Below are 68,872 nucleotides of genomic sequence, written 5' to 3' on the forward strand. Positions count from 1 at the left end.
CATTGAAACAGTACACCGTCCAGCTGCGGATACAACCTTGGTTTTTCGAATCTTTCAATTTGAAAACAGATCCCAAACGTAATGTGGAACATTAACTTTTGACCAGGAAGCAGCTGAAAACAGATACAAAGATGCCAATAGGCTTCTGTGTGCTGTGACCCACTTGGTCTGCCTCCTTGCTCACTGCACACTTCCTCTTTTGCGCCAGTTGGATAGTTCTGCAGTGTGACCTTGAAAAGTTGGGAACGGTTTTCTTCTTTCAGATAACCAGGGTTGCAAAGAACAACCCAACATTATGTTTCAACTAGAAAACAGTTCCTAGAGGGATTATGGGCTACTATGTACTGAAGCTGTCATGAAGCAGGACTAACGGCAAAGACACTTGCAGGAGATGCACACAATGGAAACAGTGGAGCACCAAACCCAGGGGACAATTGCCAGCATCAAGACAGAGCAGGGAGGAACTCAAACCTGCTCAGGCGGCATGGTAGAACTATGTACAGCCAACATAAGGGACGTAGCGGAGCTCATGGCGTCCAGGTTGTTAAAATGCATGAACATGTGCAGTGTAGACCCCGTGAAAAGTTCCTAAGAGACAGCCACACCACATGTGCAATGTGATACCTGTCACTCAGGTACCAGGAGGCCAGGTGCCTTATAGGCCAAGGCAACGGCACGCAAAATCCATTGAGACAGGTGTTGTTGTGACAAGGTCTGTCCCAAGGTACGAGAACCATGGCAGACAAACAACTGGTCAGTCTGCCTCAAATAATGTGTCCAGTCCACAATGCATTGCAAGGCCCGCACAAGGAAAGCAACTGCTAAATCCTCCGCTGAAAATAAGGGAGGAGGATGAAAAGCCACTAATTCCTCCAGCTTATTGACATGAGATGGAAACAGCACCTAAGGTAGAAAAGTAGGGATCGGTCGCAGGGAAGCTGTTGAGCTATCACTTGCAAAATGTAAAAAAAAGTTGCAGAGAGTGTATGCAACATCCCCAGCCAACACAATGGCTAACAAGAAAGCCAGCTTCAAAGGGAGGAGCTTCAACTCCAAATAAGACCTTGGAAAGCATGTCCAGCTTGGTATCAAGTGAGCATATGAGACAATGAGGGGGCAAAGACGCCCCCATCCCCTTTCAGAAATTGTGACACCAGGAAATGAGATCCAGGCAACACACTGTCAATTCAGGTGTGGCAGGCAGATTTTGCTACTAGAGCATGGACACAGACTTCCCTGCATCCATACTGAGGCAGCAGTGTGGAGTAGTGGTAAGGGCTCTGGACTCTGTTGTGGCAAGTATGCAAATATATGTAATATTAGATTTATAGCTTCATATGAAGTCTTAAGGTTTATAATTGAGAGGGTAGCAGTGAGTGATGAAATAGCAAAACATAACTTTTAAGGTGACAAAGATATCCAGCTCCCAGATTGGTGAAGAAAACAGAAGTATGAATTTCCCCTTCAAAGCTGCATGACTCATGCATTCCTTACCCACATCAATGAAAGAGCCTCCTCACCCAATGGCTCACAAAATGAGAAGTGCACTGCACTGAAGCACGTGAGGCTAGGAGTGCAGTTTCAGTGGAGTGGGCAACCAGACAGGAGAAAACAAAACATTTACATAAAGCACTCCCTTAATTGCAAATACTGGAAAACAACCTCACACAGCTGTCTATAGATATATACTGTACATACAGTATATTAAGGCTCAAACCAATGACTATAGAACAATGAAGGTAAATTTAAATAGTTTATTCTGATCAGTTTACAAAATAAAATGTACATGATTTACAATAGTGAAAAATATTTCTGGTGTTTTTTCACACCCACCCTAGGGAGTGAGGGACACAACAGACCCAGTTCAGCTTCTTTCACATGCCCAGATTTCCCCAGACTTCCTTCAAAATTCCTCAGTCATGTTGTACAGATCCCTATTGGAGTCACCATATGAGTTTGAGTGTATTCATGGAAAAGACCACTCTAAAAAGTAGAGGGGATTAACCAGATAAAGAACCTGAAGTAACAAAATCAATGCTGCATTTTCCCTGAGTTGTAAGGAATATCAGCAATGAATAAAAATATGATCAACATGTTCATCCATCAAAACATCTACCAACATACCAACCTGATTAGGTATAACACCTATCAGCACACATTTTAGAACACTGTGTTAAAAATGTAAAGTTGTTTTTTTATTTTTACAAATTATCATCAGCAGCTACTGTAAATGCCCAAGACATTTCCACTTCTAGTGGCTCTATTCCAAGTCATGCCACATTCCACATCTAGTGTCTCTATTCCAAGTTATGCCAGAAAAAATCTCATCTGATCTCATCTTCCCTTCCTGACATAAGGTATGCTTGACTATTTTTAATCTCTTGGAATGCATTGTGCTTTAATCCATCTCTGATGTGTGTCCAGTCATTACTATTTTAATTGTTTACCTTTTCAATGTTTTTTCTCTTCCTGTTATTACAAGCATGCATCATTCAAAGATTCTTTGTGTTGTTTGGAGTGTCAAAAACTCTCTTTTGAGGCAAATGGGAAGATTTCCTTTCAATAGTATTGCATTTACTACAAGTACACTTTTGTTTTCTTCTGTAAGATGTCTGCACTGATTTGTTGGCCAAGACAGATAGAACTGTTTAATTCTTCAAGTATCTACTTCAATCTGAGTCTGGGGGGACTGAAGAACTGCTGCAAACAAGAAATTAGTATATCTTCCAAAAGCTATTAGTGTTAAAACAATGTTGTATTGATTTTTAACTTAGTTTAGTAACTTAATTTAATTTAGACAATTGCAGAGAATTTTGTAAAAATTGAACCGATAAGCATTACACAGCTCAACCTGCACCCCTGGCACCTCCACATTTAAACTGAATAAAAACACTCTACACTACAATCGCCCAGTAGATTGTGTAAATTATTATTATTATTTTTTTTATGAGTCCCAGGAATTCCTGAACTGGAGATTATCAGAAAAATGGACACGCCATAATTCCAGACAAGTAGACAAAGGCCAAGACAGAGAGACAATCATTACATTTACAATTTGCATTTTCCATGTGGAATACAAAATTCATATGGCAAATATTCAAAATCAGTCTTGCTTTTCAACATCTTGCCCAATATTTTGTGCTCATGGTTTTCTTATTGTTTTAAAAATATATATTTTTGAATAATACAATTATAACCTGACCATAAACATAGCCTGGAATTCAATTTTCATGGAAATGTCACATGTATTTAGTCATCACAACTGCATTGATATTCACAATGTATTCTGAATAGCTATTCCATATAAATCAGTCAGTATTCCAATTCCAAGGTTGGAGTTTTCCAAATATATATTCAAGATTCTATTGGAATACTAGCACTTCAGACATTACTTATAATACAATACTATAGTGTGTTGTTAAGACAGGTGCTACAGAAGAGCATTCCTCTTCTATAAGTTCCCTTTTAGATGGTTTAGATCTTTTCTATTCCAATACTGTATTCAGAATACACTGATATGTATCTAAACATTAAGTATTTGGTTTCTAAGACAGTGAGATTCAATGACAAAATCTCTTAAGTAAGAAAAGTCAAATGATGTATGATATTACAACACAAAACCAAACAAACAAAAAAAATGAATGGCCAAAAATAAGTTTCTGATTTTAGCAGAGGCACACAGCCAAAAGACAACTGAAGGCCAAGACTGGGACATCAGGTTTGAATTGGATAAGCCACATAGAAAATTCCATTATTAGGAATTGTATTTTGGAAATAAACAGGAATCTTTAGGTCAGTTGCAGCATTCAGACAGATTGATTTGCAAATTTAAATTTTAAATGCCATGTAAACATACATACTTAATGAATCTTCTGAAACACTTACTGCCAGAGAGAAAGAAACTTGTGCTTGTACACTCACATCCCGATACATGTCATACACACTTCAGACCTTCTCAAAGGGTACTCTTCTTCTACTTCATGAAGGCAGACTGCTAACAACATTGACATAAACAAACTCCCTGCCAAAAAGATATACACACACATTCTCTCTCTACCGTCCTCCATACAGATGAATTTTGGCGAAGGATATGGTCTCATAGGGATCTCGGTGTCCTTTCTCGTACACCATATAGATGTAATTCAGGTCATCGATGCTGTTGCTCAGTGACGTCATCGCAGAGTAGGCACTTGGCCCCGCCCACAACTGCACTGTCTGTGGTTCCCAAGTCGAACCATTAGTAGTGGACCAACGCAAGGTCAAATTGACTCCTGAGAGAGAGAGAACAAGAGGAAACATAATACAGCCACACTGAGTAAATGCTATGTAGCCTTAGTAATGCACAGAGCATAAAAAACAAGAGAAGTACATAAAATCACAACAAAATTCTGAAAACTACAGTGCATTAACACTAAACAATGCCCAAAATGCATAATCTAGGCCTGAGCTGTCTTTGAATAAAGATTAAATTATTATAAGTGTTAGGTAATTAAAGCAATATGTTAAAAATATTTAAGCAAAGTACTGACCCAGGCAGTTACCAACTTTATTTTTCTAAATCAATATATAGAGATTATATATATATATATATATATATATATATATATATATATATATTTTTTTTTTTTTTTTAACACAAAAGTATTGTGCATGTATATTTACTCTGTTAGGCTCCACACATTCAGGAACTATTCTACAAAAACAGAACAATGTTGTATTTGCCCTTTGCCTGGACAGTTTCAATGTGGACTCAGCAATTCTGTGACATTTTCAGGAATGTCAATATTCTTAGCTGTCTGGAGTGAAATGTTGCAAGTAAAACATAACACGCACATGAACTACACAATCCTGCATCCTAACACACTTCCTGACATAAAGCCACACTCCTGGATAGATGCAAAAAATATTATAGTTGCACTATTTTTGTAGCAAGATTGTGTAACCCATGTAGGAATTTCAGCTTTATGCATTGCTCCGGAGAGGCCAGCTGCAGTAGTTCTGTGTAGCTGATTTTATTGAAAAAAATAAAAAAAATCATCCAAGGCCATAGAGAGAACTGAAGACAAAGCAGAAGTCTGTGATAAAGTTTGGGCTACCTCATTGACATTGTGTAGTTGCCCGATAACCAAAGGGAGTAACCTTCTATATGATAGCATAGCAAAACTTTAGACGCATCTTCCCTACTGGCCATCTCCAGAGTGCTTTGTTATTGCTGAATAAAGTATTTTGGTATTATTCAAATTAAATCGGGCCCTCAGTGTTCCATGTCTGCCTGTCTATTGAGGGAGTACATTTCTCCCTATCAGTCTCTTACTGTTATGTGAATCAGCAGGATTGCTGAAGAACAGGACTCCATTCTTGAGCAGGGCCCCGGCTGCCACCACGGGGTCGATCAGGACCTCGTCGAATTGCAGGTTCTCCAGGGGCAGAGTCTCACAGCCATCATCACTGCGCATTACCAGCCGGCAGCGGCAATGATACGTGTTCTGGTTCCGTGCATTAATCACCACTGAGCCATCGGGCATTTCCACTGGCTAGAGAGGGAGAATGAAACACAGGTGGGAGATGTTAATAGAGACTTTATTGCTCTACTGTGCAGGTTGCTGATAATAGCATAATAGGTACAAATGAGGTTACTTGAGCCATCTTACTCTTTGGTTATGTGTAAGAATTGTGGACACTGCACTATGGAACTAGGAAAGAGGAGCACGAGGGACCCTCTGAAAGTCACATTGCCCATGAGATATAATCTGGCTTTGTTACACAGAAGATTTAATATTGGAGGATTCACTCTAAGGAGCACACGTTTAAGTGCACCGCGGCCTGTCTGTTTGAGTCCAGGTGTAGACTCGAATGAGTAGACCTTGAATGACTAAGAAGGAGGCATCTTGGAGAAGGCCTGACCTGGCACTCATCAGGGTTAAAGTCTCCGGCTTTCTTTGGCTGATTATAGGGGATGCTCTTCATGGCACCGCCATTCCTCCAGGTACGACCATTGTCATCGCTGAGCACACAGAAAACCCCATCCCCCTGGATCGTCCCATGACCACACACGACCAACCTGCCCTTAGCTGGGGGAAGGCGCTTCTAGAATGAGTCAAAGAGAGAGATTGCCCATTGAGTTAACTATGTAAATCTGTGCCTGGGACCACTTAGTAAAGTTGAACTCCTACATTGAAATCACAGTGCTGCTGTACCTTCAGATGATCCTTACTGTTTCATTTTCATTACTGTTATTATGATGATGAAATAAAATATTCCATAATAATAATAATAATAATAATCTGTACATTGTGTCATCATCCAGGATATGGCTTTGTTAATGAAAACTGAAAATGTATGGGCACATGTAACTAGCTGAATTGGCCACTTCTATACATTTGTTGTTTGTTATAAAGCTGTGCTAACTAGTCTCCAGAACTAGTGCTCCCATCAATATACCTGCCTCAGCATACTTAATATGATTCTGGTTTTCAGATGCTTATGTCCTAGTCCTGCCACCTACTGGGATTTTTAGGAATTGTGCTGTGGAAGGCAGAATGATTAATATTCAATGTATTTTCCATATTCATTACATTACAGGCTGTGCCATATAAAAAAAATGTAAGTATAATCTGAAAATGTTTTTATTTAATTTATGTCCTTAAATTGACCAAGGATGTTGAGTGTTTATTTACTGTTACATAGCAATTATTTCAGAACAAGTCAATGAACATTTTTGTGCGTTTGTTCCATTAAAAGTGTGTTATTTGTATTTTAAGTGTTCAAATTAGTTTTATTATGAAACAAATATTCACACTAATTACATAATCGGTAATTAAAACCAAACAGATAATGGAATCTTTTCTCAATTACCCATCTATAACAATGTGGAGGAGGCCATTTGACCCATCGTGCACATCGGGCATCTTAAAATACATCTCTTAAAATGATAAATGAATAAAAAATAAAAAACTTGCAATACTGTTTTTCCGAACTGCATTGGCAGCAATGGCACACACTCTTTGAGGCTGCTCTGATCATTTGAGATCATCCACAGTTACAAAACAACTTATCATAAACCAGCTTTATGAGATGAGATCTGTATTGTGTTTGAAAACTCAATACTACGAAGACATTTCTTTAGTATATGATTCTCCCTTTCCAGTTGGTCTTCATACCTGGATGCCATAGCCCGGCCCTGGCATGAACATCTTGGTTCCCAGCTCAGTGGAGAGGTTCCTGGGATGGCTCCAGCTCAGCCCATCATCAGTGCTCTGAGTGATCATGGTGCTGGACACCTGGCATTGGTAGTAGTGAGGGCACAGAGTGTACATGACAAACACAGAGCCTGTTTCCTCATCCACCAGCACCGAGCCCAGATTCAATCCATCAGCCACTCCCCCGTCATCAACGATGAAGGAAGTAGGGCTCCATGTTGCACCTAACAGCGAGAGCGTGAGAGAGACAGACACACTATAGTCTAACCTATTTGTGTATGTGTTTGTTATGTTGACATCATGCTCCTATCCTCCTATCCTATCTTTGAGTTCAGATAGTTAAAACTGAAAGGAGATGAAAGCAGTACAAAAGGAAAGAGTAATACAAACAGTGATACAGGCTCACTTATCGAACATTACAGTGACTTTGATTAATCCGAGAGTGAAATAATGGACTATTAAAATATGACCTATGTGGACAAGGCAAAAAAGTACATGCAAATGTCCTTGGGCCAAAGGGAAATTAGGTTGTAGCACAGATCCACGGACTAAAATCCTTAAACCACTGGAACCACTACACCAAAACCGAGAGAGAGAGAAATTAATAAAACTTGATAAAATGACTTAGCACAGTAGATGAAAAGGTGGGTTGAAACATATTGACTGACTGACTGACTGCTACAGGTCATTTATGGAAAACAAAACCTATACATTGATAAACAGACTGACCTCTGTCCGTCGAACGCCTCATGGCAATGAACTTGGCCCCACTGTCAGAGGCAGAACTCTTCCTTCCCTCAGAGAAAGCGAGCAGGCTGCCCTGTGGGGTGAAGGACACCAGGGGGATCCTATAGGTGTTTACAGCTCCCGCCCCGCCGCTGACCCACAGCAGCTGTTCCTCGTACACCAAGGGGTTGACCTGGAATTATAGAGAGATATATCAAGAAATTCACAGAGATTAAAACAAGAAGATAGACTAAGAGTGAAAGATTTGTTCATTGTGCTGTCCACTTGTTCCTCAATAAACTGCTGATCATCAACATCCCACAACATTTTCAGTAAGTCCAATCCACTGAACTGCTGTGACCCCATTTATCGTTACCTGCTCAGATAAACAAAAATACCAATAATGGAGCATATTATTACCTTGACGTACCATTATTTTTTTTATATTGCATTTTTTGTATAGTTCTTAAAAATGTATTTTTGAACGATCTCAAATTCACCAACAAATACCCTGAAATCACCATTTCGTTTTTCTTGTCAAATATTTTATAATACATACAATAGTATTGTTATGCATTATTTTGTCATCTCAAATTGCATTTAGAGATCAATCAAGATCTCTAAAGAATTCTGAAACATCTGCAAATCATTCAGAGAGACCAACAGATACACTTAAGATTCAAGGGGCATTATGGCTACACAGTGACGGAAGCATAATGAGAGCCCAAGATGGCTGGTGTGTAGATGCAGTTCACAGGTTTGTGTTCAGGCAGTGTTATTGCTATGCAATGACATGAGGAATCCTTGTATGATAGTTCTGAAAGTCATGTGATGGAAGTTTTATAATTAGACCATTTGGATATATGGCTTTACTCTATTGCTGCAGACAAGCATGCTGCCAAGTATTTACCTAGAATGACTACAATTATTAAATGTAAAAAAACACAGGAATATATAGTTTTTTTTCATTCGTAGATAAATGTAAGATTTAAGGGTCATTCCATATTAAATAAACCAATACTGTTGACTGACTGGATTGTTAACTTTGCCTCCTTTCATTTTATAGTGATAATAACCAAGAAATTATTACATCTTATTAAGATTTGCAATTGTTATACTGGGAAGAAACAACATGATATGACATCAAGCTTAAAAGGTTAAGTTAACAAAACAATGAGTTGCTTGCTTAGCCAACGGATAAAGGTCAATTACTGCACCCGGAAAAATACAACACACAAATTCTTATAATTTTAAGTAGCTTACGCTTTATATTTATGGTTGTGCTTTTCTGAGAAATGGCTAGTTGTATTACTGAAAAACATCCTACTCATGAGAACATCAAAATTGGACATTTACATGGTCATAAATTCATCCATGACAGACACACAATGTTTGTTTTGTGAGTGTAATTTTAAAGATTTTATATAGAACTATAATTTCATGCTGCATTGCTATATATATATATATATATATATATATATATATATATATATATATATATATAATGTGTTAAATTAAAAAACTTAAGAATTTTGTTTTTGTATGTGTTGACATTGTCACAGTATAACCTTGTTTCTTAATATCTACATTTCCTGCACGTTTTATTGTTCCTGTTACGGGTTACCACAATGCATAGCGTTATGTAACATGTGAATCCTGTTAAATATGTACACAAGAAATTTAAATGCAACTTTAACAGATTCATGACATTTATTTAAGCAATTATTTGAGCTCTGATCCTCAACCCTGTTTCTGCACAGCAAACATCAAGCAGATGTTACAGGGAAGCATTCACTTTTCAATTTATAACGACTGACGAACAAAACCTTTTTGCTTAATTAAGTGGATTATTTGTTAATTCATTAAATATGTATATCACACACAATAAGAACAGCACTACTATTAATAATACTAATCATAACGAAGGAGTTTTCTTCCTACCTGACCAAAGTTTCCAAACACAGGCAGAGTTAAAAATGTTAAAAACGCGATCATTCGTGCGAAAACGACACGGTCTCTTCTACCGCTGAATCGCAGCGTCTCTATCCGCTCGGAGCTCTCCATTTGGACTGTCTTTCAGGCACTATATTCAACTTCGAGATTACCAGGAAAACAGGAAAACAATTGAATGTCATGTGACTTTATGGCTCTATCATGTGATCGAGAAAAGCCACGGTGAGAAACGTACGCCATTGTGGCTCAGTGCTCCTGCCTCACGGGAGTAGGATGCGAAGTCAAGATGGCGGACACGTGATCCTGTTTCACAAGTCATAAGGCGCCTAGTTTGGTGGCGGAAAAGCCGTATGTAAACACAGCAGGGATCCTTGTGTGACAGATTTGATAGTCATGCGATGAAACTGCGTGAAGTTTTATAATGAGACAATATGTATACTTATAATTATACTGTATTCCTGTATGCTACAGACATAATTACACAAAACGAACACTATTTCACAGAACAGGCTGTGTTGAAAGTAAAATAAATTAACTTTTATTAAGTTAATCATTAAAGCCTTTAACGATTTGATACCACATAATCCCACTATTACACTACACTACCAGTCATCAATGGAGAAGCACTAATCTCCTAAAATAAGCAAGCCTGGACCTGGACTGTATTTGGATTGGAAGATGAGGGTGTTACTGCTTGTAGTTTGAGATTCCACACACATTGGCAGATATGATGACAGTGCATTAGGAAACTCCAACTTTATTATATGATATAGCCATTTAATATATACTTTCACTGAAAAGTAGGGTAGCCTAACTATCAGGTAGAGATCTGACCTATTTATATTTTCACTCTTAAACTGTACTGCCTCATATGTTTTGGCTTTGTCCTGTTTGGTGTAAAAGCTGTATTGAATTAAGTAAATCATTCCTACCTAACAAGGTCTTGTGATTATATTAATTTGTCTTATGCTGCTGTTATAGATATTGGGCATTTTTCACATTTCATCAAAGCACATTTCATGATGTGAATGATGCTTCTGAGTGATTTAGGTTAGTGGCAGTAAAACTCTAAACCCCCCTAAACTATGATATATATATATATATATATATATATATATATATATATATATATATATATATATATATATATATATATATATATTTTACACATAGAGACGGGTGACAAATTAAAGGAAAAACCAACATACAGTGTCTCATTAAGGTGTTGGGCACCACTAGCCTCTAGAACAGCTTCAATGCTCTTGGCACAGATTCTACGAGTCTCTGGACTCTACTGGAGGGATGGAATAACATTCTTCCAAAATATATTCCCTCATTTGGGGTTTTGATGATGGTGGTGGAGAGCGCTGTCTAACATGTCGGTCCAAAATCTCCCATATGTATTCAACTGGGTTGAGATCTGGTGACTGTGAAGACCATAGCATATGATTCACATTATTTTCATACTCATAAAACCATTCAGTGACACCTCGTACCCAGTGGACGGGAGCATTGTCATCCTGGAAGAGACCACTCCCATCATAATAGAAATGTGTCACCACAGGATAAAGGTGATTACTCAGAATAATTTTGTAATGATTTGCAGTGACTCTTCCCTCTATGGTTTTTACACCACTGATCTCTCAAATGTGCATTTGTCTTTGTAATGAGGGGTTTATGCACTGCAACCCTACTATAATATCTCTCTCTGTGTAGTTCTTGCTGACACAAGCCCGTCTCTTGATGACACTCACCAGTCTGAATATGTCTCTCTCTCTCTCTCTCTCTCTCTCTCTCTCTCTCTCTCTCTCTCTCTCTCTCTATATATATATATATATATATATATATATATATATATATAGTGCAGTTACTCCTTGTAACTTGCTGGTTGGAAACTACTGCCCTTTTAGATACTGTTACAGTATTATAATGTTAACAATCCTGAGTATTATGTCTGGTTTGTTGTGGGTGAGGCCTACAAACAAAGAAACACAATGCTTAGGATCAGGAATTTAAGAACCTGCTTGACGTGCAAGTGCCAGAATTATGAACAATAAATGCAATAAAGATAATTTAAAATCAAGATAAAGGAATCAATAACATAATTTACTTAAACTCTGTCACATTAAAACATTTGGTTAGTACATGGCGTTAACCATGCTGACATTACTACACAAGAAATACAATTGTATATAACAAAGTCCGACACAAGATATAACAATGCATATTAAAGCAAGTAAAATTACAAATGTAAGAGAATATAAGGTGTAGAACTGGTAAGTTTGTTGAGAGAATATACAAATAATTAAAGATCTGAGTGCTATATAAGAGCAGGTAAAGTGCAGAACAGTGCAAATTCAGGAAACTTACAGGAGCTTTAAGAATATGGAGAACAGTTGTGAGACATTGGGAGTTGTGAATACTAGTGCCAAATATTCTTATGGAGATCATGGAAAAGATTCATATCAGTAGATGTATTCACTGATGTGTTATACAATCCACATGCTGTTGGAATACATGAGTCACGACTACCATGTAAACTTGAAAAAGTGATATTTCTTATAGGTGTTAGCTCCTATAGATGTGAAACAAATACAAATAAAAATATCAACTCTTGCACAGAAGAGGTTCTTTGTATAACTCAAAAAGTAAATATATGAAGCTACTGTCCTTCTTGGATGAAAAGTTGTGTAGTGAGAGATTGTGTAGATAAAGCATTTACCCCAGCTGATGTCCTCTTCTTTTGTTAATCTATCAAACACCCACAAATTAGGAAAAATAATAGAACATGAGAAACTTAAATGTTACAAGATTCGATAAGAGCAAACCATTTAACCTTTACATTTAAATGATCAGAATTTGTATTGGGCATTTTTTAGGATTGTTCTTTCTTTAATTGATATATGAACTAGGCTATTGACGAATATGTATCAAGCAGAATATCAAACCATCTGACACTATGAAATAGGAAATTTAGAACTTTAAAGTGCAAGTAACAGATATAACAATAATAGTCCACAATTCCTTTTCCAAAATACTATAACCAACAAACATAATCACTCTATATGGATTCTGAACATTAGAAAGTACCCAACTGTCTGACTTTCAGACTGTTTGATTCTTGTAAAACAATGACATGCTTTTTAGCTTCTCTCAGTTGGAGACACAAAGATAACTATGAGGTAACTGAGTACTCCAGACAATGACGATATCAGCAGTTTCCTACTTTTGTTCACAGCTGGGGAAGAAAAACTTTCAGGGGCTCATTCTCATTGGCTTTGTCTAGAAAGCCCAGGTTAAAATAAGGAAAGAGCTGCTCAGTGAATTTATCATTGAAGGTGTACAGGTGACTCATGTCATCAGCATTGTAAAAAGACACCAGCCCTCTCTTGTAGTCCAGGAACACTCCTATCTTGTTGGGCCTTATATCCAGGGACAGTATGGTAGGTGGTGATGTTCCTGCCATGTACTGCACACCATAGGACAACGATAAAGTCCAAAAGCCATTTGCAGGAAAGGCTTTGACCACACCTTTTCTGGACACTGATTCATGGGCAACGCCTAGTGTCCACACTGAAACACTGTGAACTTCTACTTCCCAGTAATGCTTCCCGTTGTTGAAGCCCTGGCAACCGAGCAAGGACAGAGCTGCGTTGAACCTCTCTGGATTGTCTGGCACTGAATTGGGATGACTTTCATACCTGACACAGTTGAGCAAGGGGGACAATCTTAGCCAGGGGTTCGCTGTTTTGGGGTCTAGTGTGATGGGAAATGGAGCTTGAAGACAAAAGAGAACACAAATAAATACTTCTATATGTGTTCATAGGGAACAATGTATCATTGTTTGCTTTGTTCAATGATGGTAAATAATCCAAGATCTGTGTAATTTTATATAGAGAGGCATGACAACAATTATGAAGTGCAGAAAGTGATATACAGTTAGGTCCATAAATATTTGGACAGTGACACAATTGTCATCATTTTAACTCTGTATGCCACCACAATGGATTTTAAAGGAATCAATCAAGATATGCTTTAGGTGTAGACTTTCATCTTTAATTTCGGGGTAGTTACTTCCAAATTGGGTGAACGGTGTAGGAATTACACCCATTTTTATATGTGGTCCCCCCAATTTTAGGGGCTGAAAAGTAATTGGACAAACTAACATAATCATGAATTAAATTATGAGTTTCAATACTTGGCTAGATCAAGAACACCCTCCAGAAGGTAGGCGCATCTGTGTCAAAGTCAACAATCAAGAGAAGACTTCACCAGAGTAAATACAGTGGATTTACCACAAGATGTAAACAGGAAACAGAAAGACCAGATTAGATGCCAAAAAACATCTAAAGAACCCTGTACAGTTCTGGAACAACATCCTAGGCTATGGACAGATAAGACAAAGATCAACTAATGATGGGAAGAGAAGAATATGGAGAAGGGAAGGACCTGCTCATGATCCGAAGCATACCACCTCATCTGTGAAGCATGTTATGGCATGGGCATGTATGGCTGCCAAGGGAACTGGTTCCCTTGTATTTATTGATGATGTGACTGCTGACAAAAGCAGCAGGATGAATTCTGAAGTGTTTAGGGCTATATTATCTGCTCAGATTCAGCCAAATGCTTCAAAACTCATTGGATGGTGCTTCATTGTGCAGATGGACAATTACCCGAATCCAGTTGAGCAGCATTTCATTTGCTGAAGGCAAAACTGAAGGCAAAACACCCCAAGAACAAGCAGGAACTAAAGACAGCTGAGTACAGGCCTGGCAGAGCATCACCAGGGAAGAAACCCAGCATCTGGTGATGTCTATGGGTTCCAGATTTCAGGCAGTCATTGCCTGCAAAGGATTTGCAACCAAGTATTGAAACTCACACTTATAGCACATCTTGATTGTTTCTTTTAAAATCCATTGTGGTTGCGTACAGAGCCAAAATAATGACAATTGTGTCACTGTCCAAATATGTATGCACCTAACTGTATATTATTATATATATTATATAAGTTAAATGTGTACAATCTGACCTGGGACCACTTGCTATTCTTAACTTGTTTTGATTCATAATTATTTTTATTCATATACATCTTTAAAATTTAAGTAGAATATGTTGTCATTCTGAAAGTGTTTTTCCTGCTTTATTCCAATTACATTTCCCCCAAACTTCGGATAATGTGTAGCGTATAATTATGGAATGCTTTCACCATTACAGGTGTATTTCAGTCCCAAGCAGATTTTCCTGGGATCCCGTCTTTTCGTCACGAACATTTCATCACCAGCATGCGTTCATTACCAATCTGCATATTCATCAGCAATATGCATATTCAGTTACAAATTACACACGGTCTGTCTCTTTTGAATTAAATGGAATATTCCTTATAAAACAGACTTTTAGACCAGTAACTGTAGTCAGTTTTTCAAAGTACATATTCAATTCAGTAAATTAATATGGAGGGTAATTTGTGAATAAATAAATAAATAAATAACAAAATAAATACATAAATAAATACATATATTTTGATTTATTTTTTTATTCATCTATTTATTTATTTATTTATTTTGTATTTTGTTTATTTATTTTTAATACAACAATGTTATATATAAGGGAAATAGAGTATTAAAAAAATTAATGAAACCACCCCACACAAGTCCCCTTTGGTTAAAGGAAGAATATTGATGTATTTCAAAAAGAAGCCCCAAAGAGCAGTTTCTTCATACAATAGGATACAGTTAATAAATAGGTCAGATAAAAGGAGCAGATAAGCTGCTAAGGTATTGTTCCTATTATTCAATGCAGTGGAGTTCTGAGAGATTTATTTTGAAGTAAAGTATCTATGTATATACTTTTTTTAATACATTTAATTTAAATTAAACTTACTGATATTAATGATTGCTTTCATGGTCTTCCACACTTTGTAATGAAGAGGGCCGGCAAACCTCCCCTCACACACACCAACACTGACATTCCCTGGCTTCTCAAACTTCAGCTGAGGTCTGTGAAGAAGAAAATAGTATTTTAACAAAAGTAAACTGTAAAGGGTAGGGGAGTTAATTGTGATGCCTAACTTTAAGGTAGAGATCTGACCTATTTATAATTTCACTCCTACATTTTACTGCCTAATATTTTTTGGATTTGTCCAGTTTGATGTAAAAGCTGTATTGGATTAAGTACATTATTCCTACCTAACAAAGGTCTTGTTATTATTGTAAATGTTTGTAACTGTGGTATACATACTTGAATACGTAGGCTAGAAAGGGTAATTGAAAAAGACAGTAGTTTTCAACCAAAGTTCACATCTCTGCAGAGTTCTTATTTATTTTATTGACTTTTTTCACATTTGGAAACCATCAGTTAGCCCGGCTCCCTCTCACAAGAGCTGCCCACTTTGTCCCATTATGAAATCCAATTCAGTTAACTCACCTGTTTAGAATGTTCTTTATATTCTGCAAAAAGGAGCAAAATAAATAAATACATACATACAAAGATACATTTCTTCTGAATTTCTCTTTATGACACTTTTGTTATTGGTAACCCCCTGTATGTGATAAAACAACCAAGAGATTTAAAGTAATTGTATAATATTCAAAATTAAGTATTGGGATGGTCTGAGGTCACTACAAAAGCAATATAGCTATATTCTTTACCATCATAAAGATAAACCACTTTTGTTTTAGCATGACAATGACCTTAAACACAGTTAGACAACAAGTATTTCAATTTTAAAACCATGTCTCCCTGCATTCCTGATTATAATCCCACTGAAATATTTAGGAATTAACTTTTACAGGAGAGACAAATACATTCTGAGTAAATAGAAATACATGCTGATACTCAGTGGAGTGTGCGTGACTGGTGTTTGATCGATAATTCAGTTATAGAAAATGCTGCATTATTCTCTGATTTTCATTCTCATATCATAATGAATTGATGTAAGCATTTAGATAAGCAGTCAAATTATTCCAGGTCTCGGTTAGTAGTTTATTTATAAACTACATCTAAATCAAAGGAATTCAGCCCATTTCCTTTTCCTTATAGCTTTATCTTAACCTATGTCTAGCTCTCTGTGTAGGAGACAAATCAGTGTTCATGAGTGCTGCTTGCTCTCTCACCAAGTCTATATACAGTTAATGCTCGTATATCAGTGTGTCCCCATTGTATCTGAGTAGTACCTTCAGCAATGTGTCAGGTTCCTGCGCTCTCAGCCGCTCCTCTATGTCTCTGAGGGCCCTCTTCAGTCGGGAGATCTCCATGCCGATGACAGCTTTGCGCTCATCCAACTGTATGAGAGCTCTTCTCTCCTCTGTCTTCAGCTTCACCTGCATCATCTTCTCCTCCTGGTACAGAAACTGATGCAGCTCACTGAACTGAGCTTCAATGCGCTCCTTCATATCTGCTGTCTGCTCCTACTCTCCCACAAGATCACAAAAAAAGTTAATTGCAGGCTTATAGTACAGATGTCCTCCACAGTCATTTTCTTCCTGCTAGCGTGAATCTCCCTCTTTTTAATGTTGGTTTCAACTGCCATTAGGCCATTCGTTGTGTAACTTTGCTAAGTCTATAAAGATTAAAGAGCCGTTAAGTGATTTTTGAAATTCAGCTTGTTTTTTAATTAAGCATAAAATGTAAAAGGTAAACCCATGTAGAGATATGAAGGAGGCAGCACATGTCCTCTGAAGCCACTGCTAAGCCATCTGATTCGTTTCCCATTGCAGCCACCCGAGCTATAGCATTGTATAGAAGATAAATGCAAACCTAACCAAAACTGAGCCCACCCAACCCCAGCAGATAATTCATCACCATAACAGTTGGCTATGACATAGCCCAGTATTGGAAAATGCAGCTCCACCTTTATAATGGGGTTACCTTTACCAGTTAAACCACTCAGGAGACCCCTTCTCTTCTGTTTTTATTAAGAACAACATTCATTCAAAACACATTGCCGGACAGGAAAAATACATGAAGTAGACTAAAGTACTTTTTTTTACTTAATATTTAATTCAAAGCTTGAATGCTCTTAATTAAGACTTTTAAGGGTAAGATAATTTACAGTAAATGTCAGCAAAATCTAAGGTGAAAATACTGAAATATATTGATTGTATAAGTATTCACACCACTCAATCAATATTCGGTGGAAGCACCTACAGCAATTACAGCTGTCTTTTTGGGTAAGTCTCTAACAACCTTGCACACTTGGTGCAATTTCTGCCCATTCTTCTTAGCAGATTTGTTCAACATCTTTCAAGTTGCTTGGGCATTGCTTAAGGACAACAGTTTTCAAGTCTTTCCACAGATTCTCCATAGGACTCAAGTCATGACCTTGACTTGGCCACTCAAAGACATTCACTTTCTTATTCTTTAATCACTCCAGTGTAGCTTTGGTGCTTTGGATCACTGTCATGCTGAAAGGTGAATTTTCACCCCAGTTTTAAGTCTTTAGCACTGAAACAGGTTTTCCTTTAGTATGTACTTGTACTTTGCTCTGTCCACTTTTCCTTCAATCTTTCCAAGCTTTCCAGTCCCTGCTTGGCAGAAGCATCCCCTTAACATGATTCTGCCACCATCAGGCTTGAATTTAGGGATATGTTGACTGGGAGATGTGTTGTGCTCTGTTTTGTCTGTGCCAAACATAACGCTTGACATTTAGGCCCAAAAGTTCCAATTTGGTCTCTTTTGACCACAACACCTTTTGTCAACTTTTTGCATGATCACACAGGTTCTTTGGGGGCTTTGACATGGTTTATTTTTAATAATGCCTTCCTTCTTGCCACCCTGCCTTACAGGCCAGTTTTGTGAAGTGTTCTGGATTTTGTTGACTGATTTCTCACATCTCAGCAATTGAACTCTGTAGCTCTGTAGCTCAAGTTGTCATTGTCCTCACAGTGGCATCCCTCATCAGTTTCCTCATTGCCAAGCTGCTTAGTTTGGACAGATGGGCTGATCTAAGCAGTGTCTGGGTGGAACAATGCACCATCCATTTCTAGATGATTGAGTACACAGTGCTCACGGGAATATTCAGATACTGTTTCGGTAAACCTTCTCCTGACCTGTGGTTTTCAATTACTTAATCCCTGACTTGCTTTGAAAGGGAGAGGAGAGATCATGAAAATCCCAAAGGATAGAGGCAGTGTGTGAAAGGAATTGAAAGAAATGCTATAGCATCACCTTCATTATCTGGACCTGTTCCTTTGTCTCCCGTTCACAATCCAGGGCTTGTTTCAATTCCTCCTGCAGAGCAGCCAGAGAGCCTTCCAACACAGTCTGGAAAACATTCACCAACACCATTCAATATGACTTTACCTTATGATGTTTTTGAATAAGTAACTGTAAATCCTTTCACTGACATTTATACTAGTCTTTCATTTTCACTTCAGTCCATTCACAACCTAGTTACTCGTGCTTTTGACTACACTGACAGTATTGCACTATAGTAATACACATCGAATCTACATCAAATTACTTAGCTCAAATAGTAAATTGAGACAAAAAAGCTATTTTAGTATAAATCCAATTCCTCTCTCTACTCTGCTTCATCATCCATACCTTACTTTTAGTGCACTGCTCACTGTTTAAGTGTCCTGTTGTTTGCATTTCATGTGATTTACTGTCACAGTTTTAGGTTTAATTATTAGCTGGAATGTTAAAGGGCAATTCATAGGTTCCAAAAAGTAGAGCTCTTAAAAGAAAATAAACTTTCTCATCAACATAAAATACACATATTATGTATATATGTATGTAGACATTTATTTTGTATAATTTGTAAAAGATGTAGGATTGGTCAATCACCAAATCCTTGTATTATTTGTTGTGCAGTAGGCTAGAGTTCATGAGCTGCAGCTTATTATGGGTTAGTCTTGACCTATTTTGTTTTATGTCTAAATAACAATTTGTGGGTATAGTCAAAAATGAAATGACCCTCTTTACATAGTCTTATTTTATTGTACTTTATTGAAGCTTTTAACCTGACATTATGCAAATTATGGGCAAAGGTTAAAAGGCTGGTTTACATGCATGGAGAACAGTACTTGAGACACTTACATCACAGAATCCGTGGCTGTCATGTGTCAGTTGAATGTAAGTTTGACTAATTATCTCCCATCTAATTAATTTTAATATACAAGTACACTATTAATTTGGAGGTAGGCTATATATCAAAACAGTCCAACCCAGGCAAGTGTTTATTAAGTTATGATTATAACACAATGGAGAGTACTGAATAGTGCACAACCATATATATATGTGTGTGTGTGTGTGTGTGTGTGTGTGTGCACAACAGATCCACAACAATATGGAGATCATAATAACAGAATAAAATACAGCTCTCCATATTACCATTAACATGAAAAACACCATTGCTAACCATGAAACATCCATCAGCAAATTACTTTATCTTGAAACCCACAATAAACTGACCAATTATCTTGAACTTTCATAATGTGATCATTTAAGGATATTATCTGAGTAGCATTGACATGTGAAATGGGTGTGTTTTCCCTATGTTTTAATAATTTTACATGATTTACTTGAGTATTAGGGATTTACCCTTTCCTCCTCTCTGGCCTTTTTTATGCAGCAAACCTAAAAATTCAACAGATTCGCATCATCACTTCACTAGTTAAAAACATTGCATGGAATCTCCCCCATTCTGAGAACATTAAAAATAACACACAGCAGTAATATAGTAGATATTAGTTCTCAAGGCAGTGGATATAACTTAACCTGCTGATTTCAGGGTCAGTCACTCCACAGAGGCCTCAAGTGTCTCTCACCCTGCATTTCTGCATGGCCTCATCCACATAAATCAGTGTATGGTTCTTGTGCTCTTGTGAAAGTCCACACACCAGACATACCAGCTCCTGGTCCTCATCACAGTATAGCTTCAGCTCCTCTTTGTGCCGCTCACACATCTTGAGGGTTTTGAGTTGAGAAAGGGCAGGAGAAGGAACAAGGGCACTGTCACCCTCCTCCCGGGCCTTGCTGTAGTTCTCCACAATGTTAGCTACCATCCTGTTGTGATGGTAGGCATGTTCTGGGAAGATCTCCCTGCACTGGGGGCAAGAGAAATTTCCATGCAAGCTCCTCCAATATCCCGAGATACAGGGAAAACAGAAGGTGTGATCACAGGGCAAAGACACTGGCTGCTTGAACAGGTCCAGACAGATGGAGCAGGTCAGGTCATGGCTCAGTCTGTGAGTTGAGTTCCTTGGAGCACTGGCCATCACCTTTCCTTTTTCTTTTCTTCTTTCTTTATTTCGTTCTCTTTGTCTCCCTTCTGACTCTCTATGGCTGCAATAGCTGAAAGCCCCTCCAATCCCACCTTTCCTGTTTACTGTGAGAACGGAAGGGGCCCCTCAGCTTGCTGATGATATCTAACTCTGTCTGACTGGGACACCCAATCCTGGATTGAGAATGCCGGCTGCAGAATCCTGTTGCTGACCTATGATATTACTGCTGGTATTAATACTTACATTGCCGAGGCACAGTCAGTATTTATAATAATAATATGAATAATATTAATAATAATAATTCCACAGAAAACCTGAGCAAAAATTAAGAAAATGCTTGGTGGAAACCACATGATCCTGTGAAAGAAATAGGTGGTCTGAGGTGCTTGGGTTGAATTCCATCTCATGCCATTTTGTATGGATCCATAACTCCATGCATGTGTTACACCGTTCATGCCACAATATGTAATTCATTTTGTGGCTTAAATAATGAAGGGGTTTCATTTTGTGCATGTGCACCTCACAGTTCCCCTCAGGTGTACTGGCAAGCACCTGCCAAACAGGTAAAAATCTAGATCACCTAATTAGTCATTTCTGTCTGTCACTGCACTCCTGATCTTTTCTCACTGTATAATCACCAGTAATCAACAAAACAAGTATCAATAGTGAAAGACTGTTCCTGTAATTGTTTAAAAGTAAATATATTTGACTAACATGTTAAAAGAAAGTTAAGGCTTAAACTGGTTTTGTTCTCTGTTTACTATATGATATCACTCCTCACGAATCCAGCTTAGACTTCTCCTTTTGATAAGAGCAATCGGCCATTTCATTGAATTTAGTTGTGTTATTAAGATCTTTGTTAAATCCTGTACAAACCTTATTTTATTTGGATTACAGGAGTGACGTGCATGTCTGAGTACACCGCCATTTTGGTTGAATTAAAGGGGTGTGTGGCCCACTAATGGCATGGTATGTAAAGGAGCGGGCAAGGGCAAGTTTTTATCTAGGGGGGGGGGGGTATATTGATGAACAGTGGAATCTGGGTTATTGGGGGCGGAATTGAAATTATTTTTATTGTTTGGGGAATTTTATGGGAAACACAAAGTTAAGTTGTGGGTTTATTAATTTAAATGGGTTTATTTTATTAAATACATTTTATTTCATAGTTTTCTTTGTTGGTTTGAACGGTGGGAGGAGTCAGCCTGCCAGCACCAATATAAGGGTGGATGGTTCAGTAGAGAGACTTCCCTTTGTACATATACTACCCTGGTCTCTGTTAAGACCGAAGTATGTAGCTGTTTAGTTGTGGTATTTTCAGTTACAGTTAGCTTTTAGTTACAGAGAGTCCTGAGTTTATTTTATTTTGATTTGAATAGTTTGTTTGGACTTATTTTTGCCGACAGTGATTTTTGGTTCCCTGCTTGAACACCGCCCTACTTTGGAATTAACTTTTATGTTTTTTTTGCACTACTCCTTTGTGTTCCCACAACTTTGTCTCTCCCCCATCAAGCAGCTGGGAGGGCTCCTTCACGTTGATAATTAAGATAAATGAGGAATGTCAATTGTAGTTAAAGAAATTAGATGATTGCTAATTAAAGATAGAAAAACTAAAACTCAATATACCCATTCTTGTCAGCTAATTGAATAACATTATTACCCATTGTATTCACTTGACATAAAGTATATCTGCTGCATGATCTCAGATTCACTACACCCTGATGAAGGCTTATTGGATGAAACTGAAATTCATTGATTTCATATTGAAGTGATTTAAGAGTGTGCTGCTTTTTAATTACTGTCTGAGACTTCATTCTGTTATCTTGCACCTCTACTGTATTTGACTGTCAACCCTGTTAAAATGTTCCTAATGATAACATCCTACCACTAAAAGCAAACAAGAACAACGCTAATGTCCTGTGAATGTCCTGATTATAACATCCTGCCATAACCAATAGGAAACCAAAAGGGGACATTTCCTAAAGTCCTGTGAATGTCCTGCCATAACCAGTAGGAAACTAACATTTCCTAAAGTCCTGTGAATGTCCTGACTATAACTTCCTGCCATAACCAATAGGAAACCAGAAGGGGACATTTCGTAAAGTCCTGTGAATGTCCTGAATATAACGTCCTGCCAAACCAATAGGAAACCATAAGGAGACATTTCATAAAGTCCTGTGAATGTCAGGATTGTCAAGTCATAACAGAAACCAAAATGGGACCAAACTGGAACGTTTCTAAATGTCATGCAATCAGAAATTCCTGCTCTGACCACTGGGGGACCACAAGGGAACGTCTCCTTATGTCCTGTGCAGGTTCGCTTTGTAAAGTCAGGACCTAAAGCAGACCTGTTTATAACATTCAGTATGTTTGCAGAATGTTTTAAAAACATCCCAGAGAGAACGTTATTTCTGGGACCTAAATAGAACATTCCCTAATGTTCCCAGGACGTTCCCTGTTAGCTGGGCATACAGCATACTCAGCTGTTCCATCCATCTTCCTCTGATGGCAAATCCAGCTAAAACAAAATTTTATAATGTTGCAGGAAGGCTTTAGGTTAGTTGGGGCCAATGCAAAGTGTCACTGTTGTGAAAATGTCAGAACTGTGAACTGCTCCTAAAGAAATGTGGCAATGCTGTTAAAACCATAATTTAAAATGTAGTAGACACAATGGGTCAATTGCAACAAACTTGCAGAGTTAGTATGGTGCTCTGTACTAAGTTGCGTACGAACTAGTACGGTACTATCTTGGGATCATCCCCAGCTTTGTTCTAAACTTTACCTACTGCCATGAAAAAATGCGGAGCAATGCTGGAGACTAGCTGATCCCCAGCTTTAGTCCAGTAATAAGGATTAAGTTTGTTGTTATGCTACCAAACAAGAAGTGAAGTCAGTGAAGAAGCCGTGCCTCGCCTCAACTAACAAATCTGAGCAGTGGTGACATATGCTAATGCTTCTGTGCATTGCCAATGCTCATCAAGTTAAAATTTGTTTTTGTAGCATAATTGATATTACAGTTTCTTCAGAAATATTTGTTGCTTGTGAATATATATAATTTAAACTTATTTATGTACAAACATATATTGCTAAATTGCATTTCCCATTGCATTTTATTTCCCCAAACGAAACTCAAACATTATCTACATTATAAACTTTGAATAAGTTAGTCTGAATTATTTTAAAGAAAATAAAGGGTATAATGCATAGGCGGAGGCTGGTACCTGGTACCTCCAACACTATAGCCCAACACTGCCCCGATGTACAGAGCTGTGGTCCTGGCTGGAGCTCTCAGCGCTGAACCACAGCCCTGCCTGGGCACGCTATACTGTACTATATTGGCATATACTAATATTCCAGTTGGTTATAAACTACATACAGCCCAATATGATAACTTCATATTATTCACATAGTATTGCATTACAATTCCATCAGGGTAATAATTCATGTAGAGTGTTGAATGTTTTCTCATTGATTTCATAATTTATAATAAAACCTTTCAACTAACATTTTGTACACTGCTCCTTATTTTATTTATTTTTTGTTAGCTGTGGTGTCAATTTCACCAGTGTATACCGGAGCATTATTAATACATTACATGTTGTCAATGTCAAAAACAAAAATGTAACTATACTTCGGCTCCTCTAGAGGGCAGCAGCAGTGATTTTGGGGTTCATTGTAATGGAGACATTTTTGAGTCCACAGCTGGGGACTAACTTCGCCAAGTTTGTTATAATGGATATTTAACCCACATACTAGTTTACTACGAAGCTGCTTACTAACCACGGGATCATCTCCAGTTAGAAGGCTGCTTTCAGGTCATTGCAATTGACCCATCGTGTTATAAGGTTGTGAAGTACTAATGAAATAAAGGGTGAAAAATGTTAAAACTGTCCCCGGTCTCCCCTATATATTGAAAAGCTTTTAAGAATGAAAACATGGAGAAGTAAAGCTTATATTTTTATTAAGCCCCATAAAAATGAAAGGAACTGCTCAGGATTATGGAACTGTAATAATGAAATTCATGTTAGTAAAATACAGTTTCATGACACCTCTCATATGCTGGCTTTTATAAATATTTTAGAGTATTGCTCCCATTTCCTGTACTTGTCAAAAATGACCTAAGACTTGACATTTAGTCATAGATGCCCGAACATCTAGCTGGACCCTTAAAGCCTTCACTGCCCGCAGCTCTGTGCGGGCAGCCATGAAACCCCACAGAACGGCTTCCACTTTCTCCCCTCAGCACACCAAAACTCCTGTAGTGGACAGATCCATGCAGTGCAGATTTACAAAGTCTTTTTTATTTGGTTTTAAATCAGTGTTCAACTGTTGTAGGACAGTGTTCGACAGGGCAATAATTGAACACCATTGTGTATATGAAGATGGAGTGGCGTTAGCCTATGAACTACACCAGCTAAAGATGTAGCCATAATATGAAGCATTCAGATGGACCATGATGTATGCAGGAAGCCACTTTATTGAGCTCAAGCAGTTCCAGTAGTTAAGCCCTACTGTGCAGCACCGTCCCCAGCACAACAATGCAGACTAGCCCCACAGCAGCCATCACACCAGCCAGGATCCCCCCCTTAGCAGAGCCACCTGGAATGGAAGCAAAGGGAATGTTGTCACACCCAGACGGTTTGGGTTACACTGCAAGTTGCCATGGACACATCTGGGCAGTCCAGCATTGGTCACAGGCATTTCCAGTACCTGCTGCTTTGCTGTCCCCTGCCATCAGCTGGGATCTCTGGGCTCCAGACACCACTGGAAAGATGGCATCCTGTGGATCTTCCAACAAAACCAGGGCAACTGTGGCATCACCTTCCCAATGTGGAGCTGCAACAGGGAGAGCAAGGTCAGGCAGTGCTGGAGGGCAACACTGCAGCACAATAGAGCAAGGGAGCCTCACCTACTCTGGCAGCCAAGTCCCTTCCTCTCCTGAAAAATCTGTATCTGGCAGCAGAGCCACAGCTAGCATCACAGCAGCCATAAACTCCCATCTACAGACTGCCAGCTAGAGGGGAACAGGGGTGTCAGCAGGAGCTCTGCAGGGCACAGGCAGCCCAGCCCACTCCTTTACACTGACCTATTGGCTCCAGTGTTGAAAGTGCAGGCCTTGTTCATGGATTCCACAGCCTGGGAGTCAGCAGTCACCATTAGATCTGGGGAGAATTAGAGAAGCACGACTCCACTTTGGCACCAACAGACAGGACAGCACAGCACTCACACCTCCCTAGAGCAGCAAAAGGATACAGCTGCCCTACAGTGCCTCACTGAGCTCCTGGCATCCTGATGGAACCTGAAAGCATCCAGCTGCATCTGGAGCTGGGTGGAGTTCTGGGGTCCCGGCATGAACTGAGAGCTGGAGCCGGTCACCCTGGCATCAGTCAGGCACCTGGGAGGATGAGAGATTCTTGGATTAAGCACACCACTCTCACTGGTCACTGGAGCACTGGACAGCTGCTGCAGCTTGAAGCTGCACTGCTCCTCACCCATGGTTCCCAACCAAGGAGTAACTGGGTTCAGAGGTTGGGTCAGAGGCCAAGGTGGAAACACAGCTGTCCACAAACAGCCTCAGGGGCACGTGGTTGGCTTGGTTGACTGAGGCTTGGATGTTCAGGACGCCCCCCAGGAAGTACACGTTGGAAGGTCAGGGGGAGGCGACAGCTGAGGCACCTGCGATTAGAGGAGTTTCATTGTTTTCATTAATCCCACGCTTCAATTTTGGATTGATTGTACTTACTTTTTTAACACAAATAAAAGGAAAAAACACGTATAAAAGGAAACAAATTAGCAGCAAACTGAATGAAAATGTATCTACAAAGCATATTCATAATAAACTATGCGCAGTGATGCATGTGATGTTAATTTGTCTGAAAAAACTTGTCTTTTTAAAAGTGTCTGAAATAGCGAATCGGTGTAAACCCCTTCATTAATGTTTCCACCTGTGAACAATTTCGTATGTACAATGGAAGGGTACATTTTAAGATCTTTTATGTATATTTTATAATTGTGATTATGAATGTGAAATGAATCTAGCATTTTTATTCCATGTAGCACCTTAATGTCCTGGTAATGAAGGAATAGGGGGCAAACTCCTATTATTTTGTGTCAAATTATAAACAAATAAAAGGTTGAGTTAGTTTAGCATATTCCTTGTCTACATGTTGTTGTTGTTTGTTTGTTTTTTAGTTCAAAATGAAGAAAATACATCACAGTGAGACGTATTCTAATCTAAACTGTCGTGAAAATATGCTAAACGTTTTCCCTAAGATTTGATCCTACTCCCAGCTAAAAGTAAGTGTAAGAGACTTTATGACTAACTTCTACCTCCTACTCTGAGCGAGGAGTATATGTACTCCTAACCTGATCCAGGCTCGAAGCCAAGGCTTGAAATAAAAACGACAGTGGGACGGAACAGAGGGGTGGCCCCGGGTCAGAGCAGAAGCGAGGAGGGGGTGGAGCTGTGACAGGGTGGCCAAAGAGAGCACGGGATGTGGGAGCGGTGCAGAGAGACACACAGCACACTGTGGAGATGGGACTCGGGTTTCCCTCCAATTGTGAGAGAAACCTTTGTCCAGCAGGGGGCTTCGAACTGTTTTTGACAGTCTTTTTTCTTCTGTTTGCAGGGAGCTGTTCCACCAGGCCAGACGAGACGAGACGAGGAGGTTCCGGTTGACAGAGCTGCAGAGTCCTGGGTCCTTGGAGCGGTCCGGAGGCCGAGGTAAGCGGAGATTGGGACGGACCGGGAGCGACAGGGGACCTAGCCAGAGGAGTCGGAGGACTCCTCACGGAGTGGGCCCCAGCCCGGCCGACCATCTACCCAGAGCCCGGCCTGACCAGGACTGCTCCCCGCTGACGTCACCAGCCAGGATCCAGGAGAGGCCTCGGATCCCAGGGACCGACCAGGCCGAACGGCGAACGTCCCTGAGGGAGGCCCTGACCGATAGAGAAATAAAAATTGTTACCATCCAGTTTTATAATGAAGCAGTGGCAGAATATGATTAGAGGTATGGCTGAGTAGACACTGTGAGATCCTGTCTGAAAGCAAGAGGGTCAATGACGAGGATGGGGTTTGGACCGGTGCTCGACGGTGGCAGATGTGCCTGCAGGTGGAAGTGGCCGCCATCGGCGGAGTACGCCACCTGCCGAGCACCGTAGTTTTAGGAGCAAACAGGGGGCTAGTCTTCTATCATGGCATGCCCAAATTGTGTAGGAACTGTGGGGCCCTGGGTCAATTAGCCGCAGCCTGCACTGTTATTAAGTGCAAGGTCTGCGGCGGAGAACATCTGACCAGGGCCTGCAAGCAGGAGAGGGCCTGCAACCTGTGCGGTGGGGGAGGGCACCTTTTTAGCAATTGTCCCTCCTCCTATGCAAATAGGGCGTGGGCCCTCGGGGGTAGTGGAGAGACAGAAAATCAAGTGGAGGCTCCTCCAAAGGAGATACCCCTAGACAGGGGTAGAGAGGAAACAGTCCTCAGGAGTCTCATAGGCTCCCTCTCCGACTCTGGGTCGGAAGTGGAGGCAGAGGGGGAGTGGACAGTTGTGGCGGGGAAGAGGCGAAGGACAGAGAAGAGAAGCATGGGTGGGGGGGGGTGCGAAGAGCAAGAGGATTAATTCTGCTAGCTCTCCCCCCCCCACCAGCTCCCCCCCCGCTGCTGAGACCTCTCCCTCTCAGTTTTATACACCCCACTCCGAGTCCGGAGCGGAGAGTTGTGGGCCTTCAACACTCCCCCTAGTGGGCAGCCTGGTGTAAGACGGGCCCCAAAATAGTAATATCCCTCCAGCCCCATGACCGAGACTCTCTCAGGGGAGGGGTCAGGTATGCCCTCCCGGCAGTAGTGGGAGAGCCGCAGGTCCTCAGGAGAGGAGAGTCAGCGCCAATGTCTTCTGCCAAGAAGACCTCAGGGCCGCAATGGCGGAGTCACTGGCGCTGGGGGAGGAGGCCTGCGGCAGCAGACAGCCGGGAAGGGAGAGACCACCGCCTCCCCCACCATTAGTTAAAAGAACGACTAGCGGGGTCTATCCCGTCCTCTCCTCAGTTGCACACAAGGCCTCTGCCCTGCCATCTGCTCGTCGGGCCTCGGCTACAAGGGAACCAGGGAGAACCTCCAGCACCACAGGCCCTGAGCCCAGTGGAGTTTCGCCAGCCTTACCGGGTGGCGGGAGCCAAGCCCCCCACATAGTCTTCCTAGAGGATCAAGCGGTGAGGCAAATGGTTGAAATGATGAGTGTGAGCGCTAAGCTAGGTGAGGGAGAAGAGAGAAGTGGGTAAGAGGAGGGGTTCTTTACATGATTGTTACGGAGCGGGTAATTGCCCTCACTGCCATTATGGTCTTAACTATTATATCTATAAACGTGAGGAGCATTGCTGAGGTGAAAAAGAGGGCCGATGTTTTAAACTCTCTGGCTGGTATGAAAGCAGACATTATCTGTTTGCAGGAGTGCGGCATCCCATTCCAAAAAGAATATAAAGATCTCCGGGACACTTGGACCCTGGGCGAATCCTTCTGGTCGGGGTCCAACGTGTCCCGAGCGGATGGGATTGCCGTACTCATGAAAAACCAATTTATATCTGTTAAAAAATTTAGGGTTATTGAGGCGGGCAGGTTGGCCAGGCACAACTTTAAATACAAGGGGGCTGTATTGAGGCTGGTCAACATCTATGCCCCCACCAGCCAGAGAGAGAGTCCTCTTTCTCCCTCAGCTACGCCCGCTCCTGATTGGCACCTTACCAGTTATCATTTCAGGTGATTTCAACTGTGCTCTGAGGGATGTAGACTGGAGTAAGCCCCGCAACGATAGATCCAGCAGGGACCTCGCTGCGTTCGTGGAGGACTTTGAACTCTGCGACGCAGGTCGGGACCTGGTCCCCTTGTTCACCTGGGTGAGTTCTTCTGGCTCCTCCTTCTCCAGGATAGATCTCGTCCTCCTCAGTAAGCCACTGGAGAGGACCGCCATGTCTTCGGAGGCAGTCTTCTTTTCAGACCACAGGCTCCTGACGACAGAGGTGCTCATCCCGAGCACACGGGAGTCGGGGCCTGGGGTCTGGAATCTCAACACCTCTCTGCTCGATGACCCTCGTGTTATTAAGACCTTTAGCAGACACCTCGAGGAGTGGAGGACCCTGAGGGACCTTTTTCATTCTCCCATAGATTGGTGGGAGATGGTGAAGAAAAGGACCAAGGGCTACTTAATTCAGCTGGGGAAATGGAAAGCTCGCGAGAGGCGGGCGAGATATTCCCATCTAAACGCCCGCCTCCAGCGCCTGAGTCTTTTACAGCTCAGAGGCTTCGACCTAGCTGAGGAGGTGGCCCGGGTCAAACTGAGTCTCTCCGCCCTCTATTGGGAGGAGCAAGAAAAGATCAAGGTCCTTTCCAGGGTCCGCATCATGGAGGACGATGAGAAGTGCAGCCGCTTCTTCTTCAAGAAAACGAAGGAGAGGCGGCCTGCACTCCTTGGTGCAGGAGGTGGAGGGCAGAGAGGCTGTTGAGACAGTGGTGCGGGACTTCTACAGGGAGTTGTACGATCAGAAGGTGGTGGATCAAAATCTGATCCATCACTTTCTCTCCCTGTTGGAGTCCCGCAACGAGGGGGACGAGGAGGCAGAGGAGGATCCAGAGATCACCACCACTGAACTCTCTCAGGTGATAAAGAGTCTTAACTCTGGAAGGACACTGGGTCCCGATGGGATCCCTGCTGAATTCTATAAGATCTTTTGGGAGGTGCTTTAGGAAGATCTGGCTCAGGTCTTGGGGTCGGTGCACAGAGAGAGTAGACTGGCCCCTTCTATGAAGAGGAGTATCCTCTCTCTTCTTCATAAGAAGGGAGATCCAAAGGATCTGAGGAACTGGTGGCCGGTCAGCCTCCTGTGCACCGACTACAAGATACTGGCCAAAGCACTGACGCTCCGTCTGCAGCGGCCACTCCCTCAAGTCGTGGGTCCCGACCAGGTCTGCGGTGCCCGGGGGAGATCGGCGGCCGACAACGCCATGCTGCTCAGGGATGTCGTGCCCTACTTGAACGAGAGAGGGCTTCCCCTGGTCCTAATCAGCCTGGACCAGGAGAAAGCCTTTGACAGAGTGGGCCACGAATACCTGCAGCTCGTTATGGAGAGGATGGGTCTCGCTCTTGGCCTGAGGAAGTGGGTTAAGATCATCAACAGTGGCCTAAGCAGCAGGGTCCTTGTGAACCACCACCTGACCAAACCATTTCCGGTCAGGTTGGGGGTCCGACAGGGTTGTCCCCTGTCGGCCCTGCTGTACGTCCTCTGTCTGGAGCCGTTCATGCAGGCGATCCGCCGGGACGTCCGGGTGGCAGGTTTCCATCTCCCGGGTTCCGGCGGAGAGCAACTGAAAGTCCTGGCCTATATGGATGACGTGGCCGTGGTTTGCACGGACGCGCTGTCCGTGGCCAGGGTTGAGGAACTGCTGGACGGCTTCTGCAGAGCGACGGGGGCCGCTGTCAATAGGGCCAATAGCGAGGTCTACCTCTCCAGGGCATGGCCTGTCGGCCGGGGCCCGCCGATTGTGTTCCCTGTGAAGCCGTCCATCAAGGTTCTGGGGATCATGATCGACGGGACCAACACGGGTGCCCGGAGCTGGGAGGAGGCCTTATCCAAGGTCCAAAGGAAGATCCTTGGCTGGACCACAAGGACCTTGACGATGGCTGGTAAGGTGCAGGTCGTAAAGGCCATCCTCTTCCCGATACTCCTCTACGTAGGAATGATCTTCCCCCCAGACAAGGTCGTCGCAAAACTAGTGACCAGAATTATATTTAGGTTTGTCTGGGGGAGCAAAATGGAGAGGCTGAAAAGAGTGCAAATAGTGAAGGGTACCCTGGATGGAGGCAGGGGGGTCCCGGATGTTGTGCGGCTGATAAAGGCGCAGGGGCTGGCCTACGTGGTCAAGAACATCCAGGCTGGTGGCAAGAAAGTGAGTTTTATGAACCGCTTTTATTTTGCCAGCAGCCTGAGACCTTTCGGCCTCTGCACCATGGATAACACCAGGCCGCACTCGTGGGATCCCCCGCCGTTCTACAGGGCGCTCCGAGCATTTGCGCTCGAAGTAGGCCTCCATAAAGTCGTGCTGGCCTCCTGGGATTATAAGACCATCTGTAGCCAGATGAGATCTACCCAGGAGACCAGCCGGATAGAAGATTTCCCTCCCGAAACCTGCCGGTTTATCTGGGCTAACGCTACGCACGTTTGCCTCACGAATACGCAGAAAGATGTCTCCTGGATGGCTGTGAGTCGGTGTCTCCCCACCCGAGTGTTCATGCACAGAAGGGGCATAGCTCCTTATGACACCTGCCCCTATAAGGGTTGCCTGGTGTAGCGTTATGTTGGGTGTATTTGGATAAGAGCATTTGGGCTCTGAGCTGAAGCACTGATCTAAAGAAAACCTCTCCCCCCCAAAGTTATCAGATTTCCTTAGCTCATCAGCTTGGAACTGGTTTGCATCAAAGTGACAGTTTTGGGGAGGATGGCACCGAGAATGGGCCGAATGGTTTAGAGTCCTGCTGTGAAATGTCTGGAGAAAGGGGCCTGTAGGTGATAATAACTCTTTGAAGTGGATGAGAGCCGAAATCCCGACATAGAGCTACGAACCCAAGCCAACCGGCATTTCCAAAAGATGGCATGGATTGACATCAGTCATAAATCAAGCCCCCCTCCAATAGGACACTGGGGGCTGAAACCGAAATCCAATCTCAAGAACTCAGGAACCAATCACCTATTGATCTGACAGACTATAAGGAACAGCGGACAGTCAGTCTCTCTCTCTCTCTCACCTGAACCAGAAACTCGCTGCCACAGCTCAACCTGTAGCTCTGTTGCCAGAACCGGAACCAGAAACCAACTAAGTCTTTGCTGGCAACAGAACAGTTAAACTGGGAGAAGGAGATTGAGCCGTACGAAGAATTCTTTTAAAGGACTTTATTAAATAAAGAACTTTACAGACTGCGCTGCCCGCCTGTGCCCACCTGATCAGTGGAGTTTTACAGCTGGACAATTGACAGTCGACTGTATACGAAAGTGTCAGTCATTTAAATAGCTATTTGAGTCTTAAGAAACTTGACCCTTGGAACAAACAGGGCCCTGCTTTCCTCAAAGACTTTGTCTTCAAATAAATACGGTGCTTGCCAAGAAGATTTTGTGCACAACCTTGGAGCCTTCAAACCAGTGGAAAATCTGTTTGGAAACGACTCTACTTTCGCGAAACCCCAACTTCCAGGGGCATCGACTGAGTGGAAGTTCTTGGACAAAGCCGAACCGGACTGCCTTTGTTCCAAACCACACGGACCTCGTGTCGTGTGCTGTTATCTGAGCCCGAAGCCAGAGAGGCCTCTCTGCGACGAAGTTCAGATAAGTTTAACAGTTTGGAGTTTGTGATTCATGACATTTGAGAAATCAATTAGAAATGTTAATCTGTGATTCATAACTCTAGAATGTGTAATATCATTTAGTTTTCTTAAATATAAATGTGTGTTGCATTAAACTGTTTTGTTGATAATTTTAGAAATAAAATCTGTCAACGCCGAGAAATATCTTCTCATTCCTGTTTAACTGTTTAGTCTGAAATTGACACAAGTTAATAGACATTAGATTATTGGTGGCCCTGCCTATCCTTAATCATTGAATAATAATCAGTTAAGGGAAATTGTGGTAACAAGTAATGATAGGATCTTTCTTGGCACCTAAACGTAAATGAGACTGATATATATATAACGAGAAGTTACCTGACATAAATACTAACCTGCATAGTTATTTAATGTCTGACTAATAATACTAACGAGAGACTCACCTTCGTCTTACTAACCGGTATTGTAGTCAATGTGTTTATAACCTTTTTTGTTTAACGATTTGTGTTATCATATGCGATCCCATGGTCTTTGATTTGGTCACGGAAGTGATTTGTCTTTGATTTGTTGATCTAGAGTTTAATTTTAATTAGTTTTTCCCTTTTGTATAATTAGTGTAGTGCTACATTTAGTCTTTGTTTTGAATAAATTTGACAATTTATATCTTTGGAATTGGTGTCTGCGTCCAATTATTACAGAAATTGAGTTCTACAAGATTCCAGGATTCGTGATAAGGTGATACCATAAATTCACTTCTTTAATTGAAATTTATAAGTGTACCTTACGCTACACTGGGGAAGGAGACGGAGGCTCACATCTTTAGAGATTGCCCCTCCGCCTACAGGGTCTGGCTCCTGTTTTCTCCGTTCCTCCACAGGTTTGCCGTTCCTGCGTGGGCGACCGCCCAGCAGATCTTATATGGTCCTGCCAGGGGATTAACATCTTCCACCCTGAGGTGCTGGTGGCGTGTCATCTGCGCAGTGAAGCAGGCCCTGTGGGAGGGACGGAATATCTGTCTATTCAATAAGCAGGAGCTGGACCCAATTGTCATCGCGCGGAGGGGCATGGTGCTTGTGAGAGACTACGTCAATCTGGAGGTCCATCAGAGGGGCAAGGAGGAAGCCTATAAGAACTGGCATATACAAGATCTGGGGGAGCTCAGGATCCCATGATGGGACCCACCTCCGGGGACGGTCAGTTCCCCCTGCTGGAGCCCGAGTCCAAGATCTTTTAACCATTTTATGAATGATTGTTTTTAAAATGACTTTTAAAAATGAATCTTAACTGTTTTTAAAGATTTAGTTGTTTTTAAAACACAAATTGTTTAGGTTTTTTTTTTGGTTTAGTTTTGTTCTATTTTTTTGTCAAATACATTGTCCGTTTTGGATTTAATTTTAAATGCATTGGACCTTTTTGTTTGTTTTTTATTTTTACCTTTTTGTTTTTTTATTTTGTCCAGTGCATTTTCAGTTATTATCAATGTAATTGACTTTTATGTTGGTTAGCAGTTTTGCTTTAATCACGTTTGTTTTGTTGTTTTGTGCACTTGTTTATTTAAAGTTAAGTTTTTTTTGTTAAGTCACAAAGATTTTAAAAATTTTAAGTGATCTTAAGAATTGTATTTTAAAAAAGTTTTTAATCATAAGTATTAAAAATTTGAATTGTTTTTATTTGTTAAATGTAAAATACTCCAAACAATAAAACAGTATTTCACTCACCTAATTATTGAATTATCATCCCGGTGACAGAATCCATGAACTCACCTGATCCTTTTCTTTTGTTCATCACCCATTGTCTATATATAACTCTCAGTGACACTATTAGTGGTAAGTCTTGTTATCTTTCAAGTCAGAAGCACTGCCCAAGGGGGAGGGGTTTCTGCGCACTTCCGTAGGAACCCAATCGAAACATCATTCTATCAAAGCTGCCATTGGCCCCTGCGCTCGTCACTCAGAACAGGTCTCTTCCCACTTCCTGTTATATAAAACGTGACGTCAGCGCAGGTTAGTCCTCTTTTGCCATTTCGCTGGACTCAGGAACTTAAGCTCTCTGTGTCTGTGTTTGTAATAAACATTCAAACTGCGTATTTCGGCTGGCTGGCTCACTTCATAGTGTTGTTCACCACCATTTTTCATTACACATCGTCTCTGTCTTGTGTGTGTTTAGTTATTATTGATAGCTAATCCTGATTCCGTCCCATCTGTGAGGTCCAGCTGTGCTTTCGGTTTCAGTTTCGTTCACAAGAGCCTTTTAAAAATAATAGTCGTGTTTATATAGTGCTATATATATTCCGACTGTTTGCTGTGTTGGTTTTTTGTGCGCAGGGCTTTTTCCTCCACAGCAGGAGCACTAGCAGTGACAGTAAAATCAAAGGCCTGGCTGCCTGGCCGGAGCCTCGTTGTGTCATAAGAGACCTGGTTGCGCCTGCACTACAGCCCTCGACTGCGACAGTCAGTTCGCTGAGAACGAGCACTGCTAGCCCTCCCGGTCCGTGCCTCGGTTTTAGATCCCGCTACAGCTGGTGGTCTACTACCCTCGGCCCCCAGACTCCGCGTCACCCGGTGTCCCCGGAAACCCCGGTACATACGGTCACTACGGGCCTACACGGTGCTTCTATCCAGCAGCTGGTGCTTGGTATACACAGTGTTCAGTCCGGCAACAGCAAGGTTGCAAGTGGTTGGTGTCACAGTGCCCCGTGTATATAAACGTTTCTGGGTGGAGACGCACTTACAGCGGCGGGCCCGCTAGGCGCTCTACTTGTTGCAGAGGTGTTCCAGTTGTTGTGTGCCCCTGGTGCAAACACTGACTGGCGCCTCTGCTGCACGTTTCTCACTCCTCTCGCCCCCGCCATTGTGCTGCTTGCGGCCAGCGCACCTTTCCCGCCTGGAGTGGGGAAGTCTTATGCCCTGTCTGTCTGGGCACCGACAGCGGGTGAGATTTGGCTGCGACTTCCAGGTCCGCACTCCCCGGAGGTCCGGCGAGTGAAGGGGGCCTCGGGGGCGCTGGATCTTCACCTCTCCCCGAGCCCCTACGTCTCCTCCACCAGGATGGTAGTGCTGGGGACAGCCGCGTCTCCTGTGCCGGCGTCCCCACCTACTCCCGCTGCTGTGCTGGCTGTCGCTCCCGCACCTGCCACTGCAGCTGCCCCCCCTGCGACAGCGGCGTCGCCCCCACGTGTGCACGCGAACGACAAGGAAGAGCGGTGGAACGACGCCCCCGGGCTCCCTTCCCCTCTTCTGAGTCTTTGCTGGCCTCCTCCCCGCAGCACCATCGGCGAAGGAGGTCAGGCTCAGCTGACAGGGAGCGTGATGTGGCCATCCTCGCTCTCAACAGCATGATGGACCAAATCTGCGCTCTCCTGGCTGCACAGGCAGACGGGCCACCTGGGAGGGGGACCGCCTGTCTCTGGGTCCTCACGAGGACTCAGAGCTCGAGGAGGAGCTCATGGAGGAGGAGCTGGTCTCTCCCACCCCTCCTCCTCCGTTGAGCATGGACACCCACCCTGCTCCTACAGGAAAGCACAGGAAGTTCTGGGCAGTCATCCAGAGGGCTGTGGAGTCTCTCCAGCTCCCCTGGCCCTCTGATCCTGCTCCGCCTCGCTCTAGGTTCGAGAGGAGTCATCACGCGCAGCAGCCCACATGTGCCCTCCTGCTGCTGCCTGACCTCCTCGATGAGCTGAGGGCTACCTGGGAACATCCGGCGACAGCCCCCGCCCTAGCCAGGAGAGGGCAGGCTTATGCCAGGACCCAGGGCGCGGCAGAAGTGGGCTTGATGGAATTTCCCCATGTGAATTCCACCATAGCCATGCTTGTCTCCCTACCTCCGCTGTCCGCGGAGCCATGCGACCTGGCCTGTCCCAACAGGCTGTGTCATGTCACGGAGACACTGTTCCAGAGGGCGTATGAGGCTGAAGCCCAAGCCTGCTGGCCTTGTACTTGGCTCAGCTGGCAGAAGACTCGGAGCAACATGGCAAATCACCCACCCTGCCCCCTATCACGGAGATAGCGGCGGCGGCGGATCAGCTGGTCAGGATGATGCGCAAGGGGGCAAGGGACGACAGGGCGATCCCTGGCAGCCATTGTGGCGGCGCAGATTTGGCTGTCCCAGGCATTGCGGGTCTCTGAGGTGGACAGGACTCACCTCATGGACGCCCCTATCTCACCAGGCTTTACTTTTGGCCCCTCTGTGGAGGAGATGCTCTCACACACCCTCCAGGAGAGGGAGCAATCCTTGCAGCTGGCCCGAGTGTACTCAGTGGCACCTCAGGTACAGCAACGCAGGCCGTCTGCGGCAGCTTGCCGGCAGGGAGGCCCCCTGCCACAGGCCAGACCACAGCCCAGGTCACAGCCCTGCCCACCTGCCGATCTCCGCCAGAATCTCACTGGCAGGCAGGCGCCCCCCCCAGGCTAGCCACCCTGGCCCCCAGCGGCCCACAGCAGCTAGTGGTGGGAGGGGACTCGGCCCGACCCCACCTCCTCCACCACCCGAGCCCCGCCCCTGAGGCATTCCAGCAGCCTCTTCCTGCCAGTCCTGCGGGACAGACATTTGCTGGTTCGGACAGACAACACAGTGGTGGTTGCCTATATCAACAGGCAAGGAGGTCTCCGGTCACACAGACTGTACTGTCTAGCACGCCATCGGTTTCGCTCCATCAGAGCAGTTCACTTCCCAGGCCTGTCCAACACGGCGGCGGACCTCCTCTCTTGGGGAGGCCCCCAGGTCTCGGAATGGCGCCTCCACCCACTTGTGGTACAACAACTGTGGAGCCGGTTTGGCAGGGCAGAGTCCACACACTGCCCACTATGGTTCTCCGTCCGAGACTCAGGAACCCTAGGGATCGACACGCTAGCCCACACATCTCCTTTACGCATTCCCACCATTCCCCCCTCTCCCGGTGGTCCTGGAGAAGGTCAGGAGAGAAAGAGCGACAGTTCTGCTGATAGCCCCATGGTGGCCTCGCAGATTTTGGTTCGCAGACCTGATCGCCCTCCTCCAAGGAGAGCCTTGGCAGCTCCCAGTGAGAGCAGACTTCTTGTCCCAGGTGTAGGACACGCTTTGGCACCCCAAACCGGGCCTCCTCCAGCTTTGGGCCTGGCTCTGGGCCTGGCCCCTGAGCGGGAGCAATTGATTGCCTGGGGTCTGTCGGACGCCACTATTCAGTCATTGAGAGCTCCCTCTATGAGGTCACAGTATTCCTACCACTGGCGGATGGTTACCACCTGGTGCCAAGACGGGGGTCCTGACCCAATTAATTACCCCATTGGGGTCATACTGCAATTTCTACAAGAACTGTTGGACCAGGGCAAGTCCCCGTCCATGCTCAAAGTGTATCTGGCGGCCATCTCCACATGTCATGTCCGGATTGATGGTGAGCCTCCTGGGTCTCATTTTCTGGTTGTGCCGTTTTTTCCCAGGGCTTGTCATGCAGCCTACAGTGTTGCGGTGGTGCATGGCCTGTACCCCACTCTGTATATTTGTCAGCAGGTCTGTGGCCTGCTCTGGCTGTATTACGCCATAGAGCAGGGGACTGCTGCTGCTGTCCTCCAGCGGATGGCACTTTAGTTCTCCAGTGCCCCGCTGTGTACATAGTTAATTTATTCACGCGGTAAGAGCTGTATTTGCCCTGCATTAGCTGCGCTATTCGACATGTGTCAACTGCTCCTGTGTTCCATATATGGCGCATGAGCCAGCTCCTGCACCCTGTGATATATATATGTGTATATACATATTATGTGTTAAACAGCAGGACTGTGGCTCCATTCTAAAATTGTAGAATGGAGTTCAATGCCGCTGTTCCCAGCTGATGGCACTTGAGTTTTGCTGCCTCGCTGTGTATATAGTTCCTTTGTTAACACAGTAGAGCTAATGTTGCCCTGCGTTAGCTGGTCTAACCAGCAGGCCTCAACTGCTCCTGTGTTCCATGGGCGGCGCATGAGTTCGTTCCTGCACCCCGTGGTGTATATAGTTTGTTTGTACGAAATCTAAATTGTCAGCACAATGGAGCTCTTCCACTCTGTGCTGTTTAGTTGAGTTGGATGCTCTTGTGCTGCGCGCTGACAGCATGAAGGTCTTGCTGTCACGCGATATGTATATATATTGTATATTGTTCAGCTCGGCTACTCTGTTGACTAGCCAGCTATGTATTATGTTGTATTTTTTTCTCATTGGGTCTGTCGCCCCGCTCCTATTGGATCAGGGGTCCACTGCCATGATATTGCGTGGAGGCCGCACAAGTGCTTGATTGCCCGCGCCAGACATTGTGCTAGTAGATTACGGCCTCGCTCCTAGCTGCACTAGTAGAGCAGCCGGCCATGCTCTTGTAAGCGGAGGGTGTAAGAGTTAACCTCTGTAGCCCTGCTTTGTATATGCTGATTGCAGACAGTTCCCGGTAGAGCATGACTACAGTCCTCGCTCCTGGACGGCTCAGATGTGGCCCTACGGGACGCCTGAGGTTACTATCTGGAGTTGTGTTGCTGAGGCCCCCTAGCGGTCACCTCGGGGCAGGCTCCCTTGTCAGCTCGCTGCCTCCTCCCTTGCGACAGTTTTGTTATATAGTAACCCCTCCCCCTTGGGCAGTGCTTCTGACTTGAAAGATAATGATAGGTTGTGTATGCAACCCTGGTTATCTAAAAAATGAAGCACTGACCAAGGGCTGCAAGGTCGCGTGGGAGTCCTGGCTCCTGGCAAAAGAAGACGAACCTGGGCTGACCTCATGATTTATATAACAGGAAGTGGGAAGAGACCTGTTCTGAGTGACGAGCGCAGGGGCCAATGGCAGCTTTGATAGAGTGAAGTTTCCATTGGGTTCCTACGGAAGTGCACAGAAACCCCTCCCCCTTGGGCAGTGCTTCCTTTTTCAGATAACCAGGGTTGTATACGCAACCTATCGTTTCGCTATCCAGCTACATTTTTACAAAATACATCTTATAGTATTTTGCCTTTCGTGTTTTTTGCCTGTTCCCTTGCCTTATGATTTTTGGATTTCCTGCTCAAACCTGTTTGCCTGATTGTTGACTTTTTGCCTGCCTTTTGACTACGACTTTGGATTCTCTCTATTGCACTGTTTACTGGAATTTGATCCTCAGCTTATTTCCTGACCAGTGTAATGGGGCTCATTCAGCCATTATTCCTTGTATTTCATCCCACACTTGGGTCCTCAACCTCTGCCTGCTGGCTGACAGTATCATCTGGTAAGCTGTTTGATTCAGTTTCCTCTGGCTTTGTTGAACCCTGTGTTAGAACATAAGAACTTATGAAAGTTTACAAACGAGAGGAGGCCATTCAACCCATTATGCTTGTTTGCTGTCCATTAATAAGTAAGTGATCCAAGGATATTATCCTGTCTATTTTTAAATGTTCCCAAATGTTCAGCTTCCACCACATCGCTGGGGAGTTTGTTCCAGGTTGTGACAACTCTCTGTGTGAAGACGTGTCTCCTGTTTTCTGTCTTGAATGCCTTGAAGCCCAATTTCCATTTGTGTCGCTGGGTCCGTGTGTCCCTGATCTGGTTTGATGTGGTTGATGCCTTTCATGATTTTGAAAACTTGAATCAAGTCCCCACATAGTCTCCTCTGTTCCAGGTTGAAAAGGTTCAGTTCCCTCAGTCCAGTAGGACATTCCCTTCCAACCTTGAATAAGTCTGGTTGCTGCGATATCTTTCTTGAAGTGTGGAGCCCAGAACCGTACACAATATTCCAGATGAGGTCTAACTAGTGCATTGTACAGTCTGAACAATACTGCCCTTGTTCTAAATTCTACACTTTTGACAATATACCCTAACATTATGTTTGCCTTTTTAATAGCTTCCACACATTGTTTTGCTGGAGAGAGTGAGGAGTCCACGTAGACTCCTAGGTCTTTCTAATGCGTTACTTCATCTAGTTCTATTCCTCCCATAGTGTAATTATAGTGGACATTTTTGTTACCTGCATGTAAAACCTTGCACTTGTCTACATTGAATTTCATCTGCCAGGTGTCGGCCCACAACTGAATATTATCTAATTCCCTTTGAATAACCTGTGCTGCCGAGCCATCGATTTTAGTATCATCTGCAAATTTGACAAGTTTGCTAACTACCCCAGAGTCCAGATCATTAATATAGATTAGAAAAAGCAAAGGTCCTAATACTGATCCCTGTTAAACTGCTTTAACAACCTCACTCCAGTTAGAAGCAACTCCTCTAATCGACACCCTCTATTCACCCACCTTCCTATACATCAACCAGTTTATATTCCATCTACTTACATTACCTGTATACCTACAGCTTCCAATTTGAGGATCAGTCTTTGGTGTGTTGATGAACCTGTGAGAGTTGTTCAGACTTTTTTTTTTGTCATTCTCAGTGCAGGAGGTAGATAAAGCCCTGAAATCCTGAGATCAGAGAAAGCCTGCAGATCCTGATCTTCTTGATCCCTGCTTTTTGAAATTGGCAGCTGATTGTATAGCTGAACCACTTACATATCTATTAGATATTACCCTGGTATGTAATGAAATACCAAGGATATGGAAGTCTGCATTTGTTCTACCATTGTTTAAAGGGGGAGCTCCATCTCTTTTAAACAATAGACCAATCTCAAAGCTGTCACCCTTGGCTAAAATACTTGAAACCCTTATTAGAGAACAGCTGAAGGAGTTTCTACTAACTCTATTTGATCTATGTATCAACTGGGCTTCAGTAAGAAGCATAGCACAGTTCAGCAGCCATGAAGGTTTTAAATGAAAGCACTAACGCTCTTGATAAAAAACAACACTGTGTCTCACTTTTATTGATCTTTTAATGCTTTTGATATAGTGGATCATGCAATACCAAAACAGAGGTTGTCAAGCATAGGTCTTTCTCAGCATGCTGTTTGATGGTTTGTTAACTATTTGTCTAATAGAACTTATTGCACACAATTTAATGGTCTTGCATCTGATAAATTGTGTTTTGAATGGTGTGCCCCAGGGCTCGGTACTTGGTCCTCTCTTATTCACTATTTATATACATAATCTAGACAAAAATGTGCAAAATGCCCAACTTCACCTTTAACATGACACTGTTATTTATTGTTGTGCCTCGACTTTCACAAAAGCGTTTCAGAATTTGCAACCTGCTTTTAATGCTGTTCAACACACCTTGTGTCAATTGAAGCTTGTTCTTAATGTGGACAAAACCAAACTAATGGTGCTTTCCAAAGCAAGAAATAGATGGCTGAATCTTCCATGTATTACTACTTATCAGGGGATTGAGATTGTAAATTATAAATTATAGATTATAAATGAATGCTTCTGCTCAGTGTTTGAGATCAACTGACACCCTGTAGCAGCCAATAATGTAATAACTACCGTTAATGTAATAACTGCCAATAATATAATACATTTTCCATTCTTAATGTAATAAAAGTCGATAATGTAATAACTTACCAATAATGTAATACAATTTCTGAACCAATAACGTAATAACTTTTTGCCCATAATGTAATAAGTTCTTAACATTATTGGCTGGCTATTACATTATTGACTGGGTTAATAAAAAAATAATTAAAATTGTAATAATTGGAGCTGATAATGTAATAATATACTTATATCACTGTGTGTTTAAGTTTTATGTATTAAGTGTCAGACTTCTTTCAAATAGCTGCTTAAAAACCTGACCAATCCTGACCCCTAAATCTTAGTCCTAACTCTGAGAAAACACACACAACACACACACACACTTTCTCTCTCTAGGAATTAAGACTATTTGTTTGTAGACTGATCTCCAGCGTTGCCTTCTACTCCTTAACCATTTGAGTAACAAATTAAGTACGAGCACACATTTTTGCAAACAATTTGATAATTTGAAATCTAAACCTCTTTGAAGATGCTTTGTCCTCGGATACAAAGACCACCATTTCTTTTCATGAAAAAGTCATTAATTAGACATTTTGAAATAACTTTTTCAAGCAAACTGTTTCAACCACACTATTATAGCTATTCAGCCCTCTCCCCCTCTCTCTCTCTCTCTGTTCTGTATTTATACCAAACCTGACTCCTGCAAGGTTACATGAAAATGTATTACCAAATCAGAATGCTTGCCCTATATACATCCCTGGCTACTTGAATACTGCCATTACAACTTGACAAAGAATCTAAAACTGAAGAAAATGATATCTACAGTTCATTCTTGAAAATTTGTATTTTCCTTTGCAGTACCCATAATTGACCACTAGTTGGCCATTGATTGACAAGTTATCATCATGTGACTCTGACATTAGGCTTTCTTCAGTTGTTTGCAAACTTATGTTGTCCTTATCACACATGTTGAAAGGTAATTAGTGATCTAATTTAAGTTAGTAAATACAGTTCATTTAGTTGAGATTCATGCACATACATTAACGTAATAAATTTATTGCAAGAGGATATAGAAATTGAGCCAGGAAATTACAGACCAATCAGTCTCACCTGCATTACTTGTAAAATGTTGGAAAAAATGATTAGACAGAAAATAGAGGAGCATCTTAATGAAAACCATATTCTTGGAGATAGTCAACATGGGTTTAGACGAGGCAGATCATGTCTTACTAATTTATTAGAATTTTTTGAACATGCAACTGCAGATCATGTGAAAGCATATGATATGATATACTTAGATTTTGAAAAAGTTTTTGATAAGGTTCCACAGCAAAGGCTGTTCCTCAAATTGGAAGCTGTAGGCATTCGGGGTAATGTAAGCAGATGGATTATGAACTGGTTGATGTATAGGAAACAGAGGGTGTCGATTAGAGGAGTTGCTTCTAACTGGAGTGAGGTTGTTAGTGGAGTTCCACAGGGATCAGTACTAGGGCCTTTGCTTTTTCTAATCTATATTAATGATCTGGACTCTGGGATAGTTAGCAAACTTGTCAAATTTGCAGATGATACTAAAATAGGTGGCTCAGCAGATACAATATTGGCAGCACAGGTTATTCAAAGGGACTTAGATAATATTCAGTTGTGGGCTGACACCTGGCAGATGAAATTCAATGTGGACAAGTGCAAGGTATTACATGCAGGTAACACAAATGTCCACTATAATTACACTATGGGTGGAACAGAACTAGATTAAGCAATGCATGAGAAAGACCTAGGAGTCTATGTGGACTCCTCACTTTCTCCATCCAAACAATGTGGGGAAGCAATAAAAAAGGCAAACAGAGTGTTAGAGTATATTGCCAAAAGTGTAGAATTTAAAACAAGGTCAGTAATGTTCAGACTGTACAATGCACTAGTTAGAGCTAAGAGAGGCACTTTCAGAGAGTTTGGAACTGGACAAAGAGAATGACTGTTCCATGGTGTTATGAAGCTATACAAGGCTGCTGGACGCAGCAGTGGTCTCAGCACACGTGTAAAAGAGTTATTTGGTAAGGACAAATGATGGATGAGAGCCTGGATACTGCTCAGTCACATAGCCTTTGGATAGTACAAAGTTAAGGACATCTACTGGAAGATGTAATGACCATTTTTTTTGTCGGTGTTTTTTTTTTCGGTCATCAGATAATTTCATTTTGATTCTTTAAAGCTGTTTTTTATATTTGTAAATGAGTGGAAGTTACTTTTCATTTGAGATTGAACTTTACCTCCAGCACCTTACCTCCATTTTGTCAAAGGTACAGTACAATATCAGAGACTTTAGTTCTTTAAAAAACAGACCTAAAACCTTCCTTTATCATTATAAACCTGAAAGATGTGTTACCAAAGTTATATTTGTAGGTCATGGTATTTTTTACAGTTTAGAATAAATAGGTTGAAAGTTGAGCACAAGGTTCAGGATTGGTCAGGTTTTTGAGCAGCTATTTGAAAGAAGCAACAGTAAGGGTAAGTGTTACGGAAGTCTGACACTTAATACATAAAACTTAAACACACAGTGATATAAGTATATTATTACCTTATCAGCTCCAATTATTACAAATGTAATTATTTTTATTAACCCAGCCAATAATGTAAGAACTTATTACATTTTGGGCAAAAAGTTATTACGTTATTGGTTCAGAAATTGTATTACATTATTGGTAAATTATTACATTATTGACATTTATTACATTAAGAACGGAAAATGTATTACATTAATGGTAGTTATTACATTATTGGCTGTTACACACCCTTTACCATGGAGCATTGAGATTTATTTTAAACTGCAAAGCACTTACACACCATTGCACTTCATATGCTGGGGTTGGCTGGTCTTCCCGCAGACTCCATCACTGGTATATTTTTATTTATAAAGCCATTATGGGTTTGCTACCTTCTTATTTATGCTTTAAAAGTCCATTCACAGGACATTATTTTGCTAACTGTACCAAATGTTAAAATGGATTTTGGAAATAGGGCTTTCATGTACTCTTCCCCATCAGCTTGGAACATCTTAAAAAATAGATTTAAATTGGAAAAACTTGTAAATCACTGATGAGGGATTTTGAGGCTGATTCCTTGACTTGTCAATGTTTTTAATTTTGCTGTTTCTATGATGGCTGTGATTTATTTTTGTTTTTCCTATTATTAGAGTACTTGCATTTGTTATATTGTATTTTGTCATAACGACTTCCTGCTGCCTATCTTGGTCAGGACCAGGGAATAAAATTAACACCCGCCACCTTCCAAATGCGGGTAGATTTAGCCAGTGGTGGGTAAATCTGTCAATTTTACCAGCCACTTTGTCGGGAAGCCAATAAGTGTTCAAGTTCACATCTTTTGGGATGTCAAGAAACACAGCTGACACTAACAGAAACACAGCTGCACTGCTTTTGCATCATGAGTCAATGTTAAACTCTGGAGTAGCCGCCTTTTGTTCTGGAAAGCTCAGGCAGTTTTTGTGGTCTTTTAGAGGGGTAGAGAGTTGGGTAGAGAAAGGGAGAGGGGGGATAGAGATTAGTTGATTCAAATCTCACAAAGCTTACTTTTTAAGCATCAATGGCAGATTTTTATTTATAAATATAAGCATCTCCGCATTTTTGGCAAACAGCTTGTTCCTCTTCTCCTCTACAATATTCCCCGCTGTGCTAAAAAGTCACTCACTATCTACACTACACACTGCACAGAGGTAGGCTTCTGCTGCTTGTGCGAGAGCGGGAAAATGTCTTTTATTGTCCTGCCAAAAAACAAGTGGGTGGTCCGCTCCATGAGATAACTGGCCTCTGGTAGAGATTCATCTGTGATGATACTGTGCTGCTGATGTCACCGCCACCATGTTCCCCAACTCAGCATACATAGCATACAAGGAGCCAGCTCATGGTACTTTCTCTGGGGGCTCGGAGCCACTCGCTGCCAAACTCACCTCACCATTCTGCTGCTCCAGTCCAGAGGTCAGGACATCAGAAAGCAGCCCACGTATCTGGAGCTTGAGTGCGTCGGGGAAATATCTGTCTTTATACCTTTTAATTAAAAAATATGAATGAATTATTATTTTTTTAAATCAGAATCACAAATACTTTATTGACCCCAAGGGGAAATTGAATTAAGTTACAATTGCTCCATTCTAGAAAATAAATACGTAACAGCATAGAGAAATTATAAGAAAAAAATAGACAATAAGAAATGTTCTATTATTTAATGCATTTCGTAGGTTTTGCTTGGCTCGTTTTGTCATAGTCTTGGCCTCATAACATACTGCAAATTTGCATTTTTATTCTGTAGTCTTATTATTAACTCTTCTTCCAAATGCTTATTTTTACAGCAAATGTAGCTGAATTAGAAGAAAATGCCAGCCAACCTACTGCCTACACAAAATAATAGAACAACACTGTATTCATTTCAGGCTGAAGTTTTCAGCAATAGCTCATTTTATCAATCATTTAGGCCAAGCTAGATATTTTTGCAATATGAATTGGGGAGCCTACTAGAGTTGTCAATAATATAGATTTTTCAATTCGTATATCGATTCTGAATTGAAACATTTTCAATACTCATTTGACTGCTTTCTCGCCTCCTCTTTAATTCACTCTGACAGCAACAGTTGGACACACACACACACACTTGTTCTAATTTCTTATTATTTCTAAATTTATTTGTGACTAATTCCAATAGTGGAGTCATATGCAACTAATTAAGAGTTATTTGTGGTGGCTGTAGGCTATTTAAAACAGGTTTCAGGATACAATACTCATCTCCATTGGCACAGTGTTTAAGGAACAATGCTGTGAATCAGGTGTTCTGAATTTGAATCCTGAAATGTGCTGTAATTTATTTTATTTTAAAAATTATATATAATATATATATATATATATATATATATATATATATATATTCCTGAAGTTAAACAAGATCGAACAATTATAAGTCAATTAATAGGACTTTTATACAGCTTCTCTTTTCAATAACATGGTACAGGGAACAATAACGTCTTGTAAATGTTTGACAATGCAAGGAAAATGAACTCACTGATATCCAGTTAAGAGTGGATCATTAATCAAATTCAGCCAAACTAAATGTAAGAAATGTAATAATAATAACAATAGGACATCCAAATGTGCACTGAATTTAATAACAACACAACAAGTAAAATAAACAAATCATCCCTTTGTGCAGTGTAAGTTACATATTTTCAAAAGATAAAAACAAGCTTACTTATGGAAATCCAAAGGCTATGGCAAGTACACAGCACTAGGTGCTACAGACCTGAGTTGGACACACAGCAGCAGTAATGTACATACTATTATGTTTGATTCTGTGATGACCTACATACATACAGACAGCTATGGGTATTGGGGGTAATATTTATTACTACTATGTCCACAATATTGTGTTTGTAGTGCAATACTATGTGTATGCCCTGTCAGGACAATGGCATAGAGGTGTGCACCACTATATTACCGAGGAGGTCTGCATTCAGGATGTGTCCAGTTCCAAGTGCACTGCACAGTGTGAGCTGATGCCAGATGTGAATTCTGATTAGATGTGTGTGTGTATATGTGTACAAATAACAGAATGTGAAACATGGCACTCGCCTCTGTCCAGCACACTGCCGTCATTCATCCACCTGTAGAGTCCTGCTCCTTTAATGCTGTGGCTTATTAACATATGGTAATGACTCTGTAATTGGAAAAATGAGATGCAAATGTTCCGGGCTGACATTATACATGTGCATAGCACAATTGACTTGCGTGAATTGCGTGAAAGCCTTAATTTGACTGAATATACCCATTTCTGTGCGATATTAGCACACATCCAATAACTGAGTAAAACTGTATTCAAACAGTGGGGATAATAGTACACTGTGGAGTGGAGCAAGCGGGTTTGCGAGGCACAAACAGGCTTGCGGGACACAGGAAAACAATGCTATTTTCCAATGTTGCGCAAAGATCTGCACCATTGAATAGCTCTCCTATTTTCTTGCGCGGCACTCATTTTGCATGGAAATTGTGGGATGTTTGAATATCAAGCCCTATATGTTTAAATACATTAATAAATATATGAATCAATTTCAGTATTTATTTTCATTTATTCAATATTTATGTATGCATGTATGTATTGAGCCATAATTCTTTAGCTATATGTTCAATTTTGCATGTACATTTTTCTAATGTTTTTCCCAAACAATAATAAGACTCTCTAAAAGGTTATTTTAATGTAATCTAAAAAAATGTTTTATATTCTCATATTCTATAAGCATAAAAAGAACATCAGCTTAAAAAGGCTTTTCATGACATAATTTGAATAATTTTATATATACATATATAATTATACAATTCCATTTTAAATTATCTATTTGGATTATTAAATTCAGATATATGTCTAGTGGAGCAATAAATTTTACTGAAGATTTTCAGACTCATTAAATTGCAGCTGCAGAGTTTCTTTATTTATTATTATTATTATTATTATTATTAATAATAATTATTATAATAATTATTATTTATTTATTGTCTCCTAAGGTCCTTTATGGCATCTTCCATGATTTTATTTTTAATTCTTTAATTTTAATTCTGCTCTAAATGTTTCTATTGCCATAGAAGCAGTAGGAGAGATTGATTCCTTAATAAGTAATGATTTCTTATTTTTTATTTCTGAACAACGGTTTCCCAAAAAATAAGTAATGGGCTCATCCTTATTTCTTATTTTTGAAAAAAAAAAAAAAAAAAAAGTAATGGTTTCTTATGTTTTCTGTTTCCCAGTTATCTATTTTATTACTTATTTTTACATTTCTTTGTAGGTTACTTTTTCAGTTTCATGTATAAAATAAAACATGTATTTCTTTCCGTTTAAATTTTATTCAAGAAATAAGTAATGGTTACTTATTCCTTATTTCAGTTTGCCTGTTTTTCATTAAATAAGTAATGGTTACTTATTTTGTATATCCCTTTCTGAATTTATGGGCTTATAGGACAACAGTATTACATATACATCGATTACAGGCAAACTGAAAAAGTAGCCAACAAGGAAAAGTACATTTATAAATAAGTGTCTATTTATTTATTTATTTATTTATTCTTTACTCTGTGTATTTATTTTTAAATTTGGTATGGATTATCCTCCATACACGCTGGGTGTAAAACTGGAAAATGCCATCACTTCGTCAATATGTGGATTTTTTAAATTGTGAAGATACTCCAGAGGAATTATCCCTCGATTCTGATGTAATTGATTAAATTGAATACAGTCAGTCTGACACAGATGACAGAAACACTGATTAATGATTATGTATTCATTATAGTGATCACTGACTAAACCTTAACTTTGCTGATTATTTACCCCCTGCTAAATGATTAAATCATATGACCTATACACTGTACAACTTTTTTTTAATTGGTCAAATTAAATTAGATTGTTATACAATTGATAAGAAAACTCTTTTTATTATTTGTTCACAGTTGGACTTGTTTTCAGCAAGTTCTGCTGTGCACCTATATTGCATTAGATCACAGAAGTCTAAATCTAAATTATATTGTAATATACTGATAGTTTGGATTTCTAAAAGTAGGTAAAATGATTAATAGATTAGCAAGCAATTTATTTAAAGATTTAAACAAATATAGATAGAAGACAGTAAAGTTTCAATTTTGAAAGGTGCTCTTTTACATTTTGCTTTAGATTGTATGTAAAAGATAAGTCTTGCTTATTATAATATTTTCATAAAAATATTTAATTAGTACATAGAATCTGTTATAATTTTGACTAAAATATATAATTGTATTATGGCTGTACACGTTTACAAAATAAAATCAGTCACACTTTATAATAAGGTCCCCGTACACTCTAAGACACAGGTCGTCAATAGGCGGCCCGCGGGCCAAATCCAGACCGCCAGACGCTTTTGACTGGACCGTGAGAATAATTTTAATTAACTTTTTATCTATCTATATATATATATATATATATATATATACTGTATATATATATATTAATGTAATGATACGGAGGTTTGTTGCACTCAGTGCTTGTTATAGTGTGGAACCTAGTCGCAGCAATTCCTGGTTATTAGCCAATATGATGTGATGTATTAATATGGGCTGTCCTATATAGAGCCAGTGTTCAGTTAGTAGCGAGTTGATTGCTCGCAGATTCCCGGTTGAGCGGCACATTGTACTCATCAAAAACACAAAACAATAACAGGTATTCGGTTTTCCTGATTTCTAAAAATAAGCAGCTAAAATGTGCATTGTTTGTCGTGTGGACAGATGTCAACCTCGCCTCTAAAATATGAAAGTGCACACACATGACCCCCGGTGCCATAGCTTGTGTTTACCTAGAAACTCCTACGTCAGCAGTGGAAGCTGATTTCCAATGCAGACGCGTATTTCCAGCAGTGACACATCGAGAATTGTGCATCCTCACCCATTTCAATTACAGAGACCCACCAAAACAGATCTGTGATTGAGAAGCAACAGAAACCATGGGCCAGATTAAATCAAAACTTTGACCCACCTGCTAATAGAAAACTACACAACTGTACTCAGTTGCGGCTTCATTTTTAGTAAGATGCCACTTTCTTCTAATCATAAATGTAACCGCTAATATGGATAGTTGTGTAGTTTTCTAATAGCGGGTGAGCCAAAGTTGTGATTTAATCTGGCCCCATGTCTAGTTTGCATATATAGTGTGTTTTTCGCTGGTGATATGTGGTTGTGAAGCAAAGACATGTTTGAGTCCAAATCTGCCTGATTTCATGGAGATTTTGAGTTTAGTTTTTTGACTTCGAAAAGACTCAATCATGCATTTCAGGTCTCCAGTTGTCAAAATCTTATGGGGGAGCACCCCCAGACCCCCCACTCTGAATTACTCAATACACCCTGCCCTCATTTTTCAACACTAATTTTGTGCAGTGCACAGTGGGACAAAGGGGATTGGTAAAAAACTTGAATTTAATAAGACACAAACAGCTTGAAAGTGTATGTTTATCTATATGACTACAATAATCTTTAACAAATTTAAATGTAAGTGGTCTGAAACCGTTTTAATACTAATATATACAAGTATTTAAACATTTTATTTGTGTAGTTTGTTGAATGCACTAAATATAAGCGATGGGGTATATTACTAATTCACAGAATTGTGTGTGTTGGAAAGGGTAATTTGAAGTTGTGACATCCCCCCCCCACCCCATGTCTGGACCTTGACTATACCTTAACCAAGAAATTTGGACCCTGACACAAAAATTATTGACTACCCCTGCTCTAAGAAGTAAAGGTTCTAATAAGAACCTTTTAGGGTTCTTGGGGTTGATACTGTGGAGGAACCCTTAAAGGTTCTTATTAGAACCTTTTTGCAAACAAGGATCCTTAAAGAACCTTATGGTTCTATTTGGAACTTTTTTGTTTTCTTATAAACATTCACATAAATTTACTCACAGCTGGGTTTTTTCTTGATCAATATATCTCACACATATAATGATAGCTTTTATTTGGAGAACTTTGTGTGCAGTGTATTGAAATGTGCTGAGAAAAGTGCAGTCAGCAAAACAATATTGGGGCTTCTCCTTCTCTAACAATACAGATGCATAGTTATACCAAATTATTCAAATTATTGGCTTTTCAATTATTAATTAATATCACAGATTTTTAGAAGCCCGTTGTCGGTAGTTTAAAACACAACTTATAATTCTAATTAGCCTTTACATTTAGTTAAATCAACATCAGTAAAACATTATTTAAAATATATATTTTTATTTCAAATAGATCAAAATAGTGTAGTATTGTACATAACTCTATTATAATCATAAAATTGCATTTACAAATAAATACAGGCAAGTAAAACAATGTTTGATGCTGGTAGCCTTTAAAAAAAAACAATACATATATGCAACAAGTTAAACGATGTTTAATGCTGGTAGTATTTAAAAAAAAAAATCCATGCATGCAATTAAAACCATTTTGATGCTGGTAGCCTTTAAAAAACGATAAATACATGCAACAAGTAAAACAATGTTTGATGCTGGTAGTATTTTAAAAAACAACAATGAATAAATTCAATTAAAACCATTTTAATGCAGCCTTTATAAAAACATATGCAACAAGTAAAACTATGTTTGATGCTGGTAGTATTTGAATAAACAACAATAAATACATTAAAGTAAAACCATTTTGATGCTGGTAGCCTTTAAAAAACTATAAATACATGCAACTAGTAAAACAATGTTTGATGCTGGTAGCCTTTAAAAAAACAATACACATATGCAACAAGTAAAACGATGTTTAATGCTGGTAGTATTTTTAAAAAAATGTATGCATTCAATTAAAACCATTTTAATGCAGCCTTTAAAAAAACATATGCAACAAGTAAAACAATGTTTGATGCTGGTAGTATTTAAAAAACAACAATCCATGCATAGTATTAAAAACATTTTGATGCTGGTAACAAACATTTGATGAATTATATTTTTTCTGTGTATAATACTTAAGTATATAGACAATAAATATGGTACATAAACACGTCTGGTACACATCTAACACCTTGCCAATCTATGCCAAAAGAAAGTGTATTAAATATACTATACTAGGTGGAGATTTCTGACCTTTCTGAATGCCTAGAATGAATTTCACAATGAATAGGAGGGTATTTTTTACTCTTTGTGGATATTTTATATTGTAAACAAAATAGGAGGCAAAAAGGTAACCGAATCCTTGGGGGAGGTCCTCGGGTTCCTCAACAAGCAAATGTTGTCCATCCATTATGAGACACATTTCTGCATCCAGCTGGAAGGGATTTTAATGACTGGTGTTGTAGCTATAGGATCCTTCAGTAAAACATACAAAATTACTTGATCTGTGTTTAAAAAACAAAATGAATCTGTGTGGAAACTTTTTCATATTTTCATATTCACAATAACTTTTACCTACAGGTACACATTTTCAGTGCAGTTTCCAGTCACTCCAGCTTTTATCACGTTTGGGTATTCAGTGTGTCTCAGGCAGATTAAATAATGGCTAGCTCTATATTCTGACTCAAACCTTATTTGAGGAACTATGATTTGAAAATAAAAATGCGTGCATATTCTCACTAATAAGATTATGATAATAATAATAATAATAATAATAATAATAATAATAATAATAATAATAATAGTCATAAATAAAAAAAACATGTTTACCTTGTTATCACATAAAGGAGTTCTGTCTCCTCTTTCAACAGATGGGGAAGAAGCAATGTAGCAGCTGTTAGTTTAAGACAAATAAAATAAATATGCACAAATAAACATTTATATAAAAGCCATCATTTTTGGAAAGATTACATGATGGCTTGCCAACCATATCAGCCAATCAGAGTGCTGGAACTAAATGTAAATTATTAACTTGCAAAAAGGCTGCAAAAGTTGTGTACTTAGCTAGCTTTATTAATATAAAGAAATATAAGATTGTGCAGCAGAATATGCTACTTGTTTGGATGTACCTCTGTGTGTTTCATCCACTTCACTTTGTCTTGCTGCATCATACAGATCAAGGAGATTCTTGCCCGTCTCTTTCCTTTTGCATTCTTTCATCTGTAGTGAGCTGCACTGATAGACAATAAATGTCCACTGGAACATTTTATCACCAACTGTGAATTTAAATTTAAATAAAATTGTTCATCAGCTTTTTACTCATTGATATGGGTTACAAACCTTTGGTTGTTTTGTCTTCCTAATTCAAGTATCTTCATAATTATTTATTTTGCTTCCTTCTACTTTCTTCCCAAACCTTTCGCTCATTGTCAGGACTTCTGTCTCATGAACTAACGGTTTTCTTTCTTTTTTTAATTTGTTTCGTAGTATAGTTGCCAGGATTCCTGAAAGGGGAGGTGGGGATCACAATTGCTTTTTGAAATATGTGCAGAGGTCTCCATTTCTAATTCAGAACTGATGACACATTGTTACTTACATAGCCATTTCCTGTGCGGTCTCCAAGAAATGGGCATCTTCTTATTAAAGCACTGCAATCAGCTGTGTTTTGTTTGTTGGAAGGATACCTGAAACAAAGTGAAAGAAAAACAAGACAAATACTATGGATGAAATCCAACAACTTACCTTTTAGCATAATATATTTTCTAATATTTTTCTTAGTAGACACCCTAATGCAGGGAATTATAACATTTACATGACATTAACCATTTATGCTGTTTTACTGGAGTAACCCCATCATACGAAAGTAATAAACACACTTATTATAGAGAAACATATGCATAATTTAGTAAAACAACCATGTCCTTATTACAAGGTTTAAAACTCACTGATTTTCACATAATTAAAATTACTATTAATATTAATATGTGCTGTAGTATGTCTATACAGTAAACCATCCAATAAGATTCAAGTTCATACTTAATTGTATTGTTATACATACTAAGTGTATTTAATCATGTTGTCAAAGAGGACCTGAATGATCTGTGACTTCCCAAAACAGCAATGAGATCCTCAGACTTTTCATCAATTTTCTATTTGAGAACCACAGGAAACTCTGGCAAGCGGTACACAATGGGCCATATTTTGCTATTACGAGAAGCGCCCATTGATTCCTCCCTAATGAAAAGAACAAAATTAAGAAATTAATTCAAGTCATTTTGGTAATAGGAAAACATATGATATGTAGGCTATAGGAAGAATATAAATTAATATACATTTGATAAAAATATATGTAAGGATGTGTCTTCTGAATCATTAAGATGCTTTATTGTTGATGTGAGTGGCACTGCCTTGCTTTCTAATGCAGTGAGCAATTTAATGTTGTCAGTTGAGACCAACGACTGTCAATGCTAGCTTCTCCCAGAGCTGTGATTTGCCTCGTCCTAGCCTTTCGCAAAGGCACGAGTTTGCAGGCTACATTGACATTCACAAATGTTGAAAGACAGAAATACAGATAGATAGGGATAGATGGATGGATGGATGGATGGATAAATATTCCTTCAGTCAGCGTGAGAAGCCTTTTACGATTGCTTAGAAAACGAACTTGCTGCTGCAGTTTTTCAAGTCCTCAAGTGCAGGTGAGGTCTCTGAGAGCATATGGCTTTCTGTTACGCAACGCAAAGGAATCTAAAAGTCATAGCAGAGAATGGTTTCGATCCATCGACCTCTGGGTTATGGGCCCAGCACGCTTCCACTGCGCCACTCTGCTCACTTGCGGGAGCTGGCCTTCACGCAAAAGTGCCAATGATGTGCTCACGTCGAGCAGGCGCTCGTAGTTCAGCATGAACTGCAGCCTGTAACCCTCCCAAGAACTCTTTGGACCAGAATAGACGATTTGAGCCGAAGCCTCCGGATGGTGAATGCAGGCACGGAAGTCGGAAAGTATCGGACGCCCGTGCGTCCGTATTTCCCCTTGCAGACTCCGGCGGGCTGTCTTGCCCTGCGGCCCTCCCAGTGGCCCGGCTAGCTCAGTCGGTAGAGCATGAGACTCTTAATCTCAGGGTCGTGGGTTCGAGCCCCACGTTGGGCGCCTCCTTCTGCTTGTTGCCTTTCTTTATGGTAAGGAAGTGTAGAGTGGCGAAGGGGACGGTAAAAGCCTGCTGGTTCAGGAAGCAGGCTGATGTGTGCACTTGTTGTCAGTTGAGACCAACGACTGTCAATGCTAGCTTCACCCAGAGCTGTGATTTGCCTCGTCCTAGCCTTTCGCAAAGGCACGAGTTTGCAGGCTACATTGACATTCACAAATGTTGAAAGACAGAAATACAGATAGATAGGGATAGATAGATAGATGGATGGATGGATAAATATTCCTTCAGTCAGCGTGAGAAGCCTTTTACGATTGCTTAGAAAACGAACTTGCTGCTGCAGTTTTTCAAGTCCTCAAGTGCAGGTGAGGTCTCTGAGAGCATATGGCTTTCTGTTACGCAACGCAAAGGAATCTAAAAGTCATAGCAGAGAATGGTTTCGATCCATCGACCTCTGGGTTATGGGCCCAGCACGCTTCCACTGCGCCACTCTGCTCACTTGCGGGAGCTGGCCTTCACGCAAAAGTGCCAATGATGTGCTCACGTCGAGCAGGCGCTCGTAGTTCAGCATGAACTGCAGCCTGTAACCCTCCCAAGAACTCTTTGGACCAGAATAGATGATTTGAGCCGAAGCCTCCGGATGGTGAATGCAGGCACGGAAGTCGGAAAGTATCGGACGCCCGTGCGTCCGTATTTCCCCTTGCAGACTCCGGCGGGCTGTCTTGCCCTGCGGCCCTCCCAGTGGCCCGGCTAGCTCAGTCGGTAGAGCATGAGACTCTTAATCTCAGGGTCGTGGGTTCGAGCCCCACGTTGGGCGCCTCCTTCTGCTTGTTGCCTTTCTTTATGGTAAGGAAGTGTAGAGTGGCGAAGGGGACGGTAAAAGCCTGCTGGTTCAGGAAGCAGGCTGATGTGTGCACTTGTTGTCAGTTGAGACCAACGACTGTCAATGCTAGCTTCACCCAGAGCTGTGATTTGCCTCGTCCTAGCCTTTCGCAAAGGCACGAGTTTGCAGGCTACATTGACATTCACAAATGTTGAAAGACAGAAATACAGATAGATAGGGATAGATAGATAGATGGATGGATGGATAAATATTCCTTCAGTCAGCGTGAGAAGCCTTTTACGATTGCTTAGAAAACGAACTTGCTGCTGCAGTTTTTCAAGTCCTCAAGTGCAGGTGAGGTCTCTGAGAGCATATGGCTTTCTGTTACGCAACGCAAAGGAATCTAAAAGTCATAGCAGAGAATGGTTTCGATCCATCGACCTCTGGGTTATGGGTCCAGCACGCTTCCACTGCGCCACTCTGCTCACTTGCGGGAGCTGGCCTTCACGCAAAAGTGCCAATGATGTGCTCACGTCGAGCAGGCGCTCGTAGTTCAGCATGAACTGCAGCCTGTAACCCTCCCAAGAACTCTTTGGACCAGAATAGACGATTTGAGCCGAAGCCTCCGGATGGTGAATGCAGGCACGGAAGTCGGAAAGTATCGGACGCCCGTGCGTCCGTCAAGTGGCCGCATTTCCCCTTGCAGACTCCGGCGGGTTGTCTTGCTCTGCGGCCCCCCCAGTGGCCCGGCTAGCTCAGTCGGTAGAGCATGAGACTCTTAATCTCAGGGTCGTGGGTTCGAGCCCCACGTTGGGCGCCTCCTTCTGCTTGTTGCCTTTCTTTATGGTAAGGAAGTGTAGAGTGGCGAAGGGGACGGTAAAAGCCTGCTGGTTCAGGAAGCAGGCTGATGTGTGCACTTGTTGTCAGTTGAGACCAACGACTGTCAATGCTAGCTTCACCCAGAGCTGTGATTTGCCTCGTCCTAGCCTTTCGCAAAGGCACGAGTTTGCAGGCTACATTGACATTCACAAATGTTGAAAGACAGAAATACAGATAGATAGGGATAGATAGATAGATGGATGGATGGATAAATATTCCTTCAGTCAGCGTGAGAAGCCTTTTACGATTGCTTAGAAAACGAACTTGCTGCTGCAGTTTTTCAAGTCCTCAAGTGCAGGTGAGGTCTCTGAGAGCATATGGCTTTCTGTTACGCAACGCAAAGGAATCTAAAAGTCATAGCAGAGAATGGTTTCGATCCATCGACCTCTGGGTTATGGGTTGCTTGTTGCCTTTCTTTATGGTAAGGAAGTGTAGAGTGGTGAAGGGGACGGTAAAAGCCTGCTGGTTCAGGAAGCAGGCTGATGTGTGCACTTGTTGTCAGTTGAGACCAACGACTGTCAATGCTAGCTTCACCCAGAGCTGTGATTTGCCTCGTCCTAGCCTTTCGCAAAGGCACGAGTTTGCAGGCTACATTGACATTCACAAATGTTGAAAGACAGAAATACAGATAGATAGGGATAGATAGATAGATGGATGGATGGATAAATATTCCTTCAGTCAGCGTGAGAAGCCTTTTACGATTGCTTAGAAAACGAACTTGCTGCTGCAGTTTTTCAAGTCCTCAAGTGCAGGTGAGGTCTCTGAGAGCATATGGCTTTCTGTTACGCAACGCAAAGGAATCTAAAAGTCATAGCAGAGAATGGTTTCGATCCATCGACCTCTGGGTTATGGGCCCAGCACGCTTCCACTGCGCCACTCTGCTCACTTGCGGGAGCTGGCCTTCACGCAAAAGTGCCAATGATGTGCTCACGTCGAGCAGGCGCTCGTAGTTCAGCATGAACTGCAGCCTGTAACCCTCCCAAGAACTCTTTGGACCAGAATAGACGATTTGAGCCGAAGCCTCCGGATGGTGAATGCAGGCACGGAAGTCGGAAAGTATCGGACGCCCGTGCGTCCGTATTTCCCCTTGCAGACTCCGGCGGGCTGTCTTGCCCTGCGGCCCTCCCAGTGGCCCGGCTAGCTCAGTCGGTAGAGCATGAGACTCTTAATCTCAGGGTCGTGGGTTCGAGCCCCACGTTGGGCGCCTCCTTCTGCTTGTTGCCTTTCTTTATGGTAAGGAAGTGTAGAGTGGCGAAGGGGACGGTAAAAGCCTGCTGGTTCAGGAAGCAGGCTGATGTGTGCACTTGTTGTCAGTTGAGACCAACGACTGTCAATGCTAGCTTCACCCAGAGCTGTGATTTGCCTCGTCCTAGCCTTTCGCAAAGGCACGAGTTTGCAGGCTACATTGACATTCACAAATGTTGAAAGACAGAAATACAGATAGATAGGGATAGATAGATAGATGGATGGATGGATAAATATTCCTTCAGTCAGCGTGAGAAGCCTTTTACGATTGCTTAGAAAACGAACTTGCTGCTGCAGTTTTTCAAGTCCTCAAGTGCAGGTGAGGTCTCTGAGAGCATATGGCTTTCTGTTACGCAACGCAAAGGAATCTAAAAGTCATAGCAGAGAATGGTTTCGATCCATCGACCTCTGGGTTATGGGCCCAGCACGCTTCCACTGCGCCACTCTGCTCACTTGCGGGAGCTGGCCTTCACGCAAAAGTGCCAATGATGTGCTCACGTCGAGCAGGCGCTCGTAGTTCAGCATGAACTGCAGCCTGTAACCCTCCCAAGAACTCTTTGGACCAGAATAGATGATTTGAGCCGAAGCCTCCGGATGGTGAATGCAGGCACGGAAGTCGGAAAGTATCGGACGCCCGTGCGTCCGTATTTCCCCTTGCAGACTCCGGCGGGCTGTCTTGCCCTGCGGCCCTCCCAGTGGCCCGGCTAGCTCAGTCGGTAGAGCATGAGACTCTTAATCTCAGGGTCGTGGGTTCGAGCCCCACGTTGGGCGCCTCCTTCTGCTTGTTGCCTTTCTTTATGGTAAGGAAGTGTAGAGTGGCGAAGGGGACGGTAAAAGCCTGCTGGTTCAGGAAGCAGGCTGATGTGTGCACTTGTTGTCAGTTGAGACCAACGACTGTCAATGCTAGCTTCACCCAGAGCTGTGATTTGCCTCGTCCTAGCCTTTCGCAAAGGCACGAGTTTGCAGGCTACATTGACATTCACAAATGTTGAAAGACAGAAATACAGATAGATAGGGATAGATAGATAGATGGATGGATGGATAAATATTCCTTCAGTCAGCGTGAGAAGCCTTTTACGATTGCTTAGAAAACGAACTTGCTGCTGCAGTTTTTCAAGTCCTCAAGTGCAGGTGAGGTCTCTGAGAGCATATGGCTTTCTGTTACGCAACGCAAAGGAATCTAAAAGTCATAGCAGAGAATGGTTTCGATCCATCGACCTCTGGGTTATGGGTCCAGCACGCTTCCACTGCGCCACTCTGCTCACTTGCGGGAGCTGGCCTTCACGCAAAAGTGCCAATGATGTGCTCACGTCGAGCAGGCGCTCGTAGTTCAGCATGAACTGCAGCCTGTAACCCTCCCAAGAACTCTTTGGACCAGAATAGACGATTTGAGCCGAAGCCTCCGGATGGTGAATGCAGGCACGGAAGTCGGAAAGTATCGGACGCCCGTGCGTCCGTCAAGTGGCCGCATTTCCCCTTGCAGACTCCGGCGGGTTGTCTTGCTCTGCGGCCCCCCCAGTGGCCCGGCTAGCTCAGTCGGTAGAGCATGAGACTCTTAATCTCAGGGTCGTGGGTTCGAGCCCCACGTTGGGCGCCTCCTTCTGCTTGTTGCCTTTCTTTATGGTAAGGAAGTGTAGAGTGGCGAAGGGGACGGTAAAAGCCTGCTGGTTCAGGAAGCAGGCTGATGTGTGCACTTGTTGTCAGTTGAGACCAACGACTGTCAATGCTAGCTTCACCCAGAGCTGTGATTTGCCTCGTCCTAGCCTTTCGCAAAGGCACGAGTTTGCAGGCTACATTGACATTCACAAATGTTGAAAGACAGAAATACAGATAGATAGGGATAGATAGATAGATGGATGGATGGATAAATATTCCTTCAGTCAGCGTGAGAAGCCTTTTACGATTGCTTAGAAAACGAACTTGCTGCTGCAGTTTTTCAAGTCCTCAAGTGCAGGTGAGGTCTCTGAGAGCATATGGCTTTCTGTTACGCAACGCAAAGGAATCTAAAAGTCATAGCAGAGAATGGTTTCGATCCATCGACCTCTGGGTTATGGGTTGCTTGTTGCCTTTCTTTATGGTAAGGAAGTGTAGAGTGGTGAAGGGGACGGTAAAAGCCTGCTGGTTCAGGAAGCAGGCTGATGTGTGCACTTGTTGTCAGTTGAGACCAACGACTGTCAATGCTAGCTTCACCCAGAGCTGTGATTTGCCTCGTCCTAGCCTTTCGCAAAGGCACGAGTTTGCAGGCTACATTGACATTCACAAATGTTGAAAGACAGAAATACAGATAGATAGGGATAGATAGATAGATGGATGGATGGATAAATATTCCTTCAGTCAGCGTGAGAAGCCTTTTACGATTGCTTAGAAAACGAACTTGCTGCTGCAGTTTTTCAAGTCCTCAAGTGCAGGTGAGGTCTCTGAGAGCATATGGCTTTCTGTTACGCAACGCAAAGGAATCTAAAAGTCATAGCAGAGAATGGTTTCGATCCATCGACCTCTGGGTTATGGGCCCAGCACGCTTCCGCTGCGCCACTCTGCTCACTTGTGGGAGCTGGCCTTCACGCAAAAGTGCCAATGATGTGCTCACGTCGAGCAGGCGCTCGTAGTTCGGCATGAACTGCAGCCTGTAACCCTCCCAAGAACTCTTTGGACCAGAATAGACGATTTGAGCCGAAGCCTCCGGATGGTGAATGCAGGCACGGAAGTCGGAAAGTATCGGACGCCCGTGCGTCCGTCAAGTGGCCGCATTTCCCCTTGCAGACTCCGGCGGGTTGTCTTGCTCTGCGGCCCCCCCAGTGGCCCGGCTAGCTCAGTCGGTAGAGCATGAGACTCTTAATCTCAGGGTCGTGGGTTCGAGCCCCACGTTGGGCGCCTCCTTCTGCTTGTTGCCTTTCTTTATGGTAAGGAAGTGTAGAGTGGCGAAGGGGACGGTAAAAGCCTGCTGGTTCAGGAAGCAGGCTGATGTGTGCACTTGTTGTCAGTTGAGACCAACGACTGTCAATGCTAGCTTCACCCAGAGCTGTGATTTGCCTCGTCCTAGCCTTTCGCAAAGGCACGAGTTTGCAGGCTACATTGACATTCACAAATGTTGAAAGACAGAAATACAGATAGATAGGGATAGATAGATAGATGGATGGATGGATAAATATTCCTTCAGTCAGCGTGAGAAGCCTTTTACGATTGCTTAGAAAACGAACTTGCTGCTGCAGTTTTTCAAGTCCTCAAGTGCAGGTGAGGTCTCTGAGAGCATATGGCTTTCTGTTACGCAACGCAAAGGAATCTAAAAGTCATAGCAGAGAATGGTTTCGATCCATCGACCTCTGGGTTATGGGTCCAGCACGCTTCCACTGCGCCACTCTGCTCACTTGCGGGAGCTGGCCTTCACGCAAAAGTGCCAATGATGTGCTCACGTCGAGCAGGCGCTCGTAGTTCAGCATGAACTGCAGCCTGTAACCCTCCCAAGAACTCTTTGGACCAGAATAGACGATTTGAGCCGAAGCCTCCGGATGGTGAATGCAGGCACGGAAGTCGGAAAGTATCGGACGCCCGTGCGTCCGTCAAGTGGCCGCATTTCCCCTTGCAGACTCCGGCGGGTTGTCTTGCTCTGCGGCCCCCCCAGTGGCCCGGCTAGCTCAGTCGGTAGAGCATGAGACTCTTAATCTCAGGGTCGTGGGTTCGAGCCCCACGTTGGGCGCCTCCTTCTGCTTGTTGCCTTTCTTTATGGTAAGGAAGTGTAGAGTGGCGAAGGGGACGGTAAAAGCCTGCTGGTTCAGGAAGCAGGCTGATGTGTGCACTTGTTGTCAGTTGAGACCAACGACTGTCAATGCTAGCTTCACCCAGAGCTGTGATTTGCCTCGTCCTAGCCTTTCGCAAAGGCACGAGTTTGCAGGCTACATTGACATTCACAAATGTTGAAAGACAGAAATACAGATAGATAGGGATAGATAGATAGATGGATGGATGGATAAATATTCCTTCAGTCAGCGTGAGAAGCCTTTTACGATTGCTTAGAAAACGAACTTGCTGCTGCAGTTTTTCAAGTCCTCAAGTGCAGGTGAGGTCTCTGAGAGCATATGGCTTTCTGTTACGCAACGCAAAGGAATCTAAAAGTCATAGCAGAGAATGGTTTCGATCCATCGACCTCTGGGTTATGGGCCCAGCACGCTTCCGCTGCGCCACTCTGCTCACTTGCGGGAGCTGGCCTTCACGCAAAAGTGCCAATGATGTGCTCACGTCGAGCAGGCGCTCGTAGTTCAGCATGAACTGCAGCCTGTAACCCTCCCAAGAACTCTTTGGACCAGAATAGATGATTTGAGCCGAAGCCTCCGGATGGTGAATGCAGGCACGGAAGTCGGAAAGTATCGGACGCCCGTGCGTCCGTATTTCCCCTTGCAGACTCCGGCGGGCTGTCTTGCCCTGCGGCCCTCCCAGTGGCCCGGCTAGCTCAGTCGGTAGAGCATGAGACTCTTAATCTCAGGGTCGTGGGTTCGAGCCCCACGTTGGGCGCCTCCTTCTGCTTGTTGCCTTTCTTTATGGTAAGGAAGTGTAGAGTGGCGAAGGGGACGGTAAAAGCCTGCTGGTTCAGGAAGCAGGCTGATGTGTGCACTTGTTGTCAGTTGAGACCAACGACTGTCAATGCTAGCTTCACCCAGAGCTGTGATTTGCCTCGTCCTAGCCTTTCGCAAAGGCACGAGTTTGCAGGCTACATTGACATTCACAAATGTTGAAAGACAGAAATACAGATAGATAGGGATAGATAGATAGATGGATGGATGGATAAATATTCCTTCAGTCAGCGTGAGAAGCCTTTTACGATTGCTTAGAAAACGAACTTGCTGCTGCAGTTTTTCAAGTCCTCAAGTGCAGGTGAGGTCTCTGAGAGCATATGGCTTTCTGTTACGCAACGCAAAGGAATCTAAAAGTCATAGCAGAGAATGGTTTCGATCCATCGACCTCTGGGTTATGGGTCCAGCACGCTTCCACTGCGCCACTCTGCTCACTTGCGGGAGCTGGCCTTCACGCAAAAGTGCCAATGATGTGCTCACGTCGAGCAGGCGCTCGTAGTTCAGCATGAACTGCAGCCTGTAACCCTCCCAAGAACTCTTTGGACCAGAATAGACGATTTGAGCCGAAGCCTCCGGATGGTGAATGCAGGCACGGAAGTCGGAAAGTATCGGACGCCCGTGCGTCCGTCAAGTGGCCGCATTTCCCCTTGCAGACTCCGGCGGGTTGTCTTGCTCTGCGGCCCCCCCAGTGGCCCGGCTAGCTCAGTCGGTAGAGCATGAGACTCTTAATCTCAGGGTCGTGGGTTCGAGCCCCACGTTGGGCGCCTCCTTCTGCTTGTTGCCTTTCTTTATGGTAAGGAAGTGTAGAGTGGCGAAGGGGACGGTAAAAGCCTGCTGGTTCAGGAAGCAGGCTGATGTGTGCACTTGTTGTCAGTTGAGACCAACGACTGTCAATGCTAGCTTCACCCAGAGCTGTGATTTGCCTCGTCCTAGCCTTTCGCAAAGGCACGAGTTTGCAGGCTACATTGACATTCACAAATGTTGAAAGACAGAAATACAGATAGATAGGGATAGATAGATAGATGGATGGATGGATAAATATTCCTTCAGTCAGCGTGAGAAGCCTTTTACGATTGCTTAGAAAACGAACTTGCTGCTGCAGTTTTTCAAGTCCTCAAGTGCAGGTGAGGTCTCTGAGAGCATATGGCTTTCTGTTACGCAACGCAAAGGAATCTAAAAGTCATAGCAGAGAATGGTTTCGATCCATCGACCTCTGGGTTATGGGCCCAGCACGCTTCCGCTGCGCCACTCTGCTCACTTGTGGGAGCTGGCCTTCACGCAAAAGTGCCAATGATGTGCTCACGTCGAGCAGGCGCTCGTAGTTCGGCATGAACTGCAGCCTGTAACCCTCCCAAGAACTCTTTGGACCAGAATAGACGATTTGAGCCGAAGCCTCCGGATGGTGAATGCAGGCACGGAAGTCGGAAAGTATCGGACGCCCGTGCGTCCGTCAAGTGGCCGCATTTCCCCTTGCAGACTCCGGCGGGTTGTCTTGCTCTGCGGCCCCCCCAGTGGCCCGGCTAGCTCAGTCGGTAGAGCATGAGACTCTTAATCTCAGGGTCGTGGGTTCGAGCCCCACGTTGGGCGCCTCCTTCTGCTTGTTGCCTTTCTTTATGGTAAGGAAGTGTAGAGTGGCGAAGGGGACGGTAAAAGCCTGCTGGTTCAGGAAGCAGGCTGATGTGTGCACTTGTTGTCAGTTGAGACCAACGACTGTCAATGCTAGCTTCACCCAGAGCTGTGATTTGCCTCGTCCTAGCCTTTCGCAAAGGCACGAGTTTGCAGGCTACATTGACATTCACAAATGTTGAAAGACAGAAATACAGATAGATAGGGATAGATAGATAGATGGATGGATGGATAAATATTCCTTCAGTCAGCGTGAGAAGCCTTTTACGATTGCTTAGAAAACGAACTTGCTGCTGCAGTTTTTCAAGTCCTCAAGTGCAGGTGAGGTCTCTGAGAGCATATGGCTTTCTGTTACGCAACGCAAAGGAATCTAAAAGTCATAGCAGAGAATGGTTTCGATCCATCGACCTCTGGGTTATGGGTCCAGCACGCTTCCACTGCGCCACTCTGCTCACTTGCGGGAGCTGGCCTTCACGCAAAAGTGCCAATGATGTGCTCACGTCGAGCAGGCGCTCGTAGTTCAGCATGAACTGCAGCCTGTAACCCTCCCAAGAACTCTTTGGACCAGAATAGACGATTTGAGCCGAAGCCTCCGGATGGTGAATGCAGGCACGGAAGTCGGAAAGTATCGGACGCCCGTGCGTCCGTCAAGTGGCCGCATTTCCCCTTGCAGACTCCGGCGGGTTGTCTTGCTCTGCGGCCCCCCCAGTGGCCCGGCTAGCTCAGTCGGTAGAGCATGAGACTCTTAATCTCAGGGTCGTGGGTTCGAGCCCCACGTTGGGCGCCTCCTTCTGCTTGTTGCCTTTCTTTATGGTAAGGAAGTGTAGAGTGGCGAAGGGGACGGTAAAAGCCTGCTGGTTCAGGAAGCAGGCTGATGTGTGCACTTGTTGTCAGTTGAGACCAACGACTGTCAATGCTAGCTTCACCCAGAGCTGTGATTTGCCTCGTCCTAGCCTTTCGCAAAGGCACGAGTTTGCAGGCTACATTGACATTCACAAATGTTGAAAGACAGAAATACAGATAGATAGGGATAGATAGATAGATGGATGGATGGATAAATATTCCTTCAGTCAGCGTGAGAAGCCTTTTACGATTGCTTAGAAAACGAACTTGCTGCTGCAGTTTTTCAAGTCCTCAAGTGCAGGTGAGGTCTCTGAGAGCATATGGCTTTCTGTTACGCAACGCAAAGGAATCTAAAAGTCATAGCAGAGAATGGTTTCGATCCATCGACCTCTGGGTTATGGGTTGCTTGTTGCCTTTCTTTATGGTAAGGAAGTGTAGAGTGGTGAAGGGGACGGTAAAAGCCTGCTGGTTCAGGAAGCAGGCTGATGTGTGCACTTGTTGTCAGTTGAGACCAACGACTGTCAATGCTAGCTTCACCCAGAGCTGTGATTTGCCTCGTCCTAGCCTTTCGCAAAGGCACGAGTTTGCAGGCTACATTGACATTCACAAATGTTGAAAGACAGAAATACAGATAGATAGGGATAGATAGATAGATGGATGGATGGATAAATATTCCTTCAGTCAGCGTGAGAAGCCTTTTACGATTGCTTAGAAAACGAACTTGCTGCTGCAGTTTTTCAAGTCCTCAAGTGCAGGTGAGGTCTCTGAGAGCATATGGCTTTCTGTTACGCAACGCAAAGGAATCTAAAAGTCATAGCAGAGAATGGTTTCGATCCATCGACCTCTGGGTTATGGGCCCAGCACGCTTCCGCTGCGCCACTCTGCTCACTTGTGGGAGCTGGCCTTCACGCAAAAGTGCCAATGATGTGCTCACGTCGAGCAGGCGCTCGTAGTTCGGCATGAACTGCAGCCTGTAACCCTCCCAAGAACTCTTTGGACCAGAATAGACGATTTGAGCCGAAGCCTCCGGATGGTGAATGCAGGCACGGAAGTCGGAAAGTATCGGACGCCCGTGCGTCCGTCAAGTGGCCGCATTTCCCCTTGCAGACTCCGGCGGGTTGTCTTGCTCTGCGGCCCCCCCAGTGGCCCGGCTAGCTCAGTCGGTAGAGCATGAGACTCTTAATCTCAGGGTCGTGGGTTCGAGCCCCACGTTGGGCGCCTCCTTCTGCTTGTTGCCTTTCTTTATGGTAAGGAAGTGTAGAGTGGCGAAGGGGACGGTAAAAGCCTGCTGGTTCAGGAAGCAGGCTGATGTGTGCACTTGTTGTCAGTTGAGACCAACGACTGTCAATGCTAGCTTCTCCCAGAGCTGTGATTTGCCTCGTCCTAGCCTTTCGCAAGGGCACGAGTTTGCAGGCTACAGTGACATTCACAAATGTTGAAAGACAGAAATACAGATAGATAGGGATAGATAGATAGATGGATGGATGGATGGATAAATATTCCTTCAGTCAGCGTGAGAAGCCTTTTACGATTGCTTAGAAAACGAACTGGCTGCTGCAGTTTTTCAAGTCCTCAAGTGCAGGTGAGGTCTCTGAGAGCATATGGCTTTCTGTTACGCAACGCAAAGGAATCTAAAAGTCATAGCAGAGAATGGTTTCGATCCATCGACCTCTGGGTTATGGGTTGCTTGTTGCCTTTCTTTATGGTAAGGAAGTGTAGAGTGGCGAAGGGGACGGTAAAAGCCTGCTGGTTCAGGAAGCAGGCTGATGTGTGCACTTGTTGTCAGTTGAGACCAACGACTGTCAATGCTAGCTTCTCCCAGAGCTGTGATTTGCCTCGTCCTAGCCTTTCGCAAGGGCACGAGTTTGCAGGCTACAGTGACATTCACAAATGTTGAAAGACAGAAATACAGATAGATAGGGATAGATAGATAGATGGATGGATGGATGGATGGATGGATAAATATTCCTTCAGTCAGCGTGAGAAGCCTTTTACGATTGCTTAGAAAACGAACTGGCTGCTGCAGTTTTTCAAGTCCTCAAGTGCAGGTGAGGTCTCTGAGAGCATATGGCTTTCTGTTACGCAACGCAAAGGAATCTAAAAGTCATAGCAGAGAATGGTTTCGATCCATCGACCTCTGGGTTATGGGCCCAGCACGCTTCCGCTGCGCCACTCTGCTCACTTGCGGGAGCCGGCCTTCACGCAAAAGTGTCAATGATGTGCTCACGTCGAGCAGGCGCTCGTAGTTCGGCATGAACTGCAGCCTGTAACCCTCCCAAGAAGTCTTTGGACCAGAATAGACGATTTGAGCCGAAGCCTCCGGATGGTGAATGCAGGCACGGAAGTCGGAAAGTATTGGACGCCCGTGCGTCCGTCAAGTGGCCGCATTTCTTCTTGCAGACTCCGGCGGGCTGTCTTGCGCTGCGGCCCCCGCAGTGGCTCGGCTAGCTCAGTCGGTAGAGCATGAGACTCTTAATCTCAGGGTCGTGGGTTCGAGCCCCACGTTGGGCGCCTCCTCTGCTTGTTGCCTTTCTTTATGGTAAGGAAGTGTAGAGTGGCGAAGGGGACGGTAAAAGCCTGCTGGTTCAGGAAGCAGGCTGAT

The 68,872-nt window shown here is 42.7% G+C and overlaps 2 protein-coding genes and 23 non-coding genes across 25 annotated transcripts; 14 read left to right on the plus strand and 11 right to left on the minus strand.

Annotated features, from left to right (window-relative positions):
- Nucleotides 1–1,740: 1,740 nt before the first annotated feature.
- LOC136764540 (sialidase-1) lies at nucleotides 1,741–10,133 on the minus strand. Its single transcript, XM_066718698.1, has 6 exons — nucleotides 9,867–10,133; nucleotides 7,929–8,118; nucleotides 7,161–7,423; nucleotides 5,905–6,087; nucleotides 5,315–5,534; nucleotides 1,741–4,271 (listed from the first exon to the last, which is right to left on the minus strand). Exons 1-6 carry the CDS (start codon nucleotides 9,987–9,989, stop codon nucleotides 4,054–4,056), a joined length of 1,197 nt encoding a protein of 398 aa, XP_066574795.1. The 5' UTR covers nucleotides 9,990–10,133; the 3' UTR covers nucleotides 1,741–4,053.
- Nucleotides 10,134–12,044: 1,911 nt separating this feature from the next.
- Nucleotides 12,045–21,148, minus strand: trim69 (tripartite motif containing 69). The gene is made up of 6 exons (XM_066718692.1): nucleotides 20,648–21,148; nucleotides 19,044–19,139; nucleotides 17,051–17,284; nucleotides 16,302–16,324; nucleotides 15,759–15,874; nucleotides 12,045–13,655 (listed from the first exon to the last, which is right to left on the minus strand). The coding sequence occupies exons 1-6, from the start codon at nucleotides 21,095–21,097 to the stop codon at nucleotides 13,111–13,113; spliced, it is 1,464 nt and encodes a 487-aa protein (XP_066574789.1). The 5' UTR covers nucleotides 21,098–21,148; the 3' UTR covers nucleotides 12,045–13,110.
- A 34,753-nt stretch (nucleotides 21,149–55,901) lies between these two features.
- Nucleotides 55,902–55,973, minus strand: trnam-cau (transfer RNA methionine (anticodon CAU)). The gene has a single exon. It is a non-coding gene; the product is annotated as a tRNA-Met (tRNA).
- A 248-nt stretch (nucleotides 55,974–56,221) lies between these two features.
- Nucleotides 56,222–56,294, plus strand: trnak-cuu (transfer RNA lysine (anticodon CUU)). The gene has a single exon. It is a non-coding gene; the product is annotated as a tRNA-Lys (tRNA).
- Nucleotides 56,295–56,713: 419 nt separating this feature from the next.
- trnam-cau (transfer RNA methionine (anticodon CAU)) lies at nucleotides 56,714–56,785 on the minus strand. The gene has a single exon. It is a non-coding gene; the product is annotated as a tRNA-Met (tRNA).
- Nucleotides 56,786–57,033: 248 nt separating this feature from the next.
- On the plus strand, nucleotides 57,034–57,106 carry trnak-cuu (transfer RNA lysine (anticodon CUU)). Its single transcript has one exon. It is a non-coding gene; the product is annotated as a tRNA-Lys (tRNA).
- Nucleotides 57,107–57,856: 750 nt separating this feature from the next.
- Nucleotides 57,857–57,929, plus strand: trnak-cuu (transfer RNA lysine (anticodon CUU)). Its single transcript has one exon. It is a non-coding gene; the product is annotated as a tRNA-Lys (tRNA).
- Nucleotides 57,930–58,802: 873 nt separating this feature from the next.
- Nucleotides 58,803–58,874, minus strand: trnam-cau (transfer RNA methionine (anticodon CAU)). The gene has a single exon. It is a non-coding gene; the product is annotated as a tRNA-Met (tRNA).
- Nucleotides 58,875–59,122: 248 nt separating this feature from the next.
- Nucleotides 59,123–59,195, plus strand: trnak-cuu (transfer RNA lysine (anticodon CUU)). The gene has a single exon. It is a non-coding gene; the product is annotated as a tRNA-Lys (tRNA).
- A 419-nt stretch (nucleotides 59,196–59,614) lies between these two features.
- trnam-cau (transfer RNA methionine (anticodon CAU)) lies at nucleotides 59,615–59,686 on the minus strand. Its single transcript has one exon. It is a non-coding gene; the product is annotated as a tRNA-Met (tRNA).
- A 248-nt stretch (nucleotides 59,687–59,934) lies between these two features.
- On the plus strand, nucleotides 59,935–60,007 carry trnak-cuu (transfer RNA lysine (anticodon CUU)). Its single transcript has one exon. It is a non-coding gene; the product is annotated as a tRNA-Lys (tRNA).
- Nucleotides 60,008–60,757: 750 nt separating this feature from the next.
- On the plus strand, nucleotides 60,758–60,830 carry trnak-cuu (transfer RNA lysine (anticodon CUU)). Its single transcript has one exon. It is a non-coding gene; the product is annotated as a tRNA-Lys (tRNA).
- An 873-nt stretch (nucleotides 60,831–61,703) lies between these two features.
- Nucleotides 61,704–61,775, minus strand: trnam-cau (transfer RNA methionine (anticodon CAU)). The gene has a single exon. It is a non-coding gene; the product is annotated as a tRNA-Met (tRNA).
- A 259-nt stretch (nucleotides 61,776–62,034) lies between these two features.
- trnak-cuu (transfer RNA lysine (anticodon CUU)) lies at nucleotides 62,035–62,107 on the plus strand. Its single transcript has one exon. It is a non-coding gene; the product is annotated as a tRNA-Lys (tRNA).
- Nucleotides 62,108–62,857: 750 nt separating this feature from the next.
- trnak-cuu (transfer RNA lysine (anticodon CUU)) lies at nucleotides 62,858–62,930 on the plus strand. Its single transcript has one exon. It is a non-coding gene; the product is annotated as a tRNA-Lys (tRNA).
- A 419-nt stretch (nucleotides 62,931–63,349) lies between these two features.
- On the minus strand, nucleotides 63,350–63,421 carry trnam-cau (transfer RNA methionine (anticodon CAU)). The gene has a single exon. It is a non-coding gene; the product is annotated as a tRNA-Met (tRNA).
- Nucleotides 63,422–63,669: 248 nt separating this feature from the next.
- Nucleotides 63,670–63,742, plus strand: trnak-cuu (transfer RNA lysine (anticodon CUU)). The gene has a single exon. It is a non-coding gene; the product is annotated as a tRNA-Lys (tRNA).
- Nucleotides 63,743–64,492: 750 nt separating this feature from the next.
- Nucleotides 64,493–64,565, plus strand: trnak-cuu (transfer RNA lysine (anticodon CUU)). The gene has a single exon. It is a non-coding gene; the product is annotated as a tRNA-Lys (tRNA).
- Nucleotides 64,566–64,984: 419 nt separating this feature from the next.
- On the minus strand, nucleotides 64,985–65,056 carry trnam-cau (transfer RNA methionine (anticodon CAU)). The gene has a single exon. It is a non-coding gene; the product is annotated as a tRNA-Met (tRNA).
- A 259-nt stretch (nucleotides 65,057–65,315) lies between these two features.
- On the plus strand, nucleotides 65,316–65,388 carry trnak-cuu (transfer RNA lysine (anticodon CUU)). Its single transcript has one exon. It is a non-coding gene; the product is annotated as a tRNA-Lys (tRNA).
- Nucleotides 65,389–66,138: 750 nt separating this feature from the next.
- Nucleotides 66,139–66,211, plus strand: trnak-cuu (transfer RNA lysine (anticodon CUU)). The gene has a single exon. It is a non-coding gene; the product is annotated as a tRNA-Lys (tRNA).
- Nucleotides 66,212–67,084: 873 nt separating this feature from the next.
- trnam-cau (transfer RNA methionine (anticodon CAU)) lies at nucleotides 67,085–67,156 on the minus strand. The gene has a single exon. It is a non-coding gene; the product is annotated as a tRNA-Met (tRNA).
- A 259-nt stretch (nucleotides 67,157–67,415) lies between these two features.
- trnak-cuu (transfer RNA lysine (anticodon CUU)) lies at nucleotides 67,416–67,488 on the plus strand. Its single transcript has one exon. It is a non-coding gene; the product is annotated as a tRNA-Lys (tRNA).
- Nucleotides 67,489–68,377: 889 nt separating this feature from the next.
- Nucleotides 68,378–68,449, minus strand: trnam-cau (transfer RNA methionine (anticodon CAU)). Its single transcript has one exon. It is a non-coding gene; the product is annotated as a tRNA-Met (tRNA).
- Nucleotides 68,450–68,708: 259 nt separating this feature from the next.
- On the plus strand, nucleotides 68,709–68,781 carry trnak-cuu (transfer RNA lysine (anticodon CUU)). The gene has a single exon. It is a non-coding gene; the product is annotated as a tRNA-Lys (tRNA).
- The last annotated feature ends 91 nt before the right edge of the window (nucleotides 68,782–68,872 follow it).

The sequence above is a fragment of the Amia ocellicauda genome, chromosome 12 (assembly GCF_036373705.1).
Source record: "Amia ocellicauda isolate fAmiCal2 chromosome 12, fAmiCal2.hap1, whole genome shotgun sequence".
NCBI classification, from domain to species: Eukaryota; Metazoa; Chordata; class Actinopteri; order Amiiformes; family Amiidae; genus Amia; species Amia ocellicauda.

What these genes read in the sequence shown, in the direction of transcription:
- LOC136764540 (XM_066718698.1), bottom strand. Translation starts at nt 9,989, where the DNA reads ATGGAGAGCTCCGAGCGGATAGAGACGCTGCGATTCAGCGGTAGAAGA. An exon ending in GGCCGGGCTATGGCATCCAG is followed by an intron (nt 6,088 to 7,160) that starts GTATGAAGACCA and finishes GACTCATTCTAG; the next exon opens with AAGCGCCTTCCCCCAGCTAA. An exon ending in TTAACCCTGATGAGTGCCAG is followed by an intron (nt 5,535 to 5,904) that starts GTCAGGCCTTCT and finishes CTCCCTCTCTAG; the next exon opens with CCAGTGGAAATGCCCGATGG.
- trim69 (XM_066718692.1), bottom strand. Translation starts at nt 21,097, where the DNA reads ATGGCCAGTGCTCCAAGGAACTCAACTCACAGACTGAGCCATGACCTG. An exon ending in AACAGGTCCAGATAATGAAG is followed by an intron (nt 17,285 to 19,043) that starts GTGATGCTATAG and finishes GTGGGAGAGTAG; the next exon opens with GAGCAGACAGCAGATATGAA. An exon ending in ATAAAGAACATTCTAAACAG is followed by an intron (nt 15,875 to 16,301) that starts GTGAGTTAACTG and finishes TCTTCTTCACAG; the next exon opens with ACCTCAGCTGAAGTTTGAGA.